General features: G+C 43.2%; 1 non-coding gene and 1 pseudogene across 1 annotated transcript; both read left to right on the top strand.

Annotated features, from left to right (window-relative positions):
- The first annotated feature begins 17,037 nt into the window (after positions 1–17,037).
- On the top strand, positions 17,038–17,154 carry LOC126475686 (5S ribosomal RNA; annotated as a pseudogene).
- Positions 17,155–35,953: 18,799 nt separating this feature from the next.
- Trnas-cga (transfer RNA serine (anticodon CGA)) lies at positions 35,954–36,028 on the top strand. The gene has a single exon. It is a non-coding gene; the product is annotated as a tRNA-Ser (tRNA).
- Positions 36,029–72,089: the final 36,061 nt, after the last annotated feature.

Here is a 72,089-nt window from a genome sequence, read left to right as displayed (position 1 = left end):
GACTACTCAGGAGGACGTCGTTATCAGGAGAAGGAAAACTGATGTTCTACGGATCTGGACGTGGAATGTCAGATCCTTTAATCGGGCAGGTAGGTTAGAAAATTTAAAAAGGGAAATGGTTAGGTTAAAGTTAGATTCAATGGGAATTAGTGAAGTTCGGTGGCAGGAGGAACAAGACTTCTGGTCAGGTGAGTACTGGGTTATAAATACAAAATCAAATAGGGATAATGCAGGAGTAGGTTAAATATCGAATAAAAAATAGGAGCGCGGGTAAGCTACTACAAACAGCATAGTGAACGAGTTATTGTGGCCAAGATAGATACGAAGCCCACTCCTACCACAGTAGTACAAGTTCATATGCCAACTTGCTCCGCAGATGACGAAGAAATTGATGAAATGTATGATGAGACAAAGAAATTATTCAGATAGTGATGGGAGACCAAAATTTAATAGTTATAGGTGACTGGAATTCAGTGAACGCGTTATTGTGGCCAAGATAGATACGAAGCCTACGCCTACCACAGTAGTACAAGTTCATATGCCAACTTCCTCCGCAGTTGACGAAGAGATTGATGAAATATATGATGAGATAAAAGAAATTATTCAGATAGTGAAGGGAGACGAAAATTTAATAGTCATGGGTCACTGGAATTCGATAATAGGTAAAGGAAGATAAGGAAAGTAGTAGGTGAATATGGATTGGGGGTAAGAAATGAAAGAGGAAGCCGCCTGGTAGAATTTTGCACAGAGCATAACTTAATCATAGCTAACGCTTGGTTCAAGAATCATGAAAGAAGACTGTATACATGGAAGAGTCTGGAGACACTGGAAGATTTCAGACAGATTATGTAATGGCAAGACAGAGATTTAGGAACCAGTATTTAAACTGTAACGCATTTCCAGGGGCAGATGTGTACTATGACCACAATCTATTGGTTATGAACTCTAGATTAAAACAGAAGAAACTGCAAAAAGGTGGAAATTTAAGGAGAAGGGACATGGATAAGCTGACAGAACCAGAGGTTGTAGAGAGTTTAAGGGAGAACATTAGGGAACGATTGACAGGAATGGGGGAAAGAAATACAGTAGAAGAAGAATGGGTAGCTTTGAGTGATGAAATAGTCAAGGCAGCAGACGATCAAGTAGGTAAAAAGGCGAGGGCTAGTAGAAACCCTTGGGTAACAGAATGTATACTGAATTTAATTGATGAAAGGAGAAAATATAAAAATGCAGTAAATGAAGCAGGAAAAAAGGAATACAAACGCCTCAAAAATGACATCGACAGGAAGTGCAAAATGGCTAAGCAGGGATGGCTGGAGGACAAATGTAAGGATGTAGAGGCATATTGCACTAGGGGTAAGATAGATACTGCCTACATGAAAATTAAAGAGAGCTTTGGAGAAAAGAGAACCACCTGTATGAATATCAAGAGCTCTGATGGAAACCTGGTTCCAATCAAGGAAGGGAAAGCAGAAGGGTGGAAGGAGTATATAGAGGGTCTATACAAGGGCGATGTACTTGAGGACAATATTATGGAAAAGGAAGAGGATGTAGAGGAAGGTGAAATGGGAGATATGATACTGCGTGAAGAGTTCAACAGAGCAAGGAAAGACCTAAGTCGAAACAAGGCCCTGGGAGTAGACAACATTCCATTAGAAGTACTGAGAGCCAGTCCTAGCAAAACTCTACCATCTGTTGAGCAAGATGTATGAGACAGGTGAAAGGCCCTCAGACTTCAAGAAGAATATAATAATAATATAATAATAATAATTCCAATCCCAAAGAAATCAGGTGTTGACAGATGTGAAAATTACCGAACTATCAGTTTAATCAGTCACAGCTGCAAAATACTAACACGAATTCTTTACAGACGAATCGAAAATTACACTTGAGGCAGACCCTACTACTTATCTTAGATTAAGGAAAGGCAAAGCTACTTTTCTAGGATTGTAGACTTCGAGAAAGCTTTTGATAATGCTGACTGGAATATTCTCTTTCAAAATCTGAAGGTGGCAGGGAGCGAAAGTCTATTTACAATTTCGTACAGGAACCTGATGGCAGTTATAAGAGTCGATGGGCATGAAAAGGAAGCAGTGGTAGGAAAGAGAGTGAGACAGGGTTGTAGCCTATCCCCGATGTTATTCAATCTGTGTATTGAGCAAACAGTAAAGGAAACAAAAGAAAAATTTGGAGTAGGAATTAAAATCCATGGAGAAGAAATAAAAACTGAGGTTCGCTGGTGACATTGTAATTCTGTCAGACACAGCACAGAATCTGCAGTTGAACGGAATGGACAGTGTCTTGAAGGGAGGATATGAGATGAACATCAACAAAAGAAAAACGAGGATAATGGAATGTAGTCGAATTAAGACGGATGATGCTGAGGGAATTAGATTAAGAAATGAGATGCTTAAAGTAGTAGATGCGGAGGAAGATAACAGATGATGGGCGAAGTAGAGAGGATATAAAATGTAGACTGGCAATGGCAAGTAAAGCTTTTCTGAAGAAGAGAAATTTGTTAACATGGAGTATAGATTTAAGTGTCAGGAAGCCGTTTCTGAAAGTATTTGTATGCAGTGTAGCCATGTATGGAAGTGAAACATGGTCGATAAATAGTTTGGACAAGAATAGATTAGTAGCCTTCGAAATGCGGTGCTACAGAAGAATGCTGAAGATTAGATGGGTAGGTCACATTATTAATGAGGAGGCATTGAATAGAAGTGGGGAGAAGAGGAATTTGTGGCACAACTTGACTAGAAGAAGGGATCAGTTGGTAGGATATGTTCTGAGGCATCAAGGGATCACCAATTTAGTATTGTAGGGCAGCGTGGGGGGTAAAAATCGTAGAGGGAGAGCAAGAGATGAATACACCAAGCAGATTCAGAAGGATGTAGGTTGCAGCAGGTTCTGGGAGATGAAGAAGCTTGCACAAGATAGAGTAGCATGAAGAGCTGCATCAAACCAGTGGCTGGACTGAAGACCACAACAACAACAACAGCGTTCATTAGCAGGTCATGCTTCATACTTGGGGTATCACTGATTTTTAGGGATAGGTTACGGCTATAAAGCCGCTGCGCGTTAATATTCAGTTCCATATTTTAATTTAGTTTGGCAAAATATTGTCTTCGAGTGTCCTTGAGTTTGAATTTACACTTTAAGGAAAAAATACTGCTACTACTATTACGAATGGGGTGAAATCGGTCGATGTGATGTACATAAACAGTGACTTTCAGACAAATTGTATGATTTATTCAGAAGAAAGAGCTTCAGAAACTGAGCATGTCAATAACGCGTTGATCCATCTCTGATCCACAAGCAGGCAGTTATTTGGTTGGTTGGTTGGTTCTGGGAAGAGGACCAAAGAGTGAGGTCATCGCTCCCATTGGATTAGGCTAGGATGGGGAAGGAAGTCTACCGTGTCCTTTCAAACGTACAATCCCGGAATTTGCTCGACTAAATGAGGATGGTCGGAGGCAGGTATGAACTGTCGTCCTCCCGAATGCGACTCCAGTGTGCTGATCACTGGGCTACCTCGCTCGGTCTACTGTTCGGCTTGGAGCTGAAATGCTGAATGTGCTCCTGACGAATATCGTACCAATTTCTGCCCAGTTGTTGCGTTATGTTGTCAAAAAGGCTGAGCTGGTTGGTTGGCCCTGTCCATAATACTCCAAAAGTTCCCAGCTGGGGAGAGATCCAGCGACCTTGCTGGCCACGTTAGGTTTGGCAAGCGCGAACACTAGCAGCAGAAACTCTCGCTGTGTGCAGGTGGGCATTATCCTACCGAAATATAAGCCCAGTATGGCTTCCCGTGAAGGACAACAAAATAGAGCGTAGAATATCGTCGACATACATCCGTGCTGTGAGTACCGCGCATTACAACCGAAGGTGTCCTGCTCAGATGAGAAATGGCATCCCAAACTGTGATCCCTAGTTGTCAGGCATTATGGTGGGCAACAGTCAGCTTGGTATCCCACCGCTGTCCAGCGTGTCTCCTGACACTTCATCGCTGGTCATTTGGGCTCATTTCGAAGTGGAACTTATCACTGAAGAGTTTCAGTCAATGAGATTCCAGGCCGCAGACTTTTCTGGAGACGCCCTGGACAGCGGTGGGATAATAAACTGCTCATAAGGCCCAACAGCCAGGAGTGACGGTCTGGAGTGCCGTTTCTTTTCATAGGAGGAACCCTTTCGTTGTCATCCGCGGCACACTAACAGTACCGTGGTACGTCGACGATATTATGCACCTCGTTTTGTTGCCCTTCATGGCCAGCCATCGCGGGCTTACATTTCAGTCTGGCTTTATGCTTGCCAAGTCCTATCTTGACTAGCAAGATCGCCTGATCTCTCCCTAATTGACAACGTTTGGTGCATTATGGTCAAGGCCCTCCAATCAGTTCGGGATTTTAAAGATCTAACTTGCCAATTGGACAAAATTTGTCACGATATACTCGGGGAAACAACCAACAACTCTGTCAATCAGCGCCAAGACGACTAACTGCTTGCATAAGGCTCAGAGTTCGACCAACGCGTTATTGACTTTCCCAGTTGGTGAAACTCTTTCTCTTGAATAAATCATCCTATTTTTCTGAAACTGTAATCATTTGTTTATCTGTACACGTACATCAAATCTACCGATTTCCGTCGCATTCGGATAATCCCTTCGTGGTGCGTCTTATCTTTTTTTTATGTCTTAGAGTGTATTTGTTGTGTGTGTTACTTCATTTGGCTGCACATCTGCACATCTAATGTGTTGTGTAGATTCTTAAATAAACGCTCTGCATATAAACTATGAGAGGTTGTCGTGAACGTAAATTTATTGTCTCGAAAAAATCAATTGACGTAATTATTATTTTTTGGTTGTAGTTACAACTCTGTCATTATACAGTCGGGGAAACATTTCGCGAGACCTCTCTCCTTTTCGAGTGCCTGAATAGCATAACAGGCATGAAGACACAGAAACACTGTCATCTGACATGTGTCCTTACTGTCTCTTACAGCAAACTAAAAGTGCGATACCAACGGGACCGAAGTTAGAAATTAAGAAAGGACGAGTTTTAAGCAAAATCACTATCGCAAAAAGCTCCTATATGTTCTATCATAAAACGGGGAAGGAACATGTACATCTACTGGCATCACAGCAAGTAATACCAACTTCCAACTTAATGAAGTGATGCACGATCTTTTGTATGACATGACACATGCAGCTCGCAAACAGAAGAAGTAAATGTATTCTCGAACTTCTTGCCTCTTCATTTCAGGATAAAACATCGAGCTTTCGACGATTTCCACTGTCGTCTTCGTCAGGAGCAACTGACGAAGATCATGGTGGAAATCGTCGAAAGCTCGATGTTTTACCCTGAATCGCAAAAGACATCGTTCTCAGGTTTTGCAAATACGGAGTTTTAATTTTTTCCCTGTGATTTAAGCCGGTGGCATATCTTTCTCCAAAGTCCCGTCATCGCGTTTTCGGTCAATTGAGACACCAATAAGACTCTAGATGTCGTAGTACAAATATGGTTTCTGACGAACGCTGGATGGATACCCTAGGAGCCGATAATCATAACTTTGGAGAAACATATTTATTTAACGGTTTTAAATCTATATGCGAACGATGTTATGCCATAATGTAGCCCTCGTAGTTGCACTAAGGTCCAGATACTGCTGTTTCTGACTGTCTTATTCATTATTTATTAATGGGACAGAGCAATTGTTCTAAACTTTTCTGACACCATTACCCCACAATGCAATCGGATGTTAGCTAGTACCCTCTCTGCCCCCTTCCTCACCCAGTGTCTAACTGAAGTTTATAATGAAAAAGAATTTCCTTCAAACTGTTTTATTTTCAAAATTATGAGAAATGAATGTCATTTGATTTCTGTAGGTGTTTTATTAAACACAGAGCTAATGAGTCCATGAGACAATTAGTACTGATTATTTTAACAACCAAATGAGTCCATGAGACAATTAGTACTGATTATTTTAACAACCTTTTTTATATTTTCATGAAGCAATTTTCAGTGTATAGTGAGTGTTACAACTGCTAACTCCCAAGTTATTTTAGGATGATAATTACATATCACTAGCCGGTCGTTGTGGCCGTGCGGTTCTAAGCGCTTCAGTCTGGAACCGCGTGACTACTACGGTCGCAGGTTCGAATCCTCCCGCGGGCATGGATGTGTGTTATGTCCTTAGGTTAGTTAGGTTTAAGTAATTCTAAGTTCTAAGGGACTGATGACCACAGATGTTAAGTCCCATAGTGCTCAGAGCCATTTGAACCATTTTTGAACATATCACTTCCACTTCACGAAAGTTGTCGTATCAGTCAAGTAAGCATTCCGCCTAACATTTAAGAGGTATTTGCTTCCGATGTCATTTGTATTTTAGAATGATTTAGGTTTTCGTAATGGATAGTAAAGATCATGTCCTTAGATTAGACAGGGAAGTCTTTCATAGGTGCATAGCGACAAGATTCTCAAGGATGAAACATAAGTCATCACACTACAATACACAGAACAAAATTTGAAAAAGACCGATATGCTATGTTGCTTCCCCAGATTCGTAGTGAAATGATACTGACGGGTGTGAAATAAATCAAAAGGTCTTAAACATATTTTTGTTTAAGTTATAATAACAATCCAGTTACAAAGCATGTCAAAGTAAAATACACTGAGGTGTATGTAATAATTTTCAGGCTATTGTAGCCACATATCATCAAACAGAATATAAATGTGCGACACCTCTGTACTTTTATCACATTACTGCATTAAGCATGTGAGCATCAGATGTTACATATCACTCATGTTGTTGTTGTTGTGGTCTTCAGTCCTGAGACTGGTTTGATGCAGCTCTCCATGCTACCCTATCCTGTGCAAGCTTCTTCAGCTCCCCGTACTTACTGCATCCTACGTCCTTTTGAATCTGCTCAGTGTATTCATCTCTTGGTCTCCCTCTACGATTTTTACCCTCCACGCTGCCCTCCAATACTAAATTTGTGATTCCTTGATGCCTCAGAATATGTCCTACCAACCGGTCCCTTCTTCTTGTCAAATTGTGCCACAAACTCCTCTTCTCCCCAATTCTATTCAATACTTCCTCCTTAGTTATGTGATCTACCCATCTAATCTTCAGCATTCTTCTGTAGCACCACATTTCGAGAGCTTCTATTCTCTTCCTGTCCAAACTAATTATCGTCCATGTTTCACTTCCATACATGGCTACACTCCATACAAATACTTTCAGAAACGACTTCCTGGCCGGACAAAGTGGCCGATCGGTTCTAGGCGCTGCAGTCTGGAACCGCGCAACCGCTACGGTCGCAGGTTCGACTCCTGCCTCGGGCATGGATGTGTGTGATGTCCTTAGGTTAGTTAGGTTTAAGTAGTTCTAAGTTCTAGGGGACTGATGACCACAGCAGTTAAGTCCCATAGTGCTTAGAGCCATTTTTCGACTTCCTGGCACTTAAATCTATACTCGATGTTAATAAATTTCTCTTCTTCAGAAACGCTTTCCTTGTCATTGCCAGTCTACATTTTATATCTTCTCTACTTCGACCATCATTATCACTCACGTTATCTAACATTAATAATACATTCAGCAGTTCTTTCTACTAAGAAATTGTTCAGTTAAGTACACGAAGTTGGCTTCCAACAAACAGGCTCCTCTTAAACTGAAATCGGGTAGTAGTCAATTGTAATAGCAGCTGGCAAGTTATTGATAATGTGTATTCCTGTATAGTGAAGGGCTTTGGTTCAAAAAATGGCTCTGAGCACTATGGGACTTAACATCTATGGTCATCAGTCCCCTAGAACTTAGAACTACTTAAACCTAACTAACCCAAAGACATCACACAACACCCAGTCATCACGAGGCAGATAAAATCCCTGAACCCGCCGGGAATCGAACCCGTGAACCCGGGCGTGGGAAGCGAGAACGCTACCGCACGACCACGAGCTGCGGACAAGGGCTTCCTAGGCCTAAGTAAATTAATTTACGTCTGTTTGTACGTTGTTTGATTTGGGGAGCAGACCAAAGAGCGAGGTCATCGGTCCCATCGGATTAAGGAAGAATAGGAAAGGAAGTCGGCCGGCCCCTTTCCAGGAAACCATTCCGTTATTTGCCTGAAGCGATTTAGAAAAATCACGGAAAACCTAAATCAGGATGGCCGGACGCGGGTTTGAACCGTCGTCCTACAGAATGCGGGTCAGGTGCTAACCACTGCGCCACCCCAGTCGGTAATTTACATATGTATGAAAATTATTCTCATTTCTAGCAGTGATTCGATGATCTGAACTGCTGCTTTAAAGAGGAGATTTTTTGTTTATAGCAAACTGTGTTATGGATAAATATGTTGGGAAACAGCAATCAGCATCACCAGTTCCTCAAAGATATCTTTGCAAAACGTTCTTGAGTTTACATGAAAAATAGTTCAAATTACTCGTTTTTGGATTCTGAAATCTTTAGCTTGGTTTTTTGAGTTATCCCAAAAAATGATCTCAAAAGATAGAGTGGAAAGGGGGTAAGTGACGGTGGTAGCTTTTTCTTTCTATTTCTTTTACCTGACAACATCCACACTGCAAACAGAGATTTGTTTGGGTGCCTCAGCAGCTCCGTGGTATGCTACGCCCAGTCGAATCCATTACAAAGTCGTAATTCCAAGAATTTAACACGTCAATCTCTTCCACTTACTTGTCGTCATATTTTGCACATGAGTTGTCTTGTGACAGCCAGAGCGAGAGCACCAGCAGCAGCGAGTACTGTTTGTATAAAGCGTTTATTTTGCATTTTGTTTACGACCTTCCACTAAGGAAGGGATTCTATTTGTGTTTATCTGCTCTGCATAGTAACTAACAGTTCTTGATAAAACTTTACGTAGTTTTCGTGTTAGATTTCTTAGTGTTTTCTTGATCGTTTAGAACAGAAAGCGCCCTAAAACCGTCTTTTGTTTGTTTCGCGGCCGTTAGCCACTAGTCACTTGAATCAGCAGTTGTCTTGTGACAGCCAGAGCGAGAGCACCAGCAGCAGCGAGTACTGTTTGTATAAAGCGTTTATTTTGCATTTTGTTTACGACCTTCCACTAAGGAAGGGATTCTATTTGTGTTTATCTGCTCTGCATAGTAACTAACAGTTCTTGATAAAGCTTTACGTAGTTTTCGTGTTAGATTTCTTAGTGTTTTCTTGATCGTTTAGAACAGAAAGCGCCCTAAAACCGTCTTTTGTTTGTTTCGCGGCCGTTAGCCACTAGTCACTTGAATCAGCAGTTGTCTTGTGACAGCCAGAGCGAGAGCACCAGCAGCAGCGAGTACTGTTTGTATAAAGCGTTTATTTTGCATTTTGTTTACGACCTTCCACTAAGGAAGGGATTCTATTTGTGTTTATCTGCTCTGCATAGTAACTAACAGTTCTTGATAAAGCTTTACGTAGTTTTCGTGTTAGATTTCTTAGTGTTTTCTTGATCGTTTAGAACAGAAAGCGCCCTAAAACCGTCTTTTGTTTGTTTCGCGGCCGTTAGCCACTAGTCACTTGAATCAGCAGTTGTCTTGTGACAGCCAGAGCGAGAGCACCAGCAGCAGCGAGTACTGTTTGTATAAAGCGTTTTTGTACTTATTTGCTGCGCTTAGCTTTTAAATAGTTTTTCTGGGAAAACCTAGCGTAGTTTTCGCGTCTCGTATTTCAGTGAGTGTTTCTTGATTATCAGAGTAGCTCATCAGAAGATTATCTTGGGAATTTGTCACCGTATAGAGTAGGGTAAACATAGTCATGTGTAGGGACTGTGGTTGTTGTGAGCGGACGCAAGGAGAATTGGCCACTCTTCGGGGGCAGGTGGAGGCTTTGTCTGTTAGGCTCATCGAGCTCGAGGCGCAGGCGTCGGCTCGTAGTGGCGTTGGGGCAACTGTGGTGAGACCTATGCCTACTTCGGTGGCCTTGGAATCACATGGAACCCCTGATGTCGCTGCGTCTTCCGGCAGTGAGCATCTTACCGGTCAGCCATCACTCCAGGGTGAATGGCGGACAGTGGTGGGCTCGCGCGTGCCTGGCCGAAAGGCGAAGGTGGGATCTGGCCGCGTGGCAGCTGCCTTACCCCTTTCCAACAGGTACGGGGTGCTTCCTAGTGGTGATGACATCGTTTCCGAGCCACCACAGGATGCCTCGCCTGTTGGGCCAGTGGCCGATTCTCCGGCAAGGTCCCGACAGTCACAGAGGGCGGGCCTATTAGTTATAGGGAGCTCCAACGTTAGGCGGGTTATGGAGCCCCTCAGGAAAATAGCGGGTAGGTCGGGGAAGAATGCCAGTGTGCACTCGGTGTGCTTGCCGGGGGGTCTCGTCCGTAAGGTGGAGGAGGCCCTTCCGGCAGCTATTGAACGCACTGGGTGTGACCGGCTGCAGATAGTAGCACATGTCGGAACGAATGACGCCTGCCGCTTGGGTTCTGAGGCCATCCTTGGTTCCTTCCGGCGGCTGGCTGATTTGGTGAAGACAACCAGCATCGCACGCGGAGTGCAAGCTGAGCTTAATATCTGCAGCACAGTGCCCAGAGTCGATCGCGGTCCTCTGGTTTGGAGCCGTGTGGAGGGTCTAAACCAGAGGCTCAGACGACTCTGCGACTATAATGGTTGCAAATTCATCGACCTCCGTTATTGGGTGGAGAACTGTAGGGCCCCCCTAGACAGGTCAGGCGTGCACTACACACCGGAAGCAGCTACTAGGGTAGCAGAGTACGTGTGGCGTGCACACGGTGGTTTTTTAGGTTAGAGGGATCCCCCCTTGGGCGAAACGATAAAATACCTGACGGCTTACCAGAGAGGACATTATCATCGTTGATAAAGAACGTCCGTCCTCAGAGACCAAAAACAGGAAAAGTTAACGTAATATTGGTAAACTGCAGGAGTATCCAGGGCAAGGTTCCTGAATTAGTATCTCTTATTGAAGGAAATAGTGCGCATATAGTATTAGGAACGGAAAGTTGGTTAAAACCGGAAGTGAACAGTAACGAAATCCTAGACACAGAATGGAATATATACCGCAAGGATAGGATAAACGCCAATGGTGGAGGAGTATTTATAGCAGTAAAGAATTCAATAATATCCAGTGAAGTTATTAGCGAATGCGAATGTGAAATAATCTGGGTTAAGTTAAGTATCAAAGGTGGGACAGATATGATAGTCGGATGCTTCTATAGACCACCTGCATCAGCAACCGTAGTAGTTGAGCGCCTCAGAGAGAACCTGCAGAACGTCGTGAAGAAGTTTCGTGATCATACTATTGTAATAGGGGGAGACTTCAATCTACCAGGTATAGAATGGGATAGTCACACAATCAGAACTGGAGCCAGGGACAGAGACTCTTGTGACATTATCCTGACTGCCTTGTCCGAGAATTACTTCGAGCAGATAGTTAGAGAACCAACTCGTGAAGCTAACGTTTTAGACCTCATAGCAACAAATAGACCGGAACTTTTCGACTCCGTGAATGTAGAAGAGGGTATCAGTGATCATAAGTCAGTGGTTGCATCAATGACTACAAGTGTAATAAGAAATGCCAAGAAAGGAAGGAAAATATATTTGCTTAACAAGAGTGATAGGGCACAAATCGCAGAATATCTGAGTGACCACCATCAAACGTTCATTTCTGAGGAAGAGGATGTGGAACAAAAATGGAAAAAATTCAGAAACATCGTCCAGTACGCCTTAGATAAGTTCGTACCGACTAAGGTCCAAAGCGAGGGGAAAGATCCACCGTGGTATAACAATCATGTACGAAAGGTACTACGGAAACAAAAAAAGCTTCATCATAGGTTTAAGAGTAGTCGAATCATAGCTGATAAGGAAAAGCTGAACGAAGCGAAAAAGAGCGTAAAGAGAGCAATGAGAGAAGCATTCAACGAATTCGAACATAAAACATTGGCAAACAATCTAAACAAGAACCCTAAAAAGTTTTGGTCATATGTAAAATCGGTAAGCGGATCTAAATCCCCTATTCAGTCACTCGTTGACCACGATGGCACCGAAACAGAGGACGACCGAAGAAAGGCAGAAATACTGAATTCAGTGTTCCGAAACTGTTTCACTGCGGAAAATCGTAACACGGTCCCTGACTTCAGCCGTCGCACGGACGCCAAAATGGAAAATATTGAAATAAACGATATCGGAATTGAAAAACAACTGCTATCACTTAGTAGCGGAAAAGCATCCGGACCAGACGAGATACCCTTAAGATTCTACAGTGATTATGCTAAAGAACTTGCCCCCTTTCTATCAGCAATTTATCGTAGATCGCTGGAAGAACGTAAAGTACCTAGCGACGGGAAGAAAGCGCAGGTCGTTCCCATTTTCAAGAAGGGTCATAAATCAGATGCGAATAATTATAGGCCTATTTCGCTTACGTCAATCTGTTGTAGAATAATGGAACATGTTTTGTGTTCTCGTATTATGACGTTCTTAGATAATACAAATCTCCTTCATCATAACCAACATGGATTCCGCAAACAGAGATCATGTGAAACTCAGCTCGCCCTATTTGCCCAATAAATTCACAGTGCCGTAGACACTGGCGAGCAGATTGATGCCGTATTCCTGGACTTCAGGAAGGCATTTGATACGGTTCCGCACTTACGTTTAGTGAAAAAAATACGAGCTTACGGAATATCGGACCAGGTTTGTGATTGGATTCAGGATTTCCTAGAAGAAAGAACACAATATGTCATTCTTAACGGTTCAAAATCTGCAGATGTAGAGGTAATTTCGGGAGTACCGCAGGGAAGCGTGATAGGACCTTTATTGTTTACAATATACATAAATGACTTAGTTGACAACATCGGTAGCTCCGTGAGGCTATTTGCAGATGACACGGTTGTCTACAAGAAAGTAGCAACATCAGAAGACTCGTACGTACTCCAGGAGGACCTGCAGAGGATTAATGCATGGTGCGACAGCTGGCAGCTTTCCCTAAACGTAGATAAATGTAATATAATGCGCATACATAGGGGCAGAAATCCATTCCAGTACGATTATGCCATAGGTGGTAAATCATTGGAAGCGGTAACGACCGTAAAATACTTAGGAGTTACTATCCGGAGCGATCTGAAGTGGAATGATCACATAAAACAAATAGTGGGAAAAGCAGGCGCCAGGTTGAGATTCATAGGAAGAATTCTAAGAAAATGTGACTCATCGACGAAAGAAGTAGCTTACAAAACGCTTGTTCGTCCGATTCTTGAGTATTGCTCATCAGTATGGGACCCTTACCAGGTTGGATTAATAGAAGAGATAGACATGATCCAGCGAAAAGCAGCGCGATTCGTCATGGGGACATTTAGTCAGCGCGAGAGCGTTACGGAGATGCTGAACAAGCTCCAGTGGCGGACACTTCAAGAAAGGCGTTACGCAATACGGAGAGGTTTATTATCGAAATTACGAGAGAGCACATTCCGGGAAGAGATGGGCAACATATTACTACCGCCCACATATATCTCGCGTAATGATCACAACGAAAAGATCCGAGAAATTAGAGCAAATACGGAGACTTACAAGCAGTCGTTCTTCCCACGCACAATTCGTGAATGGAACAGGGAAGGGGGGATCAGATAGTGGTACAATAAGTACCCTCCGCCACACACCGTAAGGTGGCTCGCGGAGTATAGATGTAGATGTAGATGTAGATGTAGCGGAAGTAAATTTGTTACGTGTTCTGATCTGCATGTGGTACTTTTTTTCAAAGTTCTATGCCAAACGATTGGCTAGAAACTTTTAATTAAACCTTCATAAAAGTTTTTTGACCCTAACCTCGCTATTTAGAGGATAATTTAATGCAAAATATTTTTGTGTGGCGCCCACTCTGCATGTACTTTTTTCCGCCTCTCTCCGCTGCTCTGACGGTGGTTCGGCGAACAGTTGCTTACCGCAGTGCGAGACGAGGAGAGCTTACAGGCACAGCTGTACACTCCTATCGACCGGAACACGGCTTTCTGTGCTCGGCAATAAGCTGTGAATAACGACCGTCGCGACGGCAAGGCAAACACAGATTCGTCCCACACCCGGGTGCGCTACAGTGGGCGCGTGTACGTGCGTACGACCGGCCGCCGCTTGCCCTGCGCTCCGCCCCGCTCCTATGCCGTTTCACGTCACGGCGCGCCAGTCTGTTCATCAGCAGTGGAGCGTCGCTGACATCGACCTGCGGCGATTCGGTGCCGTGTTGCGCTTCATACAGCACGCGGGACTCCACCCTTTCGACGCTGCATGCAAATTGCGCGTCCGTTAGCTCGTAGTGACTCGCGTTCCTGCTGTGATTGGAAAGAGCTGAATCACCCCTCTGGCTGGGCGCAGTTCCTAATACATGTGTTACTCATAAACTTTTAACTATCACATCGGAAAAATCAAGCCGTGACTGTGAAACTTGGTGTTTTCTTATCAACATATTCGCCCTACACTGAAACATATCTACCACTAACGCTTGATGATCTGGTGGAGATTTTGGTTGTAGAAGTGCATTTTGGCTGTTCAGGGAATGTTGCTCCTGGAAAACCGCCTTATTGTCAATCTGTAAATTCCTGCCACGCAGTGGTTTCCTCAGGCGAAGAAAGAAGAAGACACTGAATGTCATGTCAGGACTGTACTGGAGGAGTGATAGTCTCCTGCCGAATGAGCTGTGGTGTTGTTGTTTAATAAAACCACCCCCTTACCGCGAAGTTTTGTCACGATAGCCTCCCTTAGCGTCGTCAGGAGATTTTAGTAGTATGCTACTGTGACGGTTAGCCTCTTACTAGCCACACTTCGGCTAGAGATAAAATTTTTACTTTAGTGTTAGTCGAACGTCGGTAAGTTTATATTCCTCTATGTTATTTACATGGGATCGGGTGTACTGATGGATTGGTTCTTGCTTGAAATTGCAAAATAAAATGCTTGATTTTCAGCTGAGTTTCAAATTTTAACACTCACAAAAACATGTCCATTACCTCTGGCAAAGTCAAGTCAAGCCGGCTCCATTGTCGTTAAACTTCCTATTTTGAAACGAGACCACGACACACACGGAAGTCGCACCGAATAAAAATTATGAATGTACTTACCTACGAAAAAAGGAAAAACAAAAAATAAGAAACAACAAAAGCCATTGTAAGTTTGCGAAAAGATGATTTCGTGAAATTTTTTGGTGCTACACAGTTCTCTGCTTCTTTCCAGATTTATTGCGTACACATACTAACTTTGCTGATTTTAACTGCAGGTGCAGAGTATAGGTGAAACAAGTATCGCTAGGAGAGCACTGGTGCAGAAGAAGCATGTTTTTAACGATTGTCTAGCCTGACTGGACAGTTAGCTTCCTAACTAACGGGCGTTCAAAATCAAACGAGCTGGAGGCATAATTACAGACACCAGTACCTGTATGTTAGAAGTATTGACCCTGGCTGAGATGTTAACCAGCCCCGCACATACAGCTGGACATCATCGTCCGTGGTGAATCGTTTGCCCCTCAGAGCCTTTTTAAGGGGGCAAAAATTGGTGTAATCACAAGGAGAGAGGTCCGGACTGTATGGAGGGTGGCCGGCAACCTCCCATTTGAATTTTTGCAGAGTGTTGTGACTGTGTTGGCCGTATGCGGCATTCCACTGTCGTGGAGCAAAATGATTCCATCGGTGAGATGGCCTGGTCGTTTTGATTTGCTCGCTTGGTGAAAGGTGGTCAAGGTTTGCGAGTAACGCTGGGCATTTGCTGTCGTTCCATGGTGAAGGAAGTGCATCAGAATGGGTCAAAGAAGAACGCCAGCATAACCTTTCCAGCACTCGTGTGGACTCCGACTTCCAACTGTACGTGCGAGACTGGTTAACATCTCAGACCCAGGAATTTTTTGCGACAGCCATTCACCGCTTCGTGTCACAGTGGGACAAGTGTCTCAATAGTCAGGGTCAATACTTCTAACATACAGTTAGTGGTTTCTGTAATTATGCCTCCGGCTCGTTTATTTTTTAACTCCCCTTAAAGTATGAAAGACATATTTTTCTGGATCAGTTCTGGTCATTAGCTCCTTGAGTGAGGATGATACTGCTTTAAAACAGGGGTCTTCGTAATTTATGTAAAGGAACGTACATCTTTATGTAATAATTGCTATTGAGTCCATATAAAGTTCTGGTCATGAGCTCCTTGAGTGAGGATGATACTGCTTTAAGACAGAGGTCTTCGTAATTTATCTAAAGGAACGTATCTCTTTGTGTAATAATTGCTATTGAGTCCATATAAACTGAAATACTTGGAATATCCATACAATTTGTTCGATGTGAAACGCAGTTCGGCGTTTGTTTCACGAGAACTGTTTCAACATTAAACTGACATTAGACAATTTTACCGAATGGGCTTTAAAGGTACATTTGCAGCATGGGCGTTAATGTATTGCAAAAACGTAGACATAAGTTGAGAATATAAATAAAGAATTACTTAAGATATTAATTAGTATAAGCGGTTGTATCGATTGTGGCGTGCAACCGCTGAAACATTACAATAATTACGTAGTTCAGTTGTCTTGCCGAGAAGACGGCACCTTTTTGTTGTTACAGCGGTCCACATCGGATTCATATCTGCCATCGCTGCAGATAATTATTTGACACACCGTTTTTATTACCATCACTATTTTCTTGAGACGCAATCTCACTAGGCGTACTCATAGTTACACACAGCAACAGAGTTAAAGTAAGTGTCTATGTAATTTAACTTCGTGTAATATTTTGTGAATACAGTGATATTATTTAATGTTGTGTTTCATTTATGTTACAAGCTATTGTTCCAATCAAACGGCATCTTGGCATGACTAAAGGCTCCGTGTTGCAAATTTTATGAATAGTCCAGCATGAACCAATGCTTTGGAATAATTCAATCTACGAATTCCGAAAAAGAAATGTTTTCAGAAGAGTCACTCATGGTCAAACTTACAATGAACGGACCTTGTGCAAAAAGCCATTGTCAAGCACCCAAAGTTTGTATTAAGCACCATTAGAAAATTATGCTCTGATCACATACTATTATCATTATCTATTATTATTTGTCTGTTACCTGATATGGCAACGGCCTTGCCGCAGTGGATACACCGGTTCTCATGAGATCACCGAAGTTAAGCACTGTTGGGCGTGGCCGGCACTTAGGTGGGAGACCATCCAGCCGCCATGCGCTGTTGCCATTTTTCGGGGTGCACTCAGCCTCGTGATGCCAATTGAGGAGCTACTCGATCGAATAGTAGCGGCTTCGGTCAAGAATACCATCATAACGACCGGGAGAGCGGTGTGCTGACCCCACGCCCCTCCTATCTGCATCCTCCTCTGAGGATGACACGGCGGTCGGATGGTCCCGGTAGGCCACTCGTGGCCTGAAGACGGAGTGAGTACCTGATATCTCAAACCAGACCAGAAAAGCCTATAAATAAAACAACCCAGAAAGTTTTTCAATTGTCAAGGGAGATTGAATCCTTTGCATTTCTTCTCCTCCCCCCTAACTCTGTCCTTCTCCTCCCTCTCCTATCTCTCTTCACCTTCGCCTCGCGCTCTTTCTGTTCATCTCTCCTTCCTCCTCTCTATGTTGATCCCCCCTTCCCTACGACGCGCGGGGTGCGTAGAGGTCCGGGGCGCCTAGTCACGATTCGCCGGCTCCCCCCGTCGGAGGTTCGAGTCCTTCCTCGGGCATGGGTGTGTGTGTTGTTAAGTTAGTTTAAGTCAGATTAAGTACTGTGGAAACCTAGGGACCGATGACCTCATCAGTTTGGTCCCATAGGAACTTGCTTGCCTCCACCCCCCTCCTCTGCTCTTCACCCCTCTCTCTGACCTTAAGCCATGTTTGTCGTTGTTGCCAACGAAACCTTGATTATGGGCTGAAGAAGCTTAGCATGAATGGGTAAATTGGTTGCGACGATTGGTGTACGGAATATCAGAGACCTCTCCTGCTACGGGATCTGTGACGACAGCAACTTCAGTGACAATCTTTTCGCATAGTTGGAATATAAAGTTCCGCGCCATTTAGATGCGGTGGTGGTATTAGTAGTAGTAGTAGCAGTAGTATTCCACTCACAAGCCGATAAGCAATAAATACAACTTTCTTACTTTCTGTTAAAACTGACTACCAGGAAGATTTGAAAACTGTGCATAGTTGTGTACACAGTTTTTGTTTAAGTTTAGATATAAGGAGAAAAAACTATACGGGAGAAACAATTTTTCTAATGTTGAAATGAACTGTTATCGAAGTTTAAATTGTCTGCGAGAACGAAAATGATACAGCGGTTTTGTTTCAGCACAACATAAAACAGTACTTTTTTTCTCTCAGTCGGTTTTAATAGCAAACGTGTACATTGTTATTTAGAAAAATGTATAGCTGTCCCAAAGTTTATTAGATTGTAAAAAGGTAAAGTCAAGAAATATAGATATTTTTACTGACAACTTTTTCGTATTATATATTAAAAATAAGTAGTTTGTGTTCGTCCAGATGTTTTTATAGAGTAACGTATAAACGTCTGAAGTAAAGAGGTAAACTTGTCGATATTTCTGCTAAAAACTTTTCCATGTTTTACGAAATATATATTTATGTAAAGGCAGAGGATCAGATAGGTAAAAAGACAATGCCTAGTAGAAATCCTTGGATAACACAAGAGATAATGAATTCAACCGATGAAACGAGAAAATATAAAAATGCAGCGAATCACGCAGGTGGAAATGAATACAAACTTCTAAAAATCAGACTGATAGGAAGTGCAAAATGGCTAAGCAGCAATGGCTAGAGTAAATATGCAATTATATATAACGCCTAAATTACTATCGGAAAAAATAGGTAACGCACAAAGGAAAATTATAGAGGCCTTTGGAGAAAAGAGAAGCAGTTGTGTGAATATCAACAGCTCAGGTCGAAAACCAGTCCGAATGAAAGACGGGAAAGCTGAAAGGTGGGAGGAGTGTATAGAGAGTCTATACAAGGAAGATGAACCTGAAGGCCATATTACAGAAATGGAAGACGACGTAAATGAAGATTAGATACGAAATACGATACTACGAGAAGAATGTGACAGATGTGATAGAACTGTGAAACACCTCAGTCGAAACAACGCCCCGGGAATAGACGAAATTGCTTCAGAACTACTCATAGCCTTGGGAGAGCCAGCCATGACGAAACTCTTTCATGTTGTGTGCTAGATATATGGCACAGGCAAAATACCTCGAGACTTCAAGAAGGACTATTAATTCCAATTCCAAAGAAAACAGGTTGTGACATGAGTGAATATTACCGAACTACAAGTTTAAAAGTCATGGTTGCAAAACACTGACACGAATTCTCTACAGAGAAATGGAAAAACTGGTAGAATCCAACGTCGGGAAGATCAGTTTGGATTTTGGAGAAATGTATGAAGACTTGAAGCTATACTGTTCCAACGACTTACCTGAGAAGATAGGTTAAGGAAAGGCAAACCTACAACGTCGTCTTCCAAATTCTGAAGGTAGCAGCGGTAAAATACAAGGAGTGAAAGGCTATTTACAACTTGTATAGAAACCAGATGGCAGTTATAAGAGTCGAGTGGCATGAAACGGAATCAATGGTTGAGAAGGGAGTGAGACAATTTTGTAGCGTATCGCCAGAGTTCTTCAATTTGTACACTGAGCAAGCAGTAAAGGGACCAAAAGAAAACATTAGGGTAGGAATTAAAGGTCAGGGACAAGAAATAACAACTTTGAAGTTTGCCAATGACGTTGTAATCATGTCAGAGATAGCAAAGGACTTGGAAGAACAGTTGAACGGAATGGACAGTGTCTTGAAAGGAGGATAAGATGGACATGAACAAAAGCAAAACAAGGGTAATGGAATGCAATCGAGTTAAATCGGGGGGTCCTGAGGGACTGGCAATGACATGAAAAGCGTTTCTGAAGAAGAGAAATTTTTCAATATCAAATATTCTATTCTGAAAGTATTTGTGTGGAGTGTAGTCATGTGTGGAAGTGAAACATGGACAATAATCACTGTAGATAATAAGATAACAGAAGCTTTTGAGATGTGGTGCTACAGAAGAATGTTGAAGATTAGGTAGGAAGATCACGTAAATAATGAGAAGGTACAGAATAGAATTTGGGGAGAAATAAAATTTCTGGTGCAAGCTGACTAGAAGAAGGGATCGGTTGGTAGGAGACATTCTGAGACATCAAGGGAACACGAGTTTAGGACTGGAGGGGAGCACTGGAGTTAAAAATCGTAGAGGGACACCAAGATTTATAAAGGAGATTCGGAAGAATGTAGGTTACAGTAGTTATTCGGAGATGAAGAGTCTTGCACTGGATTGAATAGCATGGAGAGCTGCATCAAACCAGCCTTAGGGCCGGGAACCGAAGCAAGATATTTATGTGTTATAGATGCTAAATATATACAATCTATGTCCAACCAATTGATTATTAGAGTATCGTGTAAAAATGAAGTAAATTCGTGAAGAACTTTCCGAGATTTTTGCTAATAGTTTTTGCCCATGCCAGTCTGAATGTTCATTAGCGTTTTGTGTAAATATTTGAAATAATCGGTGAAGAACTTTTCGATATTTTTGCTAACAATGTTTCTACTTCATATACACATAGAAAATAAGAAGTATAAATCCATCCACACTTTTATTAGAGTACTGTGTAAGAATTTGAAGTACATCGTCCAAGAAATTTTCAAGTTTTTTGGTAACAACGATAAACGACCACCTGTCTTTCTATAGTGGTACAGATTTTGTGTATCTGTTTATACACCATATACACTAATAATATGCAGCCTACATCCATACGAACATTTATTAGAGTGTTGCGTAAAAATGTGGGATATATCGATCATGAACGTGTCGAGATTTTTGCTAACAGCCTTAAACAACGACTTGTCTTTATACAATATTATGGACATCGTAGATATATATAGAGAAAGATGAACAGTTTTAAGTATGGCAAACACTTGCATGTAAATTTTCGTAACGACAGTGTGAGGGTAGGAAAGGGCGATGACCATCTTGTCTAGGGTTATTATTTGGCCAGTGCTGGAACACTAACGACGTACTTGTATGTATGACCGACGATTGGGTCGCGTTCCTGTAATGTTCAGAAATTTTGGAAGTACGCGTTTAGAACCTGTGATATTAATGTATGTCGTAGGCGAACACTTAGATAATCTATGGCCAAGTAGTCGTGTGATCTCAAAAGAACTGCGGCGAGTCAAGGAGAGTGCAGACTCAGAATACTGCAGTCACGATGAAAAAGATCGCACTCTGAAACATTTTCACGAGTTTGTGAACATTTTGGACTTTTGCTTTTTGCTGGTAAGTCAGTGTGGAACTCTACATTTGAACACACAGCGCCGGAACTTAGAAAAATTATCAGTACCTTACCTCCTGCTTGTTAGTTGACGTGTGTACCAGAGATGCGCAAACTAATTCATTTTCGAGAACTAGTTCACTGGTGATGTTGCTTTTCGGGAACAGCCTTTTTTAATCGTTCACCATTCCTTTTTATTTAATTGTGCATGCTACATGGATTTTAGATAACACTCACAAAAAATATTAAGTACGCTCAAGTATTTAATTTCTTTGATTAACTTATGTAGACAAGGTTTTTACTTCGATTTCCTACGATTGCCTTCTCAAAAAGCTTCACAACTGTTTGCTGATGTGACCACAACCGAGGTTGGCTGCTGCCAGGTAAGCCTGGACGGTAGTACGGATTACGCAACCTATTTCCCAACTTTAAGTTGTCATTCACTTTCGAGGGGATCTCGTAATCGTAGCAAGTACAATGTCTTCGTTTTTATGTAGTGTACAGAAAAAATATACTTGCACGAACCTTACTAGCGAGAAATAATTAAAAGTAAACATCACCTGTCAGACAGATATTACAGTTTTCTTTTATAATGTGCGAGTGTGTTGATGAATTAGCCATGAAAGTACCATACTATCTGTGTTGGAAGCAAAGATTTTTTTTTTTTTTGGAAAAATCGTGACTTCTGCCAGTCGGGCCTATACAGCGTACTAACAGAACAATTGTGTCAGTAATCGGGGCAACAATATAAATATACTGGGATATCGTCGGAATTTCACAAGTGAAAAGAAACAAGACATTTTTTCTCAAAACTTTGACGACATAACGTACATAAATGCCCTGAAGGTCATTAAAATTGAAAAAGATAATCTGTTTTGATCAAGCATCAGTTGAAAGCGACTCCGACGTACACGCATGGAATCAATCATCATGTATTTGAGAAAGAGAAGACAAGGGCGCAAGGAATATGAAATAAAAAAATTCAGAGAATACGTATTAAATCTCTTAAAATATAAACTTTACAACCGAATGTATTTGAAAATAAAAGAAATGAGATGTTCACTACCATCCCAATGCTGATAAGTTTACGCATGTGTCGGTCATACTACGGAAAAGGCCAGAGAAAAATCGTTCATGTAAGTCACGGAGAACTTTTCTTTTTAGCTAAACCCTTAGTTTCTGTCACAGCAGCGTAAAATACGAAAGTTGCTTGAAATTATCTTGTATGTGTAACAGATATGAAAAGATTATATTGACACCTTTTGCATTAACTACCTACTCTCTTCCCGAAGAACCATCCTATGGAGTATGTTTCCGCGCTCCAAAGAGGTCCATCATGCAAGGTCGATGGTGAAAGCTATTTATGTATTGAAAAACTTTATATTCCGTATGAAAACGGAAAAAAGAGACTGCAGTTTGTTCTACTTTTATTTTCCTTGCTAGTATTTAAATCGAAGCATAATCCTGTGCTGCATCAGAAGCCAAAGCACCGTATTCCCAAACTTTATATATGTATATCAGATCGTCAATAGTGACCCCTCTCATGTGGCTTAGAAAAATAGAAGAATCATTTGTGATTCTTATCACCTGTTCTGTCGCCTTAATCTTCTGAAACAAAAACGAAAAGTCTACAAATGCTAGAAACGTAGGTTGCCTTTTCTTAATCTTTCTTCTCAGTAAGTCGTAGGGCCAGTATTCCGTGTTCCAACATTTCTACGGAATCCAAACTGATCTTCCCCGAGGTCGGCTTCTATAAGTTTTTCCATTCGTCTGTAGAGAATTCGCGTTAGTATTTTGCAGATGTGACTTATTAAACTGATAGTTCGGTAATTTTCGCATCTGTCAACACCTGCTCTCTTTGGGATTGGAATTATTATATTCTTCTTGAAGTCTGAGTGTATTTCGCCTGTCTCATACATCTGCTCACCAGATGGTAGAGTTTTGTCAGGACTGGCTCTCCCAAGGTCATCAGTAGTTCTAATGGAATGTTGTCTACTCTGGGGGCCTTGTTTCGACTCAGGTCTTTCAGTGCTCTGTCAAACTCTTCGCGCAATATCATATCTCCCATTTCATCTTCATCTACATCCTCTTCCATTTACATAATATTGTCCTCAAGTACATCGCCCTTGTATAGGCCCTCTATATACTCTTTCCACCTTTCTGCTTTCCCTTCTTTGCTTAGAACTGGGTTTCCATCTGAGCTCTTGATATTCATGCAAGTGGTTCTCCTTTCTCCAAAGGTCTCTTTAATTTTCCTGTAGGCAGTATCTATCTTACCCCTAGTGAGATAACCCTCTAAATCCTTACATTTGTCCTCTAGCTTAGCCATTTTGCACTTCCTGTCGATACCATTTTTGAAACGTTTGTATTCCTTTTCGCCTGCTTCATTTACTGCATCTTTATATTTTCTCCTTTCATCAATTAAATTCAACATTTCTTCTGTTACCCAAGGGTTTTTACTAGCCCTCCTCTTTTTACCTAATTGATTCTCTGCTGCCTTCGCTATTTCATCACTCAAAGCTACCCATTCTTCTTCTACTGTATTTCTTTCCCCCATTCCTGTCAATTGTTCCCTTATGCTCTCCCTGAAACTCTGTACAACCTCTGGTTTAGTCAGTTCATCCAGGTCCCATCTCCTTAAATTCTCACCTTTTTCAGTTTCTTCAGTTTTAATCTACAGTTCATAACCAATAGATTGTGGTCAGAGTCCACCACATCTGCCCCTGGAAATGTCCTACAATTTAAAACCTGGCTCCTAAATCTCTGTCTTACCATTATGTAATCTATCTGATACCTTTTAGTATCTCAAGGGTTCTTCCATGTATACAAGCTTCTTTCATGATTCTTAAACCAAGTATTAGCTATGATTAAGTTATGCTCTGCGCAAAATTCTACCGGGCGGCTTCCTCTTTCATTTCTTAGCCCCAATCCATATTCACTTACTATGTTTCTTTCTCTCCCTTTTCCTACTGACGAATTCCAGTCACCCATGACTATTAAATTTTCGTCTCCCTTCACTACCTGAATAATTTCTTTTATTTCATCATACATTTCATCAATTTCTTCGTCATCTGCAGAGCTAGTTGGCATATGAACTTGTACTACTGCAGAAGGCGTGGGCTTCGTGTCTATCTTGGCAACAATAATGCGTTCACTATGCTGTTTGTGGTGGTGGTTTGTGTTTAACGTCCCGTCGACAACGAGGTCATTAGAGACGGAGCGCAAGCTCGGGTTAGGGAAGGATTGGGAAGGAAATCGGCCGTGCCCTTTCAAAGGAACCATCCCGGCATTTGCCTGAAACGATTTAGGGAAATCACGGAAAACCTAAATCAGGATGGCTGGAGACGGGATTGAACCGTCGTCCTCCCGAATGCGAGTCCAGTGTGCTAACCACTGCGCCACCTCGCTCGGTATATGCTGTTTGTAGTAGCTTACCCGTACACCTATTTTTTTTTTATTCATTATTAAACCTACTCCTGCATTACCCCTATTTGATTCAAGTAGGAATCGATAAAATCATAAAAATTCGACTAACGAGACTGAACAGTTTGTTTCGAATGAAATAAGAGTATTTTTGAACAGATTTTATTTCAATGTTATGTTCCTTAAGACAAATTCTTCGCAATAGCATGATAATTATGTCGCCAACGTTCTACACCTAGCTACTAAACTAAAGGTTGTAAACTGTACGGCTGAGACAGGCGTCAAGCTCAGGGAAATTTTAACAAATAATTTTCAAAAACGCAAGGAACTTAAGATATGCCATATATACGCAGGTTAACTCTGAGTTTTCCATAAGGTTCCATAACAAAAAAGATTCTTAGTAGAATAAAAATTATGCATAAAATAAAATATGATTTTCTTGTTATATTTGACTCACACGGTTAGTAAATAGTCGGTTTAAGGTTTTGCCATGAAATTAAATGCTTCAGTACGGTATTGATAATTAAGTTGAAAGTAAAAAAGTATTCCATTAACAAGTTATTTCTGAACAACATTTTTTGAGTTAAAAAGTAAATACGATTTTATGCCATTCTATTACTTTTCAAACGGAGAGGCACCGCTTCCCCTATTCGTACTCAGCCGAAATCTCGTGCAATTCATTTTTTATGCAAACATACAAAACTAAAAGTTACCCCAAAGAAACAGGCAAACTTGAAAAATGAGAACCTCTCTGTCATTTTTCATTTTTGTAGGAAATGCAAAAATGACTTTTTATGTAAACTTTCTTATACTACAAGTAAAATATGATTAAACTCATCTTAAAAACTAGTCGTTAAATCAAGCGGGCGAATTCTCGTTTTACTTAATCGAACAAAAGAATCTTGCCTTGTGGTACACACATGTTCTAGAGATTATCAAAACTACGAAGAGATAAGCAGAATTCTCTTTTTCTTGTTTGAGAAGTATATATGTATTATGTACAATTTAATTTTTACGGAAGTTATGTGATTATAAAAGAAGTTTCTGTGAAACAAGTGAATACACAAAAAAGAACGCAAACGACCAAACGAGAATCAGTTGGGTGAGGAATGGAGGAACGATATCAACTATATGAGACCGAGGTGGTGACGAGTGACAAGTCTGACCGTTATCGAAGTGAATGGTAAGCAACCGTTTGGGAGAATGAACCTCACCTTGACTAAAGCGGATTGTGAACGAGCGTTCCTTAGAATTCGTTCCTCAGTCTATTTGTTCACTTTTGTGAACAGTTCCTTCTGCTCTGGTCTTTCAATTTCAAAGCTTTTCGAATTGTGCAACTTATTTATTTTTCAACCTACTGAAAAAGCCCACTGCATATTGTTTATTATTGAGGTATGGTGTGACTAATTATCGGGATATTGCGACTAACGCGATTCTTGCCCGCTAGACGTTATACGTAGCCAAATAATTAAAACCAGCCACGTATTCTGTAACCCATAACTGTTTAAACCAGTATTTATTAATAGCATCCACAACAGTATTTTATGAATATAGCCATAACAGTATTTATAATTTTTTTCCATTGCTACAATTTATTATTATTATTCCACACTGTTACGTCGCAGGATTAAAATTAATAACTCTGTAACGGTGTATATTATTAGCACATAAGTAACATCATTTGTCAGCGAATGGTTAGCAACACTTATTGGGACTAAAATTTAAGCATAACGATTATTGTATTAGCTCGGTATTAGTAACATACACATCACAACAAATTATGGAACGTACTGAAAAACATGGGTGTACCAGATCACCTCATTCATCTGATACGGAATTTATACCTTGACCAAGAAGCCACGGTGAGAACTATGTATGGAACAACGAAATGGATAAAGATTCAGAAAGGGGTCCGGCAAGGCTGCATACTGTCACCGTACTTATTCAATCTGTATGCAGAACATGTCATGAGGAATGCGAGGCTAGATGAAGGAGAAACAGGAATTAAAATAGCTGGAATAAATGTAAACAACCTCAGGTATGCGGATGATACGATCCTATTGGCAGAAAGTGAAGAAGATTTGAGAACACTCTTACTGAAGGTGAAAGACGAAAGTGGAAAGGTTGGTCTTATGCTGAATCTGAAGAAAACGAAAATTATGGCAACTACACCTACCAATTCGTGGGATATAGCAGGAGAAACCATGGGAGGTAGTGACCACATTCAGTTATCTCGGTTCCCAGATCTCTGCTGACGGTGACTGCAGCCATGAAATCCGGAGACGCCTGTTGCTCGGTAGACAGGCGATGTCAAACCTTGACAAGGTTATAAGGTCCAGAGATATAACACTAGCAACAAAGATCCGTATTGTGAGGGCTATGGTCTTTCCAGTTGTGATGTATGGATGTGAGACCTGGACCATTAGAAAGGCTGAACGGCGAAGTATTGACTCCTTCGAATTGTGGTGTTGGAGGAAACTTCTTAGAGTTCCATGGACTGCAAAGAGAACCAACAGATCAATATTGGAGCAAATTAAACCAGATTTCTCCCTGGAAGGTCTAATCTTAAAACAAAAGCTGACCTACTTTGGACACACAATGCGAAGGCATGCCTTGCTGGAAAAAACATTAATGCTGGGGAAGATTGAAGGAACTAGAAGAAGAGGACGTCAGAGGATGAGATGGATCGATGGCATCACAGAAGCAATGTGTTCCAACCTGGAAGGTCTACGGGAGAAAGTGCAAGACAGGAAAAAGTGGCGTGATTTGGTTCATGGGGTCACGAAGAGTCGGAACCGACTAAACGAATAGACAGAGAGAGACAGAGTAACATACACAGACCTTGGCCTGTGATCTATTAGTCAGTAATTTACCTTTTGAAGTTCGTAAACGTTAGAGAAGAAATTAGCTAGTACCGGACAATTTATGGTATCAGTGAAGGAGAGTGGTTTGAAAACTTTTGCCCTGACAAGTTCAATGGTAATAGGACGGTCAAAGCAGAAAAAATGTATTGACAGATATCTTTAAAAGATACAGGAAATTAAAACCACTGCATTAATTACTGCCCCTGCATTGTTGCATAATGCGAATCCGATGTAATGTCCACTGATCAACGTCTCGATTTGCTGCCATATCTCCACTCCATATGGAAACATTTACATGTCCCAGTTCGAAATATTTTGAAGTCCAGAGAAGTTTGCAAAAAGTCAGTCTTCACGAGCCTGCATAATTCTAAGTTCGTGTGTCAGAAATAATTCGATGTCTGATGACAATCGGAAATACCTTACAGTCCAGAACCACTCGAAATATTCTGTCCAACTAAAGTTGGAATATTTAAGTCCCACGACCTAGTAAATATCAGAATTTCTCTGGCTGTCGAAATATAGCACTGTACAACAACAGCCAAAATATTTCTAAGTCCCAAACCGTAACAAAATAGCAGAATTTTTTCTAATTTCATGCATCATCGATTACCCTATCACCTTACAACGTTCGATAGCGTGACTGCCTGCTAACCTGCCTGGGCACGCTCTTCTCTCCCTTATTTGTGGTCCGAAGTGACCGTTTCCCAGTACCATTTAATCTTCATCTAGCTTCGTCCATTCAGTTACATGAAGCTACATATATGTTATACATATCAAATTAACCATCTTCTCATCGTTCTTCTCGTGTTGTGTTTACATATTTTAGTGCTGTCTGTACAGTATTCAATTCAGGTTCTTTAGTACAAAAGCTAACAGAGAGGAAGGTCACTTAATGTTGTTACAAGGCTAGTTTTGTAAGTGTTGTGCAAGGGAAAATCAGTAGATTTTACGTGTTAGGTATTATTCGGAGTGGGTACTATTTCTAGATACTATTTTGGGCGATCGCAACTGCGAACCCGGTTCTTTGGTGCACATTAATTCCGATTTTCTCGAAGTGAATTGAGTACACCATAAGCTTCGTCTTTCACTCTGCTGCCACGTGATGCATCGGTTTTCTAATTTCTAATTAACACTAATAACATTTCTAATAATATTATTTGGAAAAAATGGAAAAATATTAATACATAAAACAGTTATATAAATCCTTAACTTTTGGTGCCTGATCAGCATTCTATCTCAGTTATTCTTCTTTTGAACCATCGCTCAACTTTGTACTATTGACACAAAAAAATGTTAATTTTCTTAAATTACAATACTATGTGCTTCCTTATGACTCTGTAACTCCTAAACTAACTGTGCTGCGTGGACCATCGTGGGATTTTCTGTTTTGTCTCGTCCAGGCCTTTCAGTTTATTACGCTTAGCTTCTTCTGTAGCTATTGTGCTTCAGCAAGTTCCATTGTGAAAGCCGTTAGGCGACTGCATGCTTTCACAGCAGACACAAAAAACAGTGGATTGACCCACGTGTTTCCAGTCACACTTGGCCACGTCTTGCTCTTCTGTCTCGACAAATACGTCTGTCAGCAAAACGCTTTGAAAAAGCACGTGACTCAAACTGTCGTCTGTAAGCCAGGTAGTGTGTTATCTCCTCATATCTGACGCCTGGGAACTTCCCATCGTGTGATGGCAGTTGTCAGAACTCATGAGTCCATTCGATCGTTTAATACAGCGCGGTGCCCTGAGCGGCGTGTGGTCACATGTTTCTCTTGATAGGGGAGAGTTCTGTTGGGTGCCTAGATCAGATAGGTTTGATATCATAACATTCGCAGACCAAATTTTCTCCTGATCAATGAGAGTCACGGCAAGCATCTATATCAGAGAGACTTGGTATCTTTACTGTCGTGGGCCGATGTGTATCGACTGTCTGCTGATCGAAGAGAGACTACTTCAGGAAGACTTGGTATGTAGCAGTATTAGACTGATGTTTCTCTTGATCAGGGCGACTCGTTGTGGCCACGTAGTGCAGTGAGACTTGTATCTTAGCATTTGCAGAGCGAGGTTTATTCTGATCAGTGACAATCCTCTCAGGTATCTACTTCATGAAAATTTTGTATTTAAACAGTCACAGGCTCTTGATTAGTGAGGTTATTGGTGGGCGTCTTCTTCAGAGAGATTGGGTATCTTCGCTGTCGTAGAGTAGTCTCTGTTGATTAGTGAGAGGCCTGGCGGACATCTAATTTAAGGAAACTTGGTATCTTAGCAGTTTTGGATGACTACTCTGACTGAGTGGTTGTCTCAAATCAAAGGGCCGACCGATCTAACAAAATTACATAACCGAGTCGCCATCTTTGTGGTTCAGAATGATAGTCTTACACAGTGAGTTACTCAAACAGTAATCAAGCACTATTTACGTAGACCTTGGAGATCGGGAAACAGTTCTCTTCCTCGCTTCACACTATAGTGACAATTTCATAGCATGGGTGCGACCCACTTTGTCCGAGAAAATAAGTCAAACACAAGCAGGAATCAGAGCGATGAGTGATCTGCTCTGTTTGAGTGGACGTCAACCATTTGGAAGTGGTCAGGTGTGATCTGACTAAATTGTCAGTACAGGAATCTGTCAGTTATGATCTGATTAACGTGTCAGTACTAATTTTGTGTTGCATACTTTAAAAGATTATGATGGCCTTGAAGCTAGTGCTGGCTGAAGATGGTCTCCTCGTTCCATCATTGAAGATCTCTTCACGACCAAAACTGCGTGAAATACTATCAAAATATTCTCTTCGACAGGGTCCCTGGAATACAGGAAAGGTATACAGAAAATGGTTATGCAGATGCCATAAGGTTTGACCTACAGAGATATAATCCCCGTTTCCACTAATGTGTTATGGCAACGGTTGCTTGTTGAAACAGACAGCACCATAGCCAGCATTAAATCTGTCCACGTTGGCCGCCGTTTCTGGTATCAACCATAAAATACGAGTACGACAAATATTAAATCCAAGAAATAGTTGCATTATCGTGTCAGTACCATATTCGTCGCCATTTTTTCCGTTACTGACATTGGTATAACGGATGAATGGTTTTGAAATTCCAATTCGACCTATACTTCCCTGCTTACGGATCTTCCTTCGCGTTGTTTATGTGCTGACAGGGTTCACGAGTGCGACTTTTAGCTCTGCAGTGACTTTTGTAGTTGTCGTCCTCTTATTTACCGTCAAAATTCTCTTCAATGCCAGTCTGTCACAATCACTCGGCGCACAATTTTGTCCGTGTTGTGATTTAACGGATGAAGTTTTCCTCCTTTTCCTATATACAGTTCAGATCTTTGGTACAGTGCCTTCTGAAACATCAAACACTTCGGCTACCTTGTTTACGAAGCACCTCTGTGTGACCACCAACGGTTTGCCCGTATTCGAATTCGCTTACCTGCGACACGATTGACACTTGCAGCTAACTGAGGACATTGCACAGGTACCTCTCGTGGTCAAATAGGCGCAAACTGAAAACTCTGCTAGAATTTGAATTTACATTTAGGCACAAATTTCTCGCAGTGTTTGCATATTTTTGTGCAATCCCTGTAGGTCTGGACACTCCGCATCCAATCTGTTGTGATACAAAGGAACGCCAGTACCCTCAGCTACTAGAACGATCGCCCTACAGTACGAGTTACGGCTCGGCATGCGCTGGCAAAGTTACTCCGAAGATCGCTTCAAGTGCTATCACCAAGCCAATAGGCCGCTCTAGCGTCGTTTAGAGAGGTCGCTGGCGGAGCAGAATTATTTGCTTCCTCCAGGTCACGTGCCGCAAATAGTTTGCCATGCATTCTTCCGCCCAGTGACTATTTAGTACGACACATGACCCACAGTGAGCCAGATCCGTGGCTGCGAGCGGTACAGGCCAGGCGCCGAGTACAGTAATACTTGATCAACAAGGGCTCGATGTACCACCAGCCGTTCAAAAGGATCATCACGCTCTTCACTTCAGAGAGCTTGTTAGACGACTTGACACTTAGGACGCTATTGTTCTGATGTTGTAGCGTTTCTGTTATTAAAGTTGGGAGTCCTGTTCAGTGCCAACGGCCTTGCCGCAGTGGTAACACCGGTTCGCGTCAGATCACACAAGTTAAGCCCTGTTGAGCTGGACTAGCCCTTGCATGGGTGACAATCTGATCTGCCGACCGCTGTTGGCAAGTGGAGTGCACTCACCGTTGTGAGTTAAAGTGAGGAGCTACTTGACAGATGTAGCGGCTCCGGTCTCGTGAACTGATATACGGCCGGGAGAGCGGTGTGCTGACCACATGCCCCTCCATAACCGCATCCAGTGACGCCTGTGGGCTGAGGATGACACGGCGGTCGCTCGGTACCGTTGGGACTTCCAAGGCCCGTTCGGACGGAGTTTATTTTAGTTTAGTTCTGTTTAGTGGCTACTTCACATAAAAACATGAGAAACGCGAACTTTTGCTAACATAGTTATTTGTACGTGGAAAGTATTCGTGGTTGCGGATGCGAACAACCACCGGGTGTATAAGGGAATGACGACAACGAAAATTTGTACCGGATCGGGACTCTAACACGGATTTCTCGCTTTATGCGAGCGGCCACCTTAACCGCTTTGGCTATCCGTACACGACTGACGGTCAGACCCAAACTACAGTATGTCGTCGTTCCTGTGCCACAACCTGTATTCGTTCACACATTATGCATTTCCCGTCCAGGGGAAGACATTTCAGTTTAAATTCACTGCCTGGTATCGGCGGATGTATACGACATTTCAGTGCAGTGTTCCTTCGGACATACTCTGTACGAGTGTACGAGTACAGGTCGTGGTGCAGAAAGAAATACGGGTCCGGTCCAACAAAAATTCTTATTATTGTCATTTCCTTACAGAACTGATGGTTGCTCGTATCCGCAGATGCGAATAAATTTCATATACACACATAAAAAAAAGTTTTGCATCACACTGGTTCACATAACTCCTGAAGATAGACGTTGACTGTGGATATTGTATCAAAGACAGAGTCCCTTTGTTCAGAGATGTCACTAAACCCGCCCAAAGAAGTGAACAACCATGCATGAGCAGAGCTTAAAAAACAGTTTTCCATTTGAGTCCATAGACCTATCACAGCACTGCACTGACCAGATATTTGATTGTTGTGCAGGGGCAGCTGAATGTAGTGAAACTAAACTTGTAATTGTTGTTGTTTATAGGTCCCCTAACTTTAACATCAGAGCATTTCTGCTCAAGCTAGAGAGGGCTCTTGATTCACTTTGTAGGAAGTACCAGAAATTAGCTATATGTCATGACTTCAACATAAATTTTATATACACACATTAAAAAAGTTTTGCATCACCTCGGTTCCGAGAGTTCCGGAATTTGTACAGAAAACTCAAACAGAGATCAACATAAACATCATTTCCGCCCTTTTTATTGCTCTTGAAAACCACACATTGCATGTTGTAACACCATACAGCGAGACCTTCAGAGCTTGTGATCCACCCTGCTGTACACACCGGTACCTCTAATTCCCTAATTTGTCGTGGCGTACTGTCGGTCGGAGGATGGCATTCACGTATCGTACAGCCGTTACGGCACCTTCCATGATCACCAGCGGCGCACGTCGGCCCCACATAATGCCACCCTAAAACAGCAGGGAACCTCCAACTTGCAGCACAGTGTGACTAAGGCGTTCAGCATGACCGGGTTGCCTCCAAACACGTCTCCGACGATTGTCTGCTTGCAGGCATATGCGGCACTCATTGGTGAAGAGAACGTGATGAAAATCCTGAGCGGTTCAATCGGCATGTTGTTGGATCCATCTGTACCGCGCTCCATGGTGTCCTGGTTCCAAAGATGGACCTCGCCATGGACCTCGGGAGTGAATTGTGCATCATGCAGCCTATTGTGCACAGTTTGAGTCGTAACACGACGTCCTGTGGCTGCGCGAAAAGCATTATTCAACATTGTGGCGCTCTTGTCAGGGTTCATCGGAGCCATAATCTATAGGTAGCGGTCACCCACTGCAGTAGTGTCCCTTGGGTGGCCTGAGCGAGGCGTGTCATCGACAGTTCCTGTCTCTCTGTATCAAACAACATCGCTCTGCTTCACTCCGACACGCCTGAACACTTCCCTTGTTGAGAGTCCTTCCTGGCACAAAGTGCCAATGCGGACGCGATCGAATCGCGGTACTTACCGCCTAGGCATGGTAGAACTGCAGACAACACGAGCCGTGTACCTCCTTCCTGGTGGAATGACTGTAACTGATCGGCTGTCGGACCCCCTCCGTCTAATAGGCGCTGCTCATGGATGGTTGTTTACATCTTTGGGCGGGTTTAGTGACATCTCTGAACAATCAAAGGGACTGTATCTGTGATACAATATCCACAATCAACGTCTATCTTCAGGAGTTCTGAGAACCGGGGTGATGCAAAACTTTTTTTGGTGTGTGTATGATGATGCAAGAAAAACGATGTTGGTAGATCTCCTAAATTCATAAGATCTGATGCACACCATGTTTTTTCGAACTAGGGTGCAGAGGAACAGTAGCACAGTCATAGACAATATTTTTATTCATTCTTCATTACTAGATGGGCGTTCAGTCAGTAAAAGAGTGCATCGCCTTTCAGACCATGATGCACAAATTTTGACGCTAAAAGACTTTTGTACTCAAACAATGTCACATATTATTACAAACTATGTAGGAAAGTTAATCGAAAAGCAATAGAGAGTTTCTTAAACCTTGTCAATGAACAAGAGTGGCAGGAAGTTTATAGTGCCGGTAACATAGATGATAAATGTAATGCTTTCCTTAAGGTGCCAGGACATGGGCACTTACACGTTAGCTTACCAACATTAGTATTAACAATAAAGGGACTGGCAAGGGCATCAGATCATTATTGAATTATGATAAACATGAGGCACTCTCGAGCAGTACTCCCTGCATGTCTGCAGGACTGAGCCACTAACTTAAAGCGTTGGTGAAAGTATGGGAAGTTGAGGATTGTGCAATGTAAAGTCTGCAGATGGCCGCAGCTCGCCGGGTCGCCGTGGGCGGCAGGTAGCGGTCACCGGAAACGCGGGACAATACGGCGCTTTTGGGGATAGCCCGGCATCCGGAGCCACCTGTGCTGAGCAACACGTGCGCGGAGGCGGGAATTTCGTTTGCCTAGGGGCGTTATGACCCACTCGATCACTGGGTAGATCTCAGAAACGCCGTTGGAGGGATTTCGGCGATGATAGAGCGTACGACATTGGCCGAAACTGAGTATTCTTCCGCGTTTTCGTACGCGTGGGAGACGAGAGAATTGTGGGATCTTCGCCTTCAGCCATCGAGCGGTACGGACTTGGAGACGGCGTCTTGGCCGTCGTCTTCGAAGGGAGATATATGGTCTGTATCGCAGCATTGCATCAACGCGTGTTCCGTGCTGAGTTCTGCAGTTAGAGCTCTTTGTGTGCTCAGAAGCAAGAGTTTCACCAACGCCTAACCGCTTCCAACAAATTACCTAATATTCTCGATCTAGAAGTTATCCTTGCGAGGTGCCGAGTATTTATCAACGCAGCTGCCGGTAATAGGGGCGCGTAATTGCAAATTGTTAAAGTGCCTTTCTCAGGAGTGTGTGGGTGGACAAAGAGATTCACATTTTTTTTGTAAATTTTGTCAGTTGTGGGGAATATCAAATTAAAATGCCAATATTACGATCGAATTATCGACTTCATTGTAACTAGCGTTTACCCTGTCCCAGTAAGCTTTACATGTACTCTAGTCACAGCACAGCTTCCCCAGACGGGAAGGAAAGAAGGTTTGCAGTCTTCTATGTCAGCGACGGACTGATAAGCTTACAACATATTTCTCATGATCTTTGAGAGTTGCTTTCCATTAGAATATTCTAAACGGGGTACTACTAGTAATAGACAGTCTGTTAAGCTGACTAGTGGGATAAGGATATCATGTAGAACAAAGATGGAATTCTATGAAAATGTTACAAGTAGTCACAATCTAGCTACTGTAGCCCATTACAAACAGTATTGCAAGGTGCTTAAAAATGTTACTAGGAACGCAAAGGGTATGAGGCATGCAAATAGAATAGCTGACTCACAGGATAAAATTAAAACCATATGGTCAGTTTCCAGAATGAGATTTTCACTCTGCAGCGGAGTGTGCGCTGATATGAAACTTCCTGGCAGATTAAAACTGTGTGCCCGACCGAGACTCGAACTCGGGACATTTGCCTTTCGCGGGCAAGTGCTCTACCATCTGAGCTACCGAAGCACGACTCACGGCCGGTACTCACAGATTTACTTCTGCCAGTACCTCGTCTCCTACCTTCCAAACTTTACAGAAGCTCTCCTGCGAACCTTGCAGAACTAGCACTCCTGAAAGAAAGGAGTCGTGCTTCGGTAGCTCAGTTGGTAGAGCACTTGCCCGCGAAAGGCAAAGGTCCCGAGTTCGAATCTCGGTCGGGCACATAGTTTTAATCTGCCAGGAAGTTTCATATCAGCGCACACTCCGCTGCAGAGTGAAAATCTCATTCTGGAAACATCCCCCAGGCTGTGGCTAAGCCATGTCTCCGCAATATCCTTTCTTTCAGGAGTGCTAGTTCTGCAAGGTTCGCAGGAGAGCTTCTGTAAAGTTTGGAAGGTAGGAGACGAGGTACTGGTAGAAGTAAATCTGTGAGTACTGGCCGTGAGTCGTGCTTCGGTAGCTCAGTTGGTAGAGCACTTGCCCGCGAAAGGCAAATGTCCCGAGTTCGAGTCTCGGTCGGGCACGCAGTTTTAATCTGCCAGGAAGTTTCATATGGTCAGTTGTGAAGGAAGTGTCTTGTCAGCAGCACAAGGTCGACGATATGAAGTCAGTTCGTAGTAAAAATATTTCTGTTACTGATAAACTAGATATATGTACAGTATTTAACAATCATTTTCTGAGCATTTCTGGTGAATTAAATAAAAATTTAGTTTCTACAGGGAATCATATAACTTTCTTGGCAAATGCCTTTCAAATGGCTCAAATAGCTCTGAGCACTATGGAACTTAACATCTGAGGTCATCAGTCCCCTAGAACTTAGAACTACTTAAACCTAACTAACCTAAGGATATCACACACATCCATGCCCGAGCCAGGATTCGAACCTGTGACCGTAGCGGTCAGGCGGTTCCAGACTGAAGCGCCTAGAATCTATCGGCCACAGCCGCAAGTGTCTTTCCGAGATTGATGTCTGAGATACTCCTCTGTGACACAGACAAGGGGGAGATTGAGTCAATAATTAAATCACTGAAGAATAAGGACTTCCATGGATATGATGGAGTTCCTAGTAGAATATTTAACTAATGTGCTGCCCATGTTAGCCATATTTGAATTTTTTCCCTTAGGAATGGTCAGTTTCCTGAACGATTAGAGTACTCAGCAGTAAAGCCGCTTTATAAAAGGGGAGAAAAGGATAATGAAGACAATTTTAGATCTATTTCTATGCCATCAGTGTTTGCTACAGTTATTGAAAAGGCTGTGCATGCGATGATAATTGATCTGTTTATATCACACGATTTGTTATCAAATGTACAGTTTGGCTTTAGAAGTCGTTTAACAACTGAAAAGGCTATATTCTCTTTTCTCTGTGAGGTACTAGATGGGTTAAACAAAAGGTTTCGAACGCTAGGCATAGTTTTTGATCACAAAATATTGCTCCAGAAGTTGGACCATTACGGAATACGGGGAGTAACTCACAAATGGTTCACCTCTTACATTAGAAACAGAGAGCAAAATGTCATTATTCACAATGTTGAGAATGGCTGAGATGTGGGGTCTGAGTGGGGTATAGTCAAGTGGGGGTGCCCCAGGGATCAGGCCACACCTGTTCCTTATTTATAAATGATATGCCCTCTGGTATTACGAGTAACTCTAAAAAATTTCTGTTTGCTGATGACACTATAGCTTGGTAGTAAAGGATGTTGTATACAACACTGGCCCAGTTTCAAATAGTGCAGTTCATGACCTAAGTTAATGGCTTGTGGAAAATAAACTAATGCTAAATGACAGTAAGACACAGTTTTAAATTTCCTAACATAAAATTCAACAAAACCTGACATTTTAATTTCGCATAATTGGCATATGATTAGCAAAACTGAACAGTTCAAATTTCTAGGTGTTCAGACAGATAGTAAATTATTCTGGAAAGCCCATGTTCAGAATCTTGTTCAAAGACTTAATGTTGCAATTTTTACTATTTGAACGGTATGTGAAGTCAGTGATAGTGTAACACCCCACCTGTCACTTATCTGGTTTTGGCGTGTGTTCACCTCAGGTAATTGACTAACAGATCAACAGAGAGTGCAAAACTGCCACAATGTCGGATAATGCAAAGAAATGAATAAGCCCCTGTGACTCCTGATTGAACTGCAGTGGCAGTGTTGACATTAATTGATTCAGAATTGATCCCTTTTAATTAAAAAGGGGTGCACACTGATGTTATACTCAGCTATTCAATACAAATGTTGAACATAAAATTAATTAAGAAAGTGACTTGGGATTTCAACTACTTGATTGAAAACAGATGCAGTCGATTAGCACAAATTTATTTTAACTCACGACCTTCACTCATCACATTACATGACTCTCCTAACAGGCAGTGGTAATAAATTGCGTTTGTGTGGAGCAAAGCTCGATAAATCAAAAGTAATTCCTATCGACTGACCCAGGCATAATGCAAAGTGCGAGAAGAATTCTACAATACACGGCCCATGAAACCCTCGTGGAAACTTTGCCGACGTGATCCAACAAATCAATCAGTGGCCTAACTCAAGCCGGAGTGGGCACAATATCACCGAATTCAGCGTGGCGGGGCAGTGTCGTTATGCGGACGTCGGCCGACCTCATGGTACTGCAAGGCTGTGCTCTCTATTCACTTCTAGCTATCTTGCTCAGTACATAGCTGAATGAAAACTTTTTATCTCCAAGCTCAATCGTTCCATTTGCTAAGTCCTAAACTGCATAGATGCTCACTCTTTCTCAGGCAAGCTGAGTAAAGAACGCCACGTCCGCACTCTAGGCGAGCTGGGAATGGAAGACCTCTACCAAGACTTCTGCCAATCCGCTCTTCACCTCTGTTTCCCCTCCAGCAAAGTCACTTACACCAATTGCAGCACAAGTCGCGTTAATTATGCGTTGCTTCCCAGCGCCGACAAATGCCTGCTCTGGGAAGTGAACAAATTCCCACAAAACTTCTTCTATTTAGCTCTCCCCAGGCCACCCATGAAGGTTAGCGTCTGCACAAACACCAAGTTCTGACTCCCAGGAGAGTACTTTAAATTCCTTGGTCCTACGTTACCATTGGAGGCCAGCGTATTTCATTCTGTCGCTCTTCACCTGATTTACTTCAGACTGCGGACCGTGAATTCAGCGTGAAGTTGCTATAGTCACGAAACGCATATGTTGTCCTCTGTTGACCGCTCCAGTTGTAGCTTTGCGCGACTTCTAGCATGTTTCACTGAAAACAGGACAACGGACATTTATCAACAGGTGTACAAGTTCTCCGTCTGCTTCCTGGTACACCAGCATGGGGTCAACCACCCCCCCCACCTCACTGTCACTCATCTTAAGGCAGCTGCCTATAGTCACTTCCCTTCGCCACTCCCCAGCCCGACTGTGGTCAACTCTGAATACTTCCTTCGGATAACCTAGCCTCCAGTAAATCGATGCGTTTCCACAAAGTTTTCATGTCATGTGAATTACTTTAAAACCATCACCCAACATTAACTATTCCAATACATCCATACTATACCCTTTACAAGATGCATTGTGCCTTGTCAGTCAGTTTTGTTCAGCCCCACTGTTCACTCAAAGGGAGTTCGGTGATCTTTAATGACTTTATGTAAGGGGCATAGTTCTTGCCATCTTATAATAGTTCGACACGAAAATTAGTCTAATTTGCTTATTTTCATTCGGTTATATCATATGGTATTATATTTAGGGGGAAACTCGTCCCATTCTAAAAGGATATTTTTGGATCAGAAACGGGCAGTTTGGACAATAAGTGGTATAAGTCCATGAACTTCTTATTGACCCCTGTCCGCAAGGGAAGTGTTCATGCGTCTCAGAATGAACCAAAGCGATGTTGTTCGGTCATGGAGGAGATACAGAGAGACTGGAACTGTCGAGGACATGCCTTGCTCATGTCACCCAAGGGCTACTTCTGCAGTGGATGACCGCTACCTACGGATTATGGCTCTGATGGACCCTGACAGCAACGACACAATGTCGAATAATGCTTATTGTGCAGCCACAGGACGTTGTGTTACGTCTCAAACTGTGAGCAAAAGGCTGTATGATGCGCAGCTTAATTCCCGACGTCCATGGCGAGGTCCATCTTTGCAACCACGACACCAGGCAGCGCGTTACGGATTAACCCAACAACATACCGATTGAACCGCTCAGGATTGGCATCACGTTCTCTTCACCAATTAGTGTTGCATATGCCTGCAGGCAGACAATCGTCGAAGACGGGTTTGGTGGCAACCTGGTCAGACTGAACGCCTTAGACGTACTGTCAAGAGAGTGCGGTAAGGCGGAGGTTCCCTGCTGTTTTGGGGGGGCATTGTGTGGGGCCGACGTACGCCGCTGGTAGTCATGGAAAGCGCTGTAACGACTCTACGGTACGTGAATGCGAACCTCAGACCAATGGTGCAACCATATCGGCAGCATATTTGTCGAGGCATTTGTCTTCATGGACGACACATCGCGCCCCCATCGTGCATATCTTATGAATGACTTCCTTCGGGATAACGATATCGCTCGACTAGAGGGGCCAGCATGTTCTCCAGACATGAAACCTATCGGACATGTCTTTGATAGATTGAAAAGGGCTGTTTATGGACGATGTGACCCACCAACCACTCTGAGGTATTTACGCCGAATCACCGTTGACGAGTGGGAAACTCTGGACCAACAGTACCTTGATGAAGTTGTGGATAGTATGCCACGACGAATGCAGGCATCTATTAATGCAAGAGGACGTGCTACTGGGTATTAGAGGTACCGGTGTGTACAACAATCTGGACCACCTCCTCTGAAGGTTTCGCTGTATGGTGGTACAATATGCAATGTGTGGTTTTCATGATCAATAATGGCGAAATGATGTTTATGTTGATCTCTATTCCAATGTTCTGTACAGGTTCCGGAACTCTCGAAACCGATCCGATACAAAACTTTTCTTGATGTGATATGTCATAACGGCTGTCGTCGCTACAGTGCCTGTTCCTTCGTATATTCCGGCCGGAGAGGCCGAGCTGTTCTAGGCACTACAGTCTGGAATCACGGGACCGCTACGGCCGCAGATTAGTTAGGTTTAAGTAGTTCTAGGAGACTGATGACCTCAGAAGTTAAGTCCCATAGTGCTCAGAGTCATTTGAACAATTTGAACCTTCGCATATGCTGGCATATCTAATTGAACACTACAGTGTTCTTATCAGCAACACAGGCCCTTCAATATCGTCTCATTGTTATTTGTTCTGGGATATGGCAAAATGTGAATAAGTTGCAAGTTGTGTTAGGCGCTACCCGCGAATCTTTTGTGAAGGTATCCTTAGTCTAAGGATACTTGACAATGAGATATTGAGCATCTTTGGCCGGAATTTAAAGGAATTGTCCACCATGTGCTAAAGAAGTATGTGCCTAGCAAAAATATAGGGGACGGAAAGGATCCAGCTTGGTACATATTAGGAACTTGCTGAGAAATCAGAGAATTTTGCACAGTCGCTTTAAACGTAATCATTGCCTCGCTGACAAACAGAAATTATTCGAAATGAAAGCAGCTGTCAGTGTGTGATTCTTTTAACGACTTTGAAAACAGTATTTTATGTGCAGATTCTAAAAATAACCCCAAAATAATTTGATCTTACGTAAAATCTATGAACGCTACAAATAATTCAATACCTTTTCTTGCTGACAGTACGGGTAACGTAACGAATGATGATAAACAGAAGGCCTAAATTCTAAACCTAGCTTTCAAAAACTCGTTTACGGTAGAGGACTGCAGCACCATTCCACCTTTCAATTATCGAACAAACGCAAAAATAGCTTACATAGTTTTGAGTGTATCTGGGATTGTAAAACAGTTAAGATCCTTAGACGCCAGGAAGGCATCTGGCCCAGACGGTATCCCGCAAGATTGTATGTTGACTACGCTACAAATATAGCACCATTCTTATCCATCATCTATCAGAGATCGTTGGAACAGCAGAAAGTTCCACGGGAATGGAAGAAGGCCCAGGTCATAGCAATCTATAAAAAGGGTAGAAAATAGGATGCAAATAATTACCGACCAGTTTCACTGACATCGATTTGTTGTAGAATCATGGAATATATTTTGTTCAAATATGGTTCAAATGGCTCAGCACTATGGGACTTAACATCTGAGGTCATCGGTCCCCTAGAACTTATAACTACTTAAATCTAACTAACCTAAGGACACCACACACATCCATGCCCGAGGCAGGATTCGAACCTGCGACCGTCGCAGTCGCGCGGTTCCTGACTGAAGCGCCTAGAACCTCTCGGCCACCACGGCTGGCACATATTTTGTGTTCAGACATAATGACCTATGTTGACTCTGAGAAGCTTATCTGCAGAAACCAGCACGGATATACAACAGGCTCTAGATACCGGCTCCCAGGTTGATGCCATGTTTCTCGACTTTCGAAAGGCGTTCGACTCAGTTCCGCACTGTCGCTTGCTCCAAAAAGTGCGCGCAGACGGTCTATCCGATGACATATGCGGTTAGATAGAATATTTTCTAACAGACAGACAGCAGTATGTCGTCCTGAATGGGGTGACTTCAACAGAAACAAGTGTAACTTCAGGTGTGCCCCAGGACAGCGTAATAGGTCATCAATCTCCTAGAACTTATAACTGCTTAAATCTAACTAACCTAAGGACACCACATACATCCATGCCCGAGGCAGGATTCGAACCTGAGACCGTAGCAGTCGCGCGGTTCCTGACTGTCGGCTGCTTTTTACGATTTACATGAACGATCTGGTTGATGGTATTTACAGCGGCATTAGACTGTTTGCCGATGATGCTGTAGTCTACAGGAAAGCAGTATCACACGAAAGTTGTGAACAAATCAATGGGGATTTGCAGAAAATAAATGCGTTGTGTAATGACTGGCAGTTCTCTCAATATTAGTATGTGTAACCTACTGCGTATAACAAGGCGAAAATCCCCATTAATGTACGAGTACAAAATAAATGCCCAGTCTTTAGAACCGGTAACATCCGTCAATTATCTGGGTGTGACTATTCGAAACGATAGCAAATGGATCGATCAGATTACACAACTAACGAGCAAGGCGAACTCTAGTTTGCGGTTTATTGGTAGAATCCTGAAGCGATGTAGTCCTTCAACAAAGGAAATTGATTACAATACGTTAGTTTGTCCAGTCTTAGAGTATTGTTCGTCTGTATGGGCCCTTACCAGTTGGGTCTGATTCAAAAGAGATTGAGAAGGTCCAAAGAAGAGCGGCAAGACCCGCCAGGTTAGCCGAGAGCGCTAATGCGCTGCTTCCTGGGCTCGGGTAGGCGCGCCGGCCGTGGATCGAATCCGCCCGGCGGATTAACGTCGGAGGCCAGTGTGCCAGATAGCCGGGATGTGATTTTTAGGCGGTTTTTCACATCCCACTTGATGAATACCGGGCTGGTCCCCACGTCCCGCCTCGGTTACACGGCTCACAGACATCTGAACGCATTCGCACTATTCCATGGATTACACTAGACACAGACAGTTGGGGTACACTAATTCCGTTGCGGGATGTACGGGGTGGCGGCAGGAAGGGCATCCAGCCACCTCTTCAATTAACCTTGCCACATGTGATTAACAATGCTGACCCTGCGTCATTGCGGGGCAAAGGCACCAGCAAAAGAAAGAAAAGAAAGAAACCAAAGAAGAGCAGCAAGATTCGTGACGTACATTTAGACATCGCGAGTGCGTTATAAATCTCATAGAAAGTTTGAAGTGGGATACACTTGCAGATAGACGACGTGCTACACGGAAGGAGATACTTCCTAAATCCGATCTTCGCCGAGGATGTAGAGCATATATTATTACCGGCAGCTTTCAAATAGCACAATGATAACCTGAAACGCGTATGTATTCAGTACCAGCGATGGCGAGTGTAACCTCCCCGCAAAAATTATTAATGACAATTATTAAATGTTAATCGTAATAGAGCCCAAGTGTGACTTCCCAGCAAAAATAAAAGAAAAGTCTATGATAATGAAAACGTGCCAAAAGTTAGTTCCCCATAAAATTACTGAATAATAATGACTCAGATGTTGTTGAGCTCCCACAAAACATCGTTAAATTGAAATAAAAGCGACTGTACCTTCGCTACAAAAATATTGAAAAATAATGGCCCAATGTAAACTCGACACAAAAATTGAGAAATTAAATTTAATCATTAAACCCACAATAATAGGACAGCAGCGCTGACCTTAGGCCCTGTGCAATAATTAATCTGATAAACTGATTCTGGGAGGAAAAGCATAGGAAATATTGTTTCAATTCGAATGATTCTTTTCTTAAAAACGATTGCTTTGAAAACAAAATTATTATTGGGGCATTTCTTGAACAAATTAATTACAATTAACATACATTACATTATCAGATGTGCGCAATGCTGCTTCATTACCTTATTTAACAATATACCTCGTCCCGAACCGTGACCAGAGACGCCCGCCGACTCCTCACACACAACTCCCGAGTACAATTCGCAACTGAACTCTCGCGCAGTCAAGCGCAGACTAGCAACGATAAACAACTCTCTGGTCAGAGATTCTGTCACGCCTCGCCATCGCTGGTACTGAATACATACGCGTTTCAAACCATTCAAAGATAAGGGAAATTAAAGCTCGTAATCAGGCGTTCAGACAGTCGTTTTTCCCTCGTGCGATCCGCGAGTGGAACAGAGGGGTGGAAATACGACTTTGGCGCGAATTGTGCCTTCCACAACACACAGCTTGGTGGATAGTGGAGTATATATGTAGATGTAGATGAGTCTTGGCATCATATTAAGCCAAGGGAAGCATCTCTCACATGCAGCTATTTGCACCTGTCTGCTGGAATACTGCTTGCAAGGGGAGGCCGCCAATTGTGAAATTCAGATTCGATTCATACTGCGCATAATAAAAGCTCACGGCCAGAGGTGTAATGTGGCAAAGCACCAAGATGCACTTCTCAACCGTTGTCGAGAAAATCGACAGTTAAAAGAAACCGTTGCGGTGAAATACTCTCTACGATTAATGATTTTCTACAGCGTCATAGCGCAGCGGTAATCGCTGGAGTTCGTAATCCGAAAGTCGCCGGATCGAATCTCGCACCGTGCAATATTTTTTTATTATTAGTTTTTTGCAATTCAAATATATATATATATATATATATATATATATATATATATATATATATATATATAAACTATTAATGAATTGCTTATGCATGTTGGTGAAGGCGGATCGCTCTCCAATTGTACCGCCTCCATTTTTCCGTTTGTTTAACAGGGTGTACCAAAGCTGTCCCGTCCGCACTGATTTTCGACGATGTTATAAGTTGCGCTAGGGGCCGCATCTACCTTCTTTCGAAGTTAGCAGGCAACTACGCTGTTATGGGGCGGCTCGTTTCGGCCCATTCAACATCTGTCCTTCAAGTGTAACGAGCGAGTAACGGAGTTTATATTTCACACCTGCCACTGCAAGTTTGTGTTCGTGGGGTCTCTATTCTAATTCGAACGTTTGACTTACGCTATACGTATTCGTTTCTACGTCTTCCGTTAACTATACGTGGTTAACATTATGAAGACAATTAATAACATTTGTGAAATACAACTTTGTTTGCGGAAAACATAATGATGTTCGAAGTCGCCAGTTTTTCCACGACAAACGACTTTCAACAACTTATTATATGCATAATTGTTGCAACTGATGCCGGGAATTATATATATATATATATATATATTACAAAAAACAAATACTAAAAAAAAAAGGTTGCATTGAGCGAGATTCGATCCGGCGACCTTCAGATTACGAACCCGAGCGCTTACTGCTGCACCACCATGCTGTAGAAAATTACTAATCATAGAGAGTATTTCACCGCAACGGTTTCTTTTAACTGTCGATTTTCTCGACAACGGCTGAGAAGTGCATCTTGGTGCTTTGCCACATTACACCTCTGGCCATGAGCTTTTATTATGCGCAGTATGAATCGAATCTGAATTTCACAATTGGCGGCCTCCCCTTGTTAGATACACCTATCCAGGTGGGGAGAGCGTCTACACTATGATCAGCAGATAGTGTGGCCCTTTTCAGTAGCTTTTTTGTTTCTAGTTTTCATTGCTGCGTTTCGCATTCACTCAGACCATCTATGAACTCAGTCTTGAGAGCGTACCAAACCAACGGATGTTAACCCGGCTGCGAAATTCAATGCTGGTCTCATTCATCTCCCTAGAAAGCAAACTAATGTTCAACAATTTACTTTACAAGAGCAGTTTTTACTGCGCTATAATCACATCCTCGTTAAAATTCCCTGCGCGTTCAAACACCTGCTGTTCTTCGAACTGACATTCCTATTTGCACGTCCTGAATTCTGTATGCGAAGGGAGGGGGAGGTTTGGTGCTATATTTTCGCACTATTGACGACGGGGGCGGAGAAACCTCGGCGCACCGGCAGGAGAACGTGCTTGCACACACCCACTTATCGCAGTGTTTGCCTACCTGCGCGCAGGGGTGAATAAAGAGACGAGCCGGCCGCGGCGAGGCGTGTTTGCTCGCTCATTGTGGCCTTATCGACGCGCCGGCTTCCGCGGACAGCGTCCACCGCCGGCCTCCTGCAAACGGAGGGTGAGGGCCTCACTGCGCTGTCGCCCACGCATGGTAAGTCCACCTATGCTGGCCGCCTACCACTCTGGAGGAGCGCATGCTTCACTCTCTAGCATATCCACACTGCCTCCGCGCTTCAGTAGCCAAATAGTCACTATTCTCGTATGTTGTTGTGTTGTGGTCTTCAGCCCGAAGACCGATTTCACGCTGCTCTCCACGCTAGTATATGCTGTGCACGTATTTCCATCTCTAACTAGTGTAACCTGCAACCTTGATGCCTCTGTCTTTCCTTTTTCCCCAATTGTATTTAGTACCTCGTCATTGTTTATTCATCCTTTTTATTTAACTTTCAACGCTCTAATGTAATGCCACATTTCAAAAGCTTCTATTCACTCCTTGTCTGAACGGTTTGTTGCCCACGTTTACCTTCCATACAAGGCTCCACTCCAGGCATAAATTCACGTTCGATGTTACCGAATTTCACTTTTTTACAAATGCATTTCTGCATTCCCAGCCTGCATTTTACATCCTGCCCTCTTCGACCACCATTTCTTATTTTTCTGAGCATCATTTACCACTTACAGTATCTAATTTCCTAATCTAATTTTCTCAGCATTGCCTTATTTAATTCGACTACATTCCATTACCCTTGTTTTATTTTTTGATGTTCATCTTAAAATCTCTTTTCTCGACACTACCCGTTCTGTTCAGCTGCTCTTCCACGCCTTTTTACCACCTATGACAGAATTAGATTGTCATTGGCAAAGCCTTAAATTTTTCTATGTTCTCCCTGAACTTCCCAAATTTCTTGCAGCTCTCCTTGCTCTCTCTTGCAGCAATCCTGTCGTACAGATTGAATAACATTGGCGTAGGCCACAACACTGTTACACTTTCTCCTTAACTACTGCTTCTTTTCCATGTCCTTCGACTCTTTTTACTGCAGGCTGGTCTCTGTACAAGCTGTAAATAACCTTGCACTCCCAGTATTTTATTCCTGCTGACATCTAAAATTTCAAAGAATATAGTGCATTCAACATTTTAAAAGGCTTTCTCTAAATCTACAAGTCCTATAAACGTGGTTTACCTTTCTTCAAATTATCTTCTAGGATAAGATGTGGGGTGAGTATTACTTTGTATGTTCCTTCGTTTCTCCAGAAACTAAATTGACTTTTCCCGAGGTCCGCTTCTAGCATTTTTTTTCCGTTCGTTAGAACATAATCCTCGTCTATACTTTGCGATCACGAGATATAAAAGTCGTGGTTCGATAGTATTCACACCTGTAAGCACTTCACTTCCTTGTAACTGGAGTTATGTCATTATTCTTGGTTTCTGAGTGTATCTTTCTTGCCTCAGACAGCTTGCACAATAGGTAGAATAGTTTTCTCATAGCTGGATCTCCAAAGGTCCTCAATAACTGCGAGGGAATATCATCTGTTTCAGCGATCCTGTTTCCACTTAGGTCTTTAAGTGCACTGTCAAATTCTTGTCTCAGACTTCTCCTTCTATGTTATTGCCCTCAAGCTTGTTTTCCTTATACAGGGTGGTTCAAGAGGAATGTCACATAATTTATTTCTACATGTGAAAACCAACCGAAAAAGCTCTATGAACATGTGTCCGATTTTCGATCGTTATGGAACTGGAGCGGGTTGAAGACTACATACATTAATGAATGAATATCAAGACACATGTGATTATTACAGATGCCATGTAGGTGCTGTGGTGGACCGAATAATGGTGGGACAGAAGACTTGTCAATCCCACAAGAGGTGTGGGGGTACTCCAACCGATGCCAGCACTATGACGTCGCACCGAGGCAACAGCTGTAAGCACGCCCGGTGTGCTATCGTGGGCTGGATCAGCGAGCAGTCGTCACGCCATGCAGAATTCGTAGACATAATGTTTGTGTGCGGGTACTGTGATGGTATTCCCTGTGCGGCTGTGACAGAATACCGGAAATGCTTCACTGATCGGCGAACCCCCTTTACCAGGGTATTTCCCAGGGTTTTTTCAAACATCATCTGTGTCCGGAACACTAACCAGTGTACACGTAACATCAGAACGTAAGGCCGTCCAGTCAGTTGAGGAAAGGGAAGACGTTATTGCAATGGTAAAATCGAGTCCCGCCACCAGTACTCGGAGCATTATCTATCTGATCGATATTCCACAGACGCGAATTTGGCGTTACGTTACATTCCAAGAGCTTGTGCAGCCCATGCAACATCTACATCCGGACGACTGAGTTAGCATACAACAACGCTGTGAATGGTTGGCTGTACACAGAGATGTCGTGCAATACACTTTATTTGCAGATGAGTCTACATTCATATGCTGTGATATGATGAATACCCGTAGTTCTCATACATGGGTGATAGAGAATCCATATGACACTAGGGAAACAAGATTCCAAGTTAGATTCTCACAGAACGTCTCGTGTCGTATGACGTGGTGATCATGCCTGTATTTCTGCAAAATCGCAAGACAGCGCAGTGTACGTACATTTCCTGATAGAAGACCTACCTGCACTTTTGGAAGACATACAGTACAGCAACGATGGCAAATGGATCTACAACATGATGACTCGGCGATTTACTGTATCAGACAAGTATACAAATATCTCAATAACACAGTGGTGGATTGGCCGAGGCGGACTCATTACGTACATTAAGTGGCCTGCCAAATCACACGACCTAATCTCATTAGACTTCTGCTTATGGGGCTGGTTGAAGAGAGATGTGTACAATACGAAGGTGGATACTACACTCCTGGAAATTGAAATAAGAACACCGTGAATTCATTGTCCCAGGAAGGGGAAACTTTATTGACACATTCCTGGGGTCAGATACATCACATGATCACACTGACAGAACCACAGGCACATAGACACAGGCAACAGAGCATGCACAATGTCGGCACTAGTACAGTGTATATCCACCTTTCGCAGCAATGCAGGCTGCTATTCTCCCATGGAGACGATCGTAGAGATGCTGGATGTAGTCCTGTGGAACGGCTTGCCATGCCATTTCCACCTGGCGCCTCAGTTGGACCAGCGTTCGTGCTGGACGTGCAGACCGCGTGAGACGACGCTTCATCCAGTCCCAAACATGCTCAATGGGGGACAGATCCGGAGATCTTGCTGGCCAGGGTAGTTGACTTACACCTTCTAGAGCACGTTGGGTGGCACGGGATACATGCGGACGTGCATTGTCCTGTTGGAACAGCAAGTTCCCTTGCCGGTCTAGGAATGGTAAAACGATGGGTTCGATGACGGTTTGGATGTACCGTGCACTATTCAGTGTCCCCTCGACGATCACCAGTGGTGTACAGCCAGTGTAGGAGATCGCTCCCCACACCATGATGCCGGGTGTTGGCCCTTTGTGCCTCGGTCGTATGCAGTCCTGATTGTGGCGCTCACCTGCACGGCGCCAAACACGCGTACGACCATCATTGGCACCAAGGCAGAAGCGACTCTCATTGCTGAAGACGACACGTCTCCATTCGTCCCTCCATTCACACCTGTCGCGACACCACTGAAGGCGGGCTGCACGATGTTGGGGCGTGAGCGGAAGACGGCCTAACGGTGTGCGGGACCGTAGCCCAGCTTCATGGAGACGGTTGCGAATGGTCCTCGCCGATACCCCAGGAGCAACAGTGTCCCTAATTTGCTGGGAAGTGGCGGTGCGGTCCCCTACGGCACTGCGTAGGATCCTACGGTCTTGGCGTGCATCCGTGCGTCGCTGCGGTCCGGTCCCAGGTCGACGGGCACGTACACCTTCCGCCGACCACTGGCGACAACATCGATGTACTGTGGAGACCTCACGCCCCACGTGTTGAGCAATTCGGCGGTACGTCCACCCGGCCTCACGCATGCCCACTATACGCCCTCGCTCAAAGTCCGTCAACTGCACTTACGGTTCACGTCCACGCTGTCGCGGCATGCTACCAGTGTTAAAGACTGCGATGGAGCTCCGTATGCCACGGCAAACTGGCTGACACTGACGGCGGCGGTGCACAAATGCTGCGCAGCTAGCGCCATTCGACGGCCAACACCGCGGTTCCTGGTGTGTCCGCTGTGCCGTGCGTGTGATCATTGCTTGTACAGACCTCTCGCAGTGTCCGGAGCAAGTATGGTGGGTCTGACACACCGGTGTCAATGTGTTCTTTTTTCCATTTCCAGGAGTGTATATTAAGGACCACTGAGATGATGTTCGACATGCAACACAACACAGCATCCAAAGCGTTGACAAGAGCTTTGAGATGGGTGGAGGCCTTTTGGATGCCTCTTGTAGGATGGATCAGACATCCGTACCGCCACTATTCTCAGCATTTCGGTAAGTTATACTCCCACTTACCTTCTTAATCATTCACGGATATGTGTAATCCTCAACCTGCTCGCTTCGTAATGATCGAAAATTTGGCACATGTTCGTAGGACTTTATTTTCACGTCTACATTCACCTCCCAATTTATGTGACATTCCTCCTCAAGCACCCTATATAGATCCTCTATTTATTCCTGCCACCTTTCTGTTTTACCTTCTTTGCGAAGTAATGGCTTATCTCTTCTACAAAAGTCTCTCTGATTTTCCTACAAGAGGAATCTGACCTGCCGGCCAGAGTGGCCGTGCGATTCTAGGCGCTACAGTCTGGAACTGCGAGATCGCTACGGTTGCAGGTTCGAATCCTGCCTCGGGCATGGATGTGTGTGATGTCCTTAGGTTAGTTAGGTTTAAGTAGTTCTAAGTTCTAGGGGACTGATGACCTCAGAAGTTAAGTCCCATAGTGCTCAGAGCCATTTTGAATCTGTCCTTCCCTTAGTGATGTAGGTCTCTACAACCCTGAATTTGATCCCATTTTACATGTAATGCCAGTCTCATTTCTTAGATGTCTATTTCATGTTTGCCTGCTTCATTTTGTCGGGGCAACACCCTGCGGCTAGACCATATCCTATTGAGAAGAGCCAGGTGAGATGCCTTGGTATCCTACTGCAGGCCGTTGCAATACTTCTGGTACAGAGTGGTGCAAGACACCAGTCCACCACAGTATCCAGCTGTAGTTCCACATGCCATGGCCCAACGCCGACCTGCTTTGGTCACCTACATGACGAAAGGTGGGGCACCGTTGCAGTGAAATTGAGCAGAGAAACTACAAATTCTCGCTGCTCAGACTCTAGCAGCACGTAGTTTTAGACTAAAGTCAATGTTGTGACATACTCAATAACAGCCGTTGGTCCCATGGGGGCCAAGCAGCTTCAGCTACGTCTAGCAACACTGTCAGCTAGCTATCGCTCTACCAGCTACTGCCAGACCTTATGGTTCAGGTCCTAGACCCAATGCCGCCAAAGACCTCCTCTAGGATGCCTTCCAGTGGTCTCTGGACGTTTTCAAGGGGTACTGGGTTGGCCCTAGCAAGCCAACAAGGAAGCACACCTAACTGACTGTTGGGAACAGCCGTACATTCGGACGCCTGACAAAGGACTTACGTCTTTGCTGAGTCATTTCATGGTTGCTCCCATGTACTCACACTGCTTGATTCAGTTACGGCGCCATGTGGTATGCTGAGGTATCAACTGCTGCCAGGGAGTCTATGCAAGTGAACGAGCTGTCATCTTCAGCCATTGTATGGAATAAAGATGTTATTGCCAACTGAGCTCCCCTGAGTCTACACCCACTGCACCGTGGTATTTGTACTACGCAACCCACCGTCCTACACACGCCATTTATGAGCAGTAAACACCATCCTGACAGTTAATCATGTCGGACCAATGACACCATTGCACTTGGTGTCAGGAGAAAACTACCGACAACGAGCGACGTCAGCGGCCGGTGATTAGCATAATCATCTCAAGGTGATGAACGAGAAAGAATTATTTTTTACTTTTTTGCATGCTACTGTGTTGATAACCTCTAATCGGCTGGATTGGAGGGATGGTTGGAATGTGTGACTTGTGAAAAGAGACTCAGCCAACGATTTAAAAACTGAAAAAATAGATGGTGGTTTGCATCCAGTTAGGTGTGGGCACTGTAACTTGTTGGGCCATAGTGCTCCATGTAGTACGGATCTGCTTTAAATGTTGAAAGCCTGGGAATTACGCCCCATAAAGCAGGGAATATGCTTGGTTAGTGTTCATTATGAGAGGCACCCACATGCCTTGCTCATACTGTGGCATCAAGCAGTCAGGCCTGCAAGATGAGTGGTCTGCCAAGCGAATGGATTCATTCTCATCTATCGAGTAACATGAAGTCTCGTACTCACAATTAAGTTACAAAATATCCTCCTGTATGAATATTACGCAACGGAAACGGAAACGCACATCTGACTATTAGTAATTTACACAACTGTGACTGTTCACTACGCTTTGGCAATACCACATTTTCTTTCTTATTTAACGGCTTTGATCAATACGTAGCCATCGCACTGAATATGAGTGAATATGAATGGCGCACACATTAAAATTCCTGGGTATCATGACAACATACTATTCGAAGGAAAAGGCCACCAATCTTTTTCTATTCACCATCTTATTTATTCCGATAAATTCTATAACCTAAACACACAATAACACATGAGGAATTCCGCCCAGTGGGCATGGCTTTACATTGGTGATTCTTTATCTTATGGTCTCGTAATTATTTAACGCTACAGTGCACTTTCTGGATAGGATGGTGGATCTTTTGCTATATCTCACACTTCGATTCTCACAACCATCATCACGAAACTTTCCTCCAGACCGAGCGGTACAAAAGGAACATGCATAACCCACTACCTCTGAAACTACCTTGCTACTCTCCCATGCAAACCACACAAACTTAAATTACATGACATACACCACACTGGCAACATGGAATACAACACAAGGAATAGTCACAACGTTATAATCACATCACTTCCAGCTTTCCCACTTCAATTAGTATTCATCCCAGTTTCGCACGACACTGCCCCACTTCGTAGCTTTTCTTTCCTACTATGAACTCTGGAGGATATATGCACGTCTTCCTGTGCAATGCAAGCCAAGTGGCGTTGCTGGATAGACGGCTGACTCACCTTGCTTCACTCTCAGAGTATTATAGTTTGAATCAAGCGTCACACGAAAAACATAACACGAAAAGTAATATTAAGAACATATTCATCACACACGCGAGTCCTCAACTGATACCATGGACGAGTACTTCTCTTTATCCTTTGTCTCATACACAGATTGAGACTCACACAGTACTCACCACGTGGAAGTACTCGTCTCTAATTTCAAGTCCTGCACACGCCATTTCTTAAATATTTCCAACTTATGGTACACACGCTAGTAATTCAGCTTAACTTAAGCACTCGGAAGTATTTCAACTTATTGCTACACGTGGTTTCATTGTGACCGTTGGTCACTTCCGACGATTACTACGATCCCATTAATATTACCTGCCTGACATTTAATTCTCCCCACAAAAGTTCCTGAGATAGAGAAATAATTATTCCAAATTACTCTTAAGTATTTCACATGCATACCATGTCTCCACTCTTTTGTCTTTACGGAGCACACCTAAGACAGGTCTTACCAACACTAGATCCAGCGGCAGAGTGCTGAAACGTGGCCGTTCTTCAGGTCATCTCGCACCTCCGTCGAGGTGGGGGAAGACCTTGCTACCCATTGGTCAGCCACATTTCAGGCGCTCAAAGCTCCGGTAAATTTCATCTCTTTGGTTCCACCAAAGGTGACCAAAAGATCGTCTCAAAGATGATCATATATTCACATTCACTATCTGCGGTTAGCAGACGACCATACATTCATTCATTTCACAGATCTCACCAAACTGAATGTAGGGATTTATTTTGTGGGAGTGCACATGTGATCAATTAAATAAATAAATTGTCATTCTTTCCCACACTGGTATCCGGCTTCGCTGTATTAATTGAAATTGAGTTATTATTAGAAAAAATATGTTGTACTGACAAGAATAACGAAGAATGTTTTACCTATTTTCAATGTCGGGCGGTACTGTACCCTTTCAATGTATAATTATTAGAACCGCCTCTGCTAAAAATTGTAAAAGTGATATTAGTATTAAGTCCTGTCCTACTGTTTTTTTCCTGTTCTTGTGGACAAAGGCTTAAAGATGAGAAAACCAGGGGAAGAGGGTTGTCACTACCGAAGCGGTTCAGACTTTGCTGGAACAGATGGTACAATCGAGGCTAGGCAACACGGTATAATTGAGGGCAGGCAACATGGACTTCCATAAGCAACTGGATGCATTAAAAGAGGACAGATTCTCTTCCCCTCCTGTATGCCAGTAATGATGCTAGATGCTAATACCGCTACCACAGTTCCTCACTTTTGGGTAAAGCAGGAGAGGATGTGTTAGCGCAAACAGGGTATGTTGGTTGGACGGACAGATGTTTCGTCAAGTTACATGTGGTAGGGGACGCGACAACATACGCGATATATCACAAGGAGTTAAGAAATGCTCATATACTACAGCAACAAAGGAAGGGATATAGCAGAAAATACAACCAGGAGCAATTAAACAGTGTACCCTAGAACCGGTGAGTCCCTTGAGAGATGCGTGTACAAGTTGAAGAAGCTTAATGTTAAAACGTATGACCTTGACCTTGTCATGGCTGAAGACGGAAACTGTAGAATGCAATCTTCGGGAGGAAATGATGAAAAACAGGCACATGGGTTGCAACTGTACAAGGTTCATTATAATCTCATGACCTGAGTTCCGACGTCTTCAGAAACGTCGTCTTCGGAAGGATCTATGATAAACACTGGTTACATAATGTTGTGCAGGTACGTTAAATATGTAGCAGCAGGGCAAAAATGAAGATCAGTCAAATTTACCCCCCATAATAATGAAGCTACAAAATTATCGTGCTGACTGTCATTAGAAAGTGCTTCACAAATGCAGCTAGTGAACTGACTCGTGTGGCCGGCCGCGGTGGTCTAGCGGTTCTAGGCGCTCAGTCCGGAACCGCGGGACTGCTACGGTCACAGGTTCGAATCCTGCCTCGGGCATGGATGTGTGTGATGTCCTTAGGTTAGTTAGGTTTAAGTAGTTCTAAGTTCTAGGGGACTGATGACCACAGATGTTAAGTCCCATAGTGCTCAGAGCCATTTGAACCATTTTTGAACTGACTCGTGTGATATTGGTAAAAGTTTGTTTCACGGAACTGGGGTGGAATTTCTCGCCGGCCGGAGTGGCCGTGCGGTTCTAGGCGCTACAGTGTGGAGCCGAGCGACCGCTACGGTCGCAGGTTCGAATCCTGCCTCGGGCATGGATGTATGTGATGTCCTTAGGTTAGTTAGGTTTAATTAGTTCTGAGTTCTAGGCGACTGATGACCTCAGAAGTTAAGTCTCATAGTGCTCAGAGCCATTTCAACCTTTTTTTTTTTTTTTTTGGAAATTCTCATAACCAGAAAATAAAGGAAGTATACACGAAGGTGACAAAAGTAACGGAGTACCTCCCACTATCATGTCCGACTTTCTTTCGTCCGGCGTAGTGCAGCAACGTGACGTGGCATGGACTCAAAAAGTCATTGGAAGTCACATAGCCGTTCATAATTCTGTAATTGTTGCCAGCACAGGATACTGTGCAGGAACTTACCTCCCGATTATGTCCCATAAATGTTTGATATGATACATCTCAGGAGATTTGGCTGGCCATATTACTCGTTAAAACTGTCCTGAATGTTCTTCAAGCCAATAGCGAACAATTATAGCCCGGTGACATGAAGTCAATCAATGGCTGCAAATGGTCTCCTAAGTAGCCGAACATAACTATTTCCAGTGAATGATTGCTTCAGTTTGACCAGAGGACCCAGTTCATTCCACGTAAACGCAGCCCACAACTTTATGGAGCCAATCATCAGCTTGGACACTGCCTTGCTGACAACTTGCCCTCATGACTTCGTATGGCCTACGCTACACTCGAACCTTACGATCAGCTGTTATCAACTGAAATCGGGACTCATCCGACAAGGCCACGGCTTTCCATCCGTCTAGGGTCCAAACGAGCCCAAGAGAGGCGCTGTAGGCGATGTTGTGCTTTAGCAAAGGCACTCGCATTGGTCGTCTGCTGCCGTAGCCTATCAACACCAAATTTCGCCGCTCTGCCCTAATCGGTAGGTTCGTCGTAAGTCCCACCTTGATTTCTGCGGTTATTTCGGGCAGTGTTGCTCGCCTGTTAGCACTATCAACTCTACTCAAACTCCGCTGCTCTCGGTCGTTAAGAGAAGGCCGTCGGCCACTGCGTTGTCCGTGGTGAGAGGCACTGCCTGAAATCTGGTATTCTCGGCACACTCTTGACACTGTGGACCTCCGAATATTGAATTCCCTAACGATTTCCGAAATGGAATGTTCCATGCGTCCAGCTCCCACTATTATTCCGCGATCAAAGTATGTTAATTGCCATTGTGCGGCCATATTAACGCCCGAAACCTTTTCACATGACTCACCTGATTACAAACGACAGCTCCGCCATTGCACTGCTCTTTTATACCTTGTGTACGAGATACTTCACCATTTCTGCATGTGTGTATCGCTAACCCATGACTTCTGTCACCTCAGTGTGCACTGCAAAACACTGCCTACGTCTTAACCTGGTGGTGACAGTAATGCGAGAAATGGGGAAGTTCTGTTTCATTTACTGCAACATGCACCGTGGCAGCAGGCATGTGTCTGTTGATGATTTTGAGCTATTGCTAAATTCTTCTTGGAAAAATTGATAGAAGCTACCTCAGGAAGGATCAGGCTGGATTCTGTCGGGTCCTGTTATGTTAAAAATATTGTATCTTGCGACTCACTTCAAAATTATTGTGGAGACGACGTGGTTACCTCTATTTGCATAAAGTTTCAAGGCTGAGCTTAAATCACTGATGTGTGAGGTGTACGTTTAGAGTATAGGAAACAACGAACATTTGTAGATTTTCTTAGATGAGCTGGGTGGTCGTTAGGATGCACTCAGACTATTGTTTTCATGAAAACCATGTATCGTTGGCAACGAGCAAATGCGCTGGGCCTTCGGCCAGAAGATTTGAGCTTGTGACAGTCTTTTATGAGACCGCAACACAAATACCAGTCATCTTGCGGCAGGTGAAAATCCCTGACCCCACTGCAACAAGATACGTTGTTGATTTTTATTTTGAGTAAAGGTATAATATTGTGATATCGAATTCAATTTCTGAATTCCACTTCCTACAACTTCTCTCACGATTAGGCGACCCTCATTTCAGCAATAGCATCAGAAATACACTAAGATGCCGTTTCAATGTGACGGTGTTACCACTGTGTGCAGTGGCGAAATTATTAATGTAATGTTGCGAGAAATGCAAAGCTCTTTACTGTGATGGCGAGTGGGTAGTGCATTCAAGTTGTTTTTTCAGAGCTCAAACCTTTAGTAATGCAGTTTAGTTTCAATGTTTTGTATAAAGGAGTGTTGTTCATGAATATAAGACAAACGTTGCCATCAGAATACATATTTGTAACCTTCGGGCCAAGGACATGGAGTTGCCCAGTGAATTAGTCACCACTTTGGAGATTTTGGTGGCAGATCATTTGCATAGGATAAATTTGGAACGTAAGCAAGAGCTTACTTAAAGTAGTAAAGGAGTTTTGCTATTTAGGGAGTAAAATAACCGATGATGGTCGAAGCAGAGAGGATATAAAATGTAAACTGGCAATGGCAAGGAAAGCCTTTCTCAAGAAGAGAATCTTGTTAACATCGAGTATAGATTTAAGTGTCAGGAAGTCGTTTCTGAAAGTATTTGTATGGAGTGTAGCCATGTATGGAAGTGAAACATGGACGATAACTAGTTTGGACAAGAAGAGAATGTGGTGCTACAGAAGAATGCTGAAGATAAGGTGGGTAGATCACGTAACTAATGAGGAGGTATTGATTAGGATTGGGGAGAAGAGAAGTTTCTGACACAACTTGACTAGAAGAAGGGATCGGTTGGTAGGACATGTTTTGAGGCATCGAGGGATCACAAATTTAGCATTGGAGGGCACCGTGGAGGGTAAAAATCGTAGAGGGAGACCAAGAGATGAATACACTAAGCAGATTCAGAAGGATGTAGGTTGCAGTAGGTACTGGGAGATGAAGAAGCTTGCACAGGATAGAGTAGCATGGAGAGCTGCATCAAACCAGTCTCAGGACTGAAGACCACAACAACAACAAACAACAACAAGCAAGAGCAAGCCATTAGTTTAACTGTACTAAGGGAAAAGTAAAATGCTGGGAAGGAACAGCTGAATCACTAATGAAAGAGATGTTATTAGAATTTGAGAACCTGTTTAATCGTCATGGGTCTTTACCATAGACACTCAGTTACGCAGCTCATACAGACAGCTGGGAATGAGCTGTCTGCATATCATAAGCCACACCATGTACCACATAAACTACAAGTGGTGATGAAGGAGTTTATTTACGAACTGTTTATTAATTCTCAGCACTTTGGGAGCACCTATGTTAAGCATAAAGAAAACGATTATCCAGGGCACAAAAGCATAATAGTTTTATTGCGATTACAGGTATCTCAATAGTCGTAGAAGCATTTGTGATTATCTGATTCCAAGTATAATGGAACCTTTCCACAATGTGTGGCAGTGCAAGAATTTTTCAACCTTGGATCTCCAGAGATTCTATAATCAGTCAGATGTAGCACCATAGGCCCAGTTAAAAACAGTATTTACTCTTGCTCTGGTACACTACCAACATTGGTGTAAGCAGTTTTGGTTGAAGAGCATGCCTGCCACATTTCAGTGTTTGTTATACGAAGAACAGTGGGGGTTAGAACCATGACAGTGCGTGCTATATTTTGATGGCACACTGTCTTTACGACACATATGAAGGGAGGTGTTTAAATGGTTATGAGCAGTACACCAGATACTCAGAATAGTGTAGTGTCATTTCACACTACAGAAAGTTAAATATTTAGGACATATGAGTAGTTACGGTGCAGTCTGGAAAAATCTCAGATCATTACAGACTGTAAAGAATTTTCCAAAGCCTGATATAGATGAGGAATTACAGTCTTTCTTGTGTTTATCAGTGTATTATGGAAAATTTGTGGCAAAATCTGCAGAAATAACAAGACCTCTCACTCACTTAATGAAAAAGAGCCGTAGTTCCATTGCACATGAGGTAGTGGAGATGCATTTGGTGAATCAGGGCAGGTGTTGACATCTCTTTTCCAAGCTATGACAATGATTTGTCTCATCATGTGATCCAAGTAATCATGCACTTTGCTGTATACTGACTCAAGAAGGAGATAATAATCCCCAAGCCAAGTGGTGAATGAATATAGCCATACAAAAAATAAAAAGGGGGCGAGGAGTTGATGTTGTGTAACGTGCCACATGAAAATGTTGCGAACAGAGGCCAGTCACCAAGGATGGGCAGTAGTGGAGCAAACGGCAGAAGCTTTCTGAAGGTTTGTTAGTGTCCTGGATTCAGCTGTCATTTTGTGGAAATGGATGGCACTGAAGTTTCCCACTGCTGCTGTGGTTGCTGGGCACACTGATCGTTGTCTGGCAGTGACTGTCATTGTTCGGGACTTGGTACTCTGTCTATAGCTCTGAGCACTGGTTGTGGACAATGTCGCTACACTTCATCCATCCTTAGGTAAATCCAGTACACCGGATTGTTACTTGTGACAGCCAGAGCGAGAGCACCAGCAGCAGCGAGTACTGTTTGTATAAAGCGTTTATTTTGCATTTTGTTTACGACCTTCCACTAAGGAAGGGATTCTATTTGTGTTTATCTGCTCTGCATAGTAACTAACAGTTCTTGATAAAACTTTACGTAGTTTTCGTGTTAGATTTCTTAGTGTTTTCTTGATCGTTTAGAACAGAAAGCGCCCTAAAACCGTCTTTTGTTTGTTTCGCGGCCGTTAGCCACTAGTCACTTGAATCAGCAGTTGTCTTGTGACAGCCAGAGCGAGAGCACCAGCAGCAGCGAGTACTGTTTGTATAAAGCGTTTATTTTGCATTTTGTTTACGACCTTCCACTAAGGAAGGGATTCTATTTGTGTTTATCTGCTCTGCATAGTAACTAACAGTTCTTGATAAAACTTTACGTAGTTTTCGTGTTAGATTTCTTAGTGTTTTCTTGATCGTTTAGAACAGAAAGCGCCCTAAAACCGTCTTTTGTTTGTTTCGCGGCCGTTAGCCACTAGTCACTTGAATCAGCAGTTGTCTTGTGACAGCCAGAGCGAGAGCACCAGCAGCAGCGAGTACTGTTTGTATAAAGCGTTTTTGTACTTATTTGCTGCGCTTAGCTTTTAAATAGTTTTTCTGGGAAAACCTAGCGTAGTTTTCGCGTCTCGTATTTCAGTGAGTGTTTCTTGATTATCAGAGTAGCTCATCAGAAGATTATCTTGGGAATTTGTCACCGTATAGAGTAGGGTAAACATAGTCATGTGTAGGGACTGTGGTTGTTGTGAGCGGACGCAAGGAGAATTGGCCACTCTTCGGGGGCAGGTGGAGGCTTTGTCTGTTAGGCTCATCGAGCTCGAGGCGCAGGCGTCGGCTCGTAGTGGCGTTGGGGCAACTGTGGTGAGACCTATGCCTACTTCGGTGGCCTTGGAATCACATGGAACCCCTGATGTCGCTGCGTCTTCCGGCAGTGAGCATCTTACCGGTCAGCCATCACTCCAGGGTGAATGGCGGACAGTGGTGGGCTCGCGCGTGCCTGGCCGAAAGGCGAAGGTGGGATCTGGCCGCGTGGCAGCTGCCTTACCCCTTTCCAACAGGTACGGGGTGCTTCCTAGTGGTGATGACATCGTTTCCGAGCCACCACAGGATGCCTCGCCTGTTGGGCCAGTGGCCGATTCTCCGGCAAGGTCCCGACAGTCACAGAGGGCGGGCCTATTAGTTATAGGGAGCTCCAACGTTAGGCGGGTTATGGAGCCCCTCAGGAAAATAGCGGGTAGGTCGGGGAAGAATTCCAGTGTGCACTCGGTGTGCTTGCCGGGGGGTCTCGTCCGTAATGTGGAGGAGGCCCTTCCGGCAGCTATTGAACGCACTGGGTGTGACCGGCTGCAGATAGTAGCACATGTCGGAACGAATGACGCCTGCCGCTTGGGTTCTGAGGCCATCCTTGGTTCCTTCCGGCGGCTGGCTGATTTGGTGAAGACAACCAGCATCGCACGCGGAGTGCAAGCTGAGCTTAATATCTGCAGCATAGTGCCCAGAGTCGATCGCGGTCCTCTGGTTTGGAGCCGTGTGGAGGGTCTAAACCAGAGGTTCAGACGACTCTGCGACTATAATGGTTGCAAATTCATCGACCTCCGTTATTGGGTGGAGAACTGTAGGGCCCCCCTAGACAGGTCAGGCGTGCACTACACACCGGAAGCAGCTACTAGGGTAGCAGAGTACGTGTGGCGTGCACAAGGGGGTTTTTTAGGTTAGAGGGACCCACCCTTGGGCGAAACGATAAAATACCTAACGGCTTACCAGAGAGGACATTATCATCGTTGATAAAGAACGTCCGTCCTCAGAGACCAAAAACAGGAAAAGTTAACGTAATATTGGTAAACTGCAGGAGCATCCAGGGCAAGGTTCCTGAATTAGTATCTCTTATTGAAGGAAATAGTGCGCATATAGTATTAGGAACGGAAAGTTGGTTAAAACCGGAAGTGAACAGTAACGAAATCCTAGACACAGAATGGAATATATACCGCAAGGATAGGATAAACGCCAATGGTGGAGGAGTATTTATAGCAGTAAAGAATTCAATAATATCCAGTGAAGTTATTAGCGAATGCGAATGTGAAACAATCTGGGTTAAGTTAAGTATCAAAGGTGGGTCAGATATGATAGTCGGATGCTTCTATAGACCACCTGCATCAGCAACCGTAGTAGTTGAGCGCCTCAGAGAGAACCTGTAGAACGTCGTGAAGAAGTTTCGTGATCATACTATTGTAATAGGGGGAGACTTCAATCTACCAGGTATAGAATGGGATAGTCACACAATCAGAACTGGATCCAGGGACAGAGACTCTTGTGACATTATCCTGACTGCCTTGTCCGAGAATTACTTCGAGCAGATAGTTAGAGAACCAACTCGTGAAGCTAACGTTTTAGACCTCATAGCAACAAATAGAACGGAACTTTTCGACTCCGTGAATGTAGAAGAGGGTATCAGTGATCATAAGTCAGTGGTTGCATCAATGACTACAAGTGTAATAAGAAATGCCAAGAAAGGAAGGAAAATATATTTGCTTAACAAGAGTGATAGGGCACAAATCGCAGAATATCTGAGTGACCACCATCAAATGTTCATTTCTGAGGAAGAGGATGTGGAACAAAAATGGAAAAAATTCAGAAACATCGTCCAGTACGCCTTAGATAAGTTCGTACCGACTAAGGTCCAAAGCGAGGGGAAAGATCCACCGTGGTATAACAATCATGTACGAAAGGTACTACGGAAACAAAGAAAGATTCATCATAGGTTTAAGAGTAGTCGAATCATAGCTGATAAGGAAAAGCTGAACGAAGCGAAAAAGAGCGTAAAGAGAGCAATGAGAGAAGCATTCAACGAATTCGAACATAAAACATTGGCAAACAATCCAAACAAGAACCCTAAAAAGTTTTGGTCATATGTAAAATCGGTAAGCGGATCTAAATCCCCTATTCAGTCACTCGTTGACCACGATGGCACCGAAACAGAGGACGACCGAAGAATGGCAGAAATACTGAATTCAGTGTTCCGAAACTGTTTCACTGCGGAAAATCGTAACGAGCGTAAAGAGAGCAATGAGAGAAGCATTCAACGAATTCGAACATAAAACATTGGCAAACAATCTAAACAAGAACCCTAAAAAGTTTTGGTCATATGTAAAATCGGTAAGCGGATCTAAATCCCCTATTCAGTCACTCGTTGACCACGATGGCACCGAAACAGAGGACGACCGAAGAAAGGCAGAAATACTGAATTCAGTGTTCCGAAACTGTTTCACTGCGGAAAATCGTAACACGGTCCCTGACTTCAGCCGTCGCACGGACGCCAAAATGGAAAATATTGAAATAAACGATATCGGAATTGAAAAACAACTGCTATCACTTAGTAGCGGAAAAGCATCCGGACCAGACGAGATACCCTTAAGATTCTACAGTGATTATGCTAAAGAACTTGCCCCCTTTCTATCAGCAATTTATCGTAGATCGCTGGAAGAACGTAAAGTACCTAGCGACTGGAAGAAAGCGCAGGTCGTTCCCATTTTCAAGAAGGGTCATAAATCAGATGCGAATAATTATAGGCCTATTTCGCTTACGTCAATCTGTTGTAGAATAATGGAACATGTTTTGTGTTCTCGTATTATGACGTTCTTAGAGAATACAAATCTCCTTCATCATAACCAACATGGATTCCGCAAACTGAGATCATGTGAAACTCAGCTCGCCCTATTTGCCCAAGAAATTCACAGTGCCGTAGACACTGGCGAGCAGATTGATGCCGTATTCCTGGACTTCAGGAAGGCATTTGATACGGTTCCGCACTTACGTTTAGTGAAAAAAATACGAGTTTACGGAATATCGGACCAGGTTTGTGATTGGATTCAGGATTTCCTAGAAGAAAGAACACAATATGTCATTCTTAACGGTTCAAAATCTGCAGATGTAGAGGTAATTTCGGGAGTACCGCAGGGAAGCGTGATAGGACCTTTATTGTTTACAATATACATAAATGACTTAGTTGACAACATCGGTAGCTCCGTGAGGCTATTTGCAGATGACACGGTTGTCTACAAGAAAGTAGCAACATCAGAAGACTCGTACGTACTCCAGGAGGACCTGCAGAGGATTAATGCATGGTGCGACAGCTGGCAGCTTTCCCTAAACGTAGATAAATGTAATATAATGCGCATACATAGGGGCAGAAATCCATTCCAGTACGATTATGCCATAGGTGGTAAATCATTGGAAGCGGTAACGACCGTAAAATACTTAGGAGTTACTATCCGGAGCGATCTGAAGTGGAATGATCACATAAAACAAATAGTGGGAAAAGCAGGCGCCAGGTTGAGATTCATAGGAAGAATTCTAAGAAAATGTGACTCATCGACGAAAGAAGTAGCTTACAAAACGCTTGTTCGTCCGATTCTTGAGTATTGCTCATCAGTATGGGACCCTTACCAGGTTGGATTAATAGAAGAGATAGACATGATCCAGCGAAAAGCAGCGCGATTCGTCATGGGGACATTTAGTCAGCGCGAGAGCGTTACGGAGATGCTGAACAAGCTCCAGTGGCGGACACTTCAAGAAAGGCGTTACGCAATACGGAGAGGTTTATTATCGAAATTACGAGAGAGCACATTCCGGGAAGAGATGGGCAACATATTACTACCGCCCACATATATCTCGCGTAATGATCACAACGAAAAGATCCGAGAAATTAGAGCAAATACGGAGACTTACAAGCAGTCGTTCTTCCCACGCACAATTCGTGAATGGAACAGGGAAGGGGGGATCAGATAGTGGTACAATAAGTACCCTCCGCCACACACCGTAAGGTGGCTCGCGGAGTATAGATGTAGATAGATGTAGATGTAGCAGCAAGAGAGACACTAATATATCGGTCATTGTTTCTACACTTCATATTCTCCTACATGAATTTGGAGTATACACTTCTTGCATGACGTTCCACCTTATTATGTCATTCTTCCGTTTTCTCTGTTACACTATGTACACCATCTCAGTGTTTTTAGGTCTTTCTTGCGCTATCTTCACTTCAAATCTCAATTTGTAAGCCTGTTAGCAGCTGTTTTTGCACACCATGGGAAGGGAATACGGATCAGGAGAGCACCCTTTCAATTTGATCTCATTGGTCATCCATTTCATAACGCATACTAAAATTAGCATCTTGCACATTCTCACATAATAGACGTGATATGTATCACACATGTGTAATAAATAACCAGGAAAACTTGATAAGATTCTCATATACACCGTCAAGTCAGGCCCTGCATTAACTTGCACATTGTCACGCACTCGGAATCAGAAACCAGGTACTTCTTGACCTGTAAAAACTCGTTTGTGATAGTCTGTTCTGGTTTCTTATGACTATGAGCTAACAAGTAAGGAACACTACCCACAAAAGAGAGAAGTGAGTGGTAGTATTATTAAGGTAATATTCTCAGATGTATGTACTTGGAAAAACTCTATGATTTATCGAACAGAATCCATTAAACTTCTCACCACAAACTTTATCCTCACAATAGATCAGCAAACACACATAATACCTCATCTTCCATGATACAACATAACGACAGCTCTAAGTCATCTTTATAATAAATATTCAATACTGCAATACCTCAACTCACAGTTTCCTCTTACCCCAAGAGACAATAAATAGTCCGGCACCTCCATTCCAGGAGGTCTCCGATGCTGTGGACGTACTTCCTGGGTCACGGTCACTTGTCAGCTATGCTGCTGTGCTCTTAATACTGCTTTGGAACTTCATAAAACTTTCGATATCCGCCTATAATGTAAAATCTCTAGCCTGGAGACGTATAGGTGGCAGATTTAGTTTAAATGACGAAGTCAGGCCAGTGACTTGTCCTGCATCAGTGTGGTGCCTTAGCGTAGTGCTGTTTTGAATCATTGTTGCACGATGCAAAGCCAGGAAATATTATCCACTATACTCTTGCTACACTTACACCATGTTCTGCTCTGTAGACGCTGTACCACAGTTTACATCTAACTTATTATGCATCTTATGTCTGGGAACTGAATAGCATTTACCTTCTATTGCTCTAATAAGTTTCCTTTAATTTACGTCTATGGTCACAATCTTTTCTGTTTAACAGATCTGTTAAACAGAAAAGATGGTGACCATAGACGTAAATTAAAGGAAACTTATTACATGTACGGGTCACTGTGTTTCTTCGCGACGATGTCGCAGCTTGTGATTCTATTGCTCTAGTGGTCGTGATACCACCAGACTATCCTGTCTTCCATTATATACTTTATTAAATATCACAGTGCAAAATATTCATGTTCTAAACTAACACCGTAAGTTTCAAGTATACATACTGCTACAATCCAAACTCCACATAATATAAAGTTCACCTAGAAAGTTCCTCTGATATATTATTTATAGTACTTTCTCTCCTTTACAAAATTCCCACCTACAAGGAAAACGTTACTATTATTCTGGCCTATTTCTAAGTATTCTAGGTACCCACAGTTTCCATATCTTCATCAGATGCACTCTGAGGACTGGCTTTTGAATGGAATACCCAACAAATAACATTGCACAACTTTGTGCATGGAGTTGCGTGCTCTGGTAAACTGCACATGCGTGCATGTTACTGGAATTATTGGTTCATTTCTCGGACCTTCGCCATATACTAACATGGTATCTGGTTCTCATGTAGTAGAAAACAGAATCCAGCATACAAGATTACAAGAATGCAAGGATTCCACGAACAAAAAAGCAAAATCCGAGTAGCCACTTACATATGTTGCTATCCCAGTTGAATTAACATTATAGCCTTCATGTTTCTGTCACAAAAATGAAGCATTCCTTATTCTTCATCTCAAAGCCACCTTACTTCTGATTGCTTTATGTAATGGCGTAGCAACTGACTGTGGAGAATTTTGAGCGTGAAGAAAACAGTTATTCTCTTTCACTTTGATATTTACGTGGGTGTGTCTCTGGTGCAGCTTGACATTATCACGTAAAATTTCCTCAGGCCATGACAGGCAAGATAGGCATAGCAAACAGCCAGCGACTTACGCACGTTGCCTTCGAAACTGCCTGGGAGGTGGCGTGCTAAGCTCGATATTAGTGACATTCTGATTGCTGAGATGGCGGTGACAGGTGGCCTGTGGCAAGACAGCAAAGGCATCATACATTGTAGACAGCAGTATTCTGCTGATGCGACAGCAGCCGTTGCTACCGAGGGAGATGTACTATAGGTTGCAACGATACGCTGTGGCGATTCTCCAGTGTCACAGAGCTGGGGAGCAGTCCGTTCATTCCTCACACTAGGAGGCAGTGGCAGGTACGATGGCGAGCGGTTACCTTGAGGAAACAGTAGAGGCTCAGCTGCCAGGACCTAGATGGTGATGCAGTGGTCGGCAGTTCACGGCCTGGTGAGCGTCGTAGCTGCCACATTCTAGTTGCGCTGTACACTCCAAGGCTGCGTCTAGAACAAACAGGGTGCAGCAATACTACCCAGTTTTTCAGAATGATGGCGGGCTGGCCCTGGCGGTTTACATGCAGGTCTCTGGTGCTGGACATGCGGATGAACCTGTCTTTCTGTGTCAACGCGCATATGTCTTAAAAAGAGACCTGTGTCTGAGGTGCCGGCCGCGGTGGTCTCGCGGTTCTAGGCGCGCAGTCCGGAACCGCGCGACTGCTATGGTCGCAGGTTCGAATCCTGCCTCGGGCATGGATGTGTGTGCTGTCCTTAGGTTAGTTAGGTTTAAGTAGTTCTAAGTTCTAGGGGACTGATGACCACAGCTGTTAAGTCCCATAGTGCTCAGAGCCATTTTTTTTTTTTTTTTGTGTCTGAGGTCTGCTCGTAGTCGGTCGAAACGCAGAAACTTCCTAAGGGGCGGTCAGAAACCTGGATTTACAAATTGCTACACAGAAGAGGATCACACTCGCTGCTGCAGAGGTTGTCGAGCTGGCAGTTCGTTGTCTGGCTAGAGTTAGTTCTCAAGGCTCGGCGGTCTGTCTATGGCACTGACTATCGTCTACGGTCTATGCCACTACAGAGATGATAACCTTTCTTCGAAGAGAGTTTCTGTAAAGTTTGTAAGGTAGGAGAGACGTTCTGGCAGAACTAAGACTTCGTGCCGGGGTACCTCAGCACTAGCAGTGAATGCATGGTTCGAGGTGAAAATATCAGTATGGCACACGGTTTTAATTTCTAATAACTCTGAAACAGCGCACACCCCACTGCAGAGCGAACGACTTATTCAAGAGTATCGTAAAAAAAAGGTAATTTTACATTTTCAAGATGACTGTTGGCCTTAACCTGCAAGTGATGACTGAACAATTTTGAAGCTCAACAAACCAAAAAATAAAGAGCACTTTTCGTAACTTAAATTTAAGCATGGAACCTTCACTGTAACACATTGTTTGGTGGTTTTATTTATCAGTCGAAAAAACATGTTTTTCATCATAAGAATAGAACAGTTATTAGTTCTGGTGTCGTAACACTCCTCAGCATTCTTGGGCACTCCAACAGTTATCTCCAATAATTTTCACAATTTCGGGGTACTATTACCCAATGATGCTGTCAACATTGTGGATAATAAACTCTGATAAGCCAAACAACTGATGATGGTAGCAACCAGACTGATAGATGTGAGATTATTAACGTATTGCTTCCTATCTTTAAGCGACCTGTCTTAGCTAGCTATCCATTACGATTTTAATCCGAAAACGTCTTTTAGATATATTTGCGGTGTCTTGAAAGACAGCCACAGCAAGCAGATAATTCAGTCTTTAATGCTACCATTGTCGCTATTGTTGTTTGTTGGCCCGATGGCTGGCTGCTAAAGACACTTTCAGGCTGCTTCAGAAAAAGAGAATCCCTCTAGTTGTTCACCATCAGCAGAGGATCGATATCTGAAACAAGGAATGTATTGGATTCAAATGAAAATCCAAATATTTGCGGATCGCTTCCATAGGACTAGACTACAGCTTCTGGCTTTGGCGTTACGCCACGTTTTTTCTCTCACGACAAGGTACGTGTTAATGACAACAGTGTAAACATATAACATTAAAATGTGCTCTCAGCTGACAGCACAAAATCAACAAACGGAATTAAGTTAGGAAGCTGATGTAGCACCAATAATAATACAAAATGTGGTGTCACCGCCAGACACCACACTTGCTAGGTGGCAGCTTTAAATCGGCCGCGGTCCATTAGTACATGTCGGACCCGCGTGTCGCCACTGTCAGTGATCGCAGACCGAGCGCCACCACACGGCAGGTCTCGAGATACTTACTAGCACTCGCCCCAGTTTTACGGACGACTTAGCTAGCGATGCAACACTGACGAAGCCTCGTTTATTTGCAGAGAAGATAGTTAGAATAGCCTTCAGCTAAGTCAATGGCTACGACCTAGCAAGGCGCCATAGCAATTGATAGTTATCGTATGAAGCATGTCTCATCAAGAACGATGTATACAAATGATGGATTAAAGTTAAGTATTCCAGCAGCTACGTACTTTTCTTTATAGCATTCATTACGTATCCTGTTTCAGACCTCACGCCAGCCTGCGTGACTTTAGGCGCGTGCCTTTCGGCTACCCGTCACTGTGGACTGGCTGTCTTGTCAGTCCACAACACAAAATCCAATCAATATTTAAAGAGTGGAAATGTGAAAACGTTAAGTGCCAAATCTGCCATTGGTCAGAAGAATGAAAAAACACGGTATCCCCATTTATATATAACTGGCTTGTGCCCAAAAATTAAGAAGGTATTCTGATACCAAAGATTTACGCTGTTCGCCGTATCACCGAAAAAATAACGAGACAAATTAGAAAATAAATACTTTATTAAGAACGATCTAAATGCCATACCAGGTAACTGACTATTTCTCAGTGCCAATAATAAAGTTTTTGCGAGCTGATTCTTGGAAGGTAGAAAATAACAACGAGCTATTGTTAAAAATGCTATTTGTTCACACAAATAGCTCTGGTTCCGTGTCCGAAACGACATGTTCATCTTCAGTCGTTTATATTACATTTGTTGTTGTTTACAATAGTTGTTGACGTTTCTTCCACCAACTAAAATAAGCAACAACAGATGTAATATTAAAACGAAGAAACCTGTAACGGCGCTATTTGTGTAAATAAATAGTATTTTCAACAATGCTGTCATCGGATCTTATTTCCAAGAACCAACTTATAAAAGTTTTCTTATTGACATTGAGGAATAGTCACTTTCTTGTACGGCATTAATCCAGGAGGAGATATACACTGATGAGCCAAAGCATTACGACCACCTCTTTTTTGGTTTGTTTGTCCGTCTTTAGAACGAAATACATCACTGATGGTACGTCTCAGGGATCCTTCAGTTTGATGATAGGTTTGTGGAAGTATGTGGCGTTAGATATCTACGCACAGGTCACGCAATTCGCATAAACAATGAGCCGCTGATTAGCGTACTCGATGGTAGCATCCGACAGCGACCTAGATGCATTCCATAGGATTTACATCAGGCGAATTTGGTCGTCGAGACATCAACGTGAGTTCATTATAATGCTCCTCGAACCACTGTAGCACGGTTCGGGCTCCGAGACACGGACAATTATACCGCTGAAAGATGACGTCAAGCATGAAGGGCTGCCGGTGGTTCGCAGCTGTCAGCGTGATTACTGCCACAGGTCCCGTGCGAGCGCAGGAGCATGTCTCCCACAGTGTAATACTGCTCCATGGCGCGCTGCGCGTTTCGAGCTGCCGTTCAACTCGATAACGGCGTTTGTGGAGACGTCCATCGACCGAGCGTAGCAAAGATGTGAACCAAGAACCAAAACGTTTCCATTTATCGACAGTAGAATCCTGGCGTTCTCGTGCCCACTGCTGTCGTAATTGACGATATCGTCGGATCAGCATGTGAACACGTTGGGATGATCTGCTGCGGGGCTCCGTGTTCAAATTTGTAAGATGAACGGCGTGCTTCGAAACAATTGTGCGTGCACCAGCATTATGCTCTTTCGGAAGAGTTGCCACAGATCACCACCTAATCTACTTAACAGAGCAGACAAGCCTCCGAACCCTAAGTTATCTGAAGAGTCGTGGACGTCCAACCATTTAGTGCCTAGTGGTAGTTTCACTGTCCTTCTACCTCTTTCCGTAGATGCTCTCGACAGTAGCACTTGAACATTCGACCAGCTCCGTCGTTTTCGAGATACTCGTTCACAGGCTCTACATAATAAAAAGCTGCCCTTTGTCAAGGTCGCGTATCTCAATGGATTTCCCATTTGCAGCTCATATCTTCGCTAGGGTGATCCCAGCCCATATATATAGGTGTTGCAGGCTGCATTGTGAATTATAAAGAGAGCATAACATCGAAAACTATTGACGATCTATGTATGGAACAGATGTGCAATGACGCCCCTTTTAGTGAAGATGCCCCAACCAAAAATTACTAGAAACATGGATGTGGGAATGTTAACTAGAGGAAAGTGTATATAATCAAAAAGGAATTCAGAAATTATAACTAACGTTGAGTTTTGCCTGCTGTGTTCCAAAGTTCTTATTTTTCCTTCTTGTACAGAAATCAGACAATACTGTTCGATTGTTGACTGCTGGCCTTATCATTTCATGCGTGTACTAACACTTTTTGTAGCACACTAGCACACGTGAATTGTCGGTACTGGGTGTACTTCAGTAATAAAAGTGAAGCAACTCGTAGACTAACGCTGAATGAAGACAGAAAACGGGAAACGTTTTAGGTGCCATATCTCTCACTTGTCTGAAGCATGAGGAAACAGTGTATCCTCGTTCGTATATAAATGAGAAGGCGTTCTGATAGAAAAGAAATATGCTTTTCGTCGCATCACCGTGAAGAATACTGAGACATGTTAAGAACGTTCTATGTGCCATACCAGGAAAATGACCGCTTCCAAGTGCTACAGAAAGTTTTTAAAAGTTTATTCTTGCAAAGAAGAGAATATCGGCCACAGTTAATAATGCTCCTTATTTACACAATCCACAGGTT

This window comes from Schistocerca serialis, chromosome 4 (genome assembly GCF_023864345.2).
Source record: "Schistocerca serialis cubense isolate TAMUIC-IGC-003099 chromosome 4, iqSchSeri2.2, whole genome shotgun sequence".
NCBI lineage: Eukaryota > Metazoa > Arthropoda > Insecta > Orthoptera > Acrididae > Schistocerca > Schistocerca serialis.
Note: the sequence above shows the minus strand (reverse complement) of the source record. Positions and strands in the feature narration are given on the sequence as shown.